The sequence below is a fragment of the Acanthochromis polyacanthus genome, chromosome 21 (genome assembly GCF_021347895.1).
Source record: "Acanthochromis polyacanthus isolate Apoly-LR-REF ecotype Palm Island chromosome 21, KAUST_Apoly_ChrSc, whole genome shotgun sequence".
NCBI lineage: Eukaryota > Metazoa > Chordata > Actinopteri > Pomacentridae > Acanthochromis > Acanthochromis polyacanthus.
In genome coordinates this window covers 18206970-18270809 of record NC_067133.1, presented here as the reverse complement: position 1 = coordinate 18270809, position 63840 = coordinate 18206970, and the positions used below count along the sequence as shown (strand labels likewise).

At 40.4% G+C, this 63840-nt stretch overlaps 8 protein-coding genes across 16 annotated transcripts in view; all 8 read left to right on the top strand.

Annotated features, from left to right (window-relative positions):
* The first annotated feature begins 5515 nt into the window (after window positions 1-5515).
* LOC110960182 (hemicentin-1-like) lies at window positions 5516-23093 on the top strand. 2 transcript variants are annotated; one of them, XM_051941568.1, is made up of 11 exons: window positions 5516-5862; window positions 7550-7816; window positions 7891-8211; window positions 8389-8610; window positions 13822-14049; window positions 14149-14412; window positions 16968-17234; window positions 17310-17462; window positions 17804-18022; window positions 18292-18534; window positions 21811-23093. In XM_051941568.1, the coding sequence occupies exons 1-11, from the start codon at window positions 5805-5807 to the stop codon at window positions 22011-22013; spliced, it is 2445 nt and encodes an 814-aa protein (XP_051797528.1). In that variant the 5' UTR covers window positions 5516-5804; the 3' UTR covers window positions 22014-23093. The 2 variants fall into 2 exon arrangements, with proteins under 2 accessions (XP_051797528.1, XP_051797529.1); XM_051941569.1 differs by lacking the exons at window positions 5516-5862; window positions 7550-7816; window positions 7891-8211; ... (1 more) ...; window positions 13822-14049; window positions 14149-14412 and adding an exon at window positions 14449-16320.
* A 957-nt stretch (window positions 23094-24050) lies between these two features.
* On the top strand, window positions 24051-28459 carry LOC127531729 (cell adhesion molecule 3-like). 3 transcript variants are annotated; one of them, XM_051941572.1, is made up of 5 exons: window positions 24051-24188; window positions 25058-25333; window positions 25413-25739; window positions 25850-26113; window positions 26377-28459. In XM_051941572.1, the coding sequence occupies exons 2-5, from the start codon at window positions 25090-25092 to the stop codon at window positions 26526-26528; spliced, it is 987 nt and encodes a 328-aa protein (XP_051797532.1). In that variant the 5' UTR covers window positions 24051-24188; window positions 25058-25089; the 3' UTR covers window positions 26529-28459. The 3 variants fall into 3 exon arrangements, with proteins under 3 accessions (XP_051797532.1, XP_051797530.1, XP_051797531.1); XM_051941570.1 differs by having other exon boundaries at window positions 24051-24326; XM_051941571.1 differs by lacking the exon at window positions 26377-28459 and adding an exon at window positions 26205-26368 and having other exon boundaries at window positions 24051-24326.
* A 1126-nt stretch (window positions 28460-29585) lies between these two features.
* LOC127531730 (hemicentin-1-like) lies at window positions 29586-36795 on the top strand. Its single transcript, XM_051941573.1, has 5 exons — window positions 29586-30021; window positions 35245-35511; window positions 35594-35926; window positions 36013-36267; window positions 36352-36795. Exons 1-5 carry the CDS (start codon window positions 29970-29972, stop codon window positions 36357-36359), a joined length of 915 nt encoding a protein of 304 aa, XP_051797533.1. The 5' UTR covers window positions 29586-29969; the 3' UTR covers window positions 36360-36795.
* Window positions 31812-35926, top strand: LOC127531731 (cx9C motif-containing protein 4-like). Of its 2 annotated transcripts, XM_051941574.1 has the most exons (5): window positions 31812-31933; window positions 32031-32090; window positions 32168-32243; window positions 32857-33031; window positions 35786-35926. In XM_051941574.1, the coding sequence occupies exons 2-4, from the start codon at window positions 32033-32035 to the stop codon at window positions 32996-32998; spliced, it is 276 nt and encodes a 91-aa protein (XP_051797534.1). In that variant the 5' UTR covers window positions 31812-31933; window positions 32031-32032; the 3' UTR covers window positions 32999-33031; window positions 35786-35926. The 2 variants fall into 2 exon arrangements, with proteins under 2 accessions (XP_051797534.1, XP_051797535.1); XM_051941575.1 differs by lacking the exons at window positions 32857-33031; window positions 35786-35926 and having other exon boundaries at window positions 32168-32770.
* Window positions 31814-37931, top strand: LOC110960178 (C-x(9)-C motif containing 4 homolog (S. cerevisiae)). 2 transcript variants are annotated; one of them, XM_051941576.1, is made up of 3 exons: window positions 31814-31933; window positions 37503-37562; window positions 37641-37931. In XM_051941576.1, exons 2-3 carry the CDS (start codon window positions 37505-37507, stop codon window positions 37775-37777), a joined length of 195 nt encoding a protein of 64 aa, XP_051797536.1. In that variant the 5' UTR covers window positions 31814-31933; window positions 37503-37504; the 3' UTR covers window positions 37778-37931. The 2 variants fall into 2 exon arrangements, with proteins under 2 accessions (XP_051797536.1, XP_022063019.1); XM_022207327.2 differs by lacking the exon at window positions 31814-31933 and adding an exon at window positions 37199-37405.
* A 4464-nt stretch (window positions 37932-42395) lies between these two features.
* LOC110960177 (cell division cycle 37, HSP90 cochaperone) lies at window positions 42396-48576 on the top strand. Its single transcript, XM_022207325.2, has 8 exons — window positions 42396-42877; window positions 43085-43360; window positions 44760-44865; window positions 44968-45083; window positions 45291-45413; window positions 45792-45974; window positions 46071-46142; window positions 46264-48576. Exons 1-8 carry the CDS (start codon window positions 42770-42772, stop codon window positions 46399-46401), a joined length of 1122 nt encoding a protein of 373 aa, XP_022063017.1. The 5' UTR covers window positions 42396-42769; the 3' UTR covers window positions 46402-48576.
* Window positions 48577-49532: 956 nt separating this feature from the next.
* On the top strand, window positions 49533-60499 carry tyk2 (tyrosine kinase 2). The gene is made up of 24 exons (XM_022207324.2): window positions 49533-49728; window positions 50211-50410; window positions 50522-50645; window positions 50722-50854; window positions 50949-51112; window positions 51303-51681; window positions 51771-51956; window positions 52232-52389; window positions 52475-52592; window positions 52693-52876; window positions 53010-53128; window positions 53220-53390; window positions 53505-53592; window positions 53808-53935; window positions 54301-54436; window positions 55604-55755; window positions 55885-56029; window positions 56117-56208; window positions 56291-56480; window positions 58418-58536; window positions 59208-59380; window positions 59466-59583; window positions 59705-59815; window positions 59901-60499. The coding sequence occupies exons 2-24, from the start codon at window positions 50227-50229 to the stop codon at window positions 60042-60044; spliced, it is 3516 nt and encodes a 1171-aa protein (XP_022063016.1). The 5' UTR covers window positions 49533-49728; window positions 50211-50226; the 3' UTR covers window positions 60045-60499.
* A 1556-nt stretch (window positions 60500-62055) lies between these two features.
* Window positions 62056-63840, top strand: part of raver1 (ribonucleoprotein, PTB-binding 1) — a 13035-nt gene continuing 11250 nt past the window's right edge. For 3 of the 4 annotated variants that reach the window (XM_022207321.2, XM_022207319.2, XM_022207318.2), the window contains exons 1-2: window positions 62057-62439; window positions 63390-63456. In XM_022207321.2, the coding sequence (XP_022063013.1) occupies window positions 62116-62439; window positions 63390-63456 (391 nt within the window). In that variant the 5' untranslated portion in view covers window positions 62057-62115. Of the gene's footprint in view, window positions 62440-63389; window positions 63457-63840 lie in introns of all 4 variants that reach the window. The other variant, XM_022207323.2, reaches the window with a different exon arrangement.

Here is a 63840-nt window from a genome sequence, read left to right as displayed (position 1 = left end):
ATTCTACACTCTACTCATCAAAGTAGCCTTCTTTGGCAGATATAACAGCTGAAGTTACTAGTGGCTTTCTTTCCACAATGGAAATCAAATTTTTTTAAGAAAACTCCTTCAAACTCTGTTGCACAAGTTCCCATAAATGTGTGGAACTTGTAGTTTGCTTTGCTTTCACTCTTCTGTCCAGTTCATCCCAAACCAGCTTCATGGGGTTTAAGTTCTGGAGACTGTGCTGCCACTCCATGTTTTCAAGCTTTCGATCTTGTTTTTTTTATCTCCTAAGGTAGTTCTGGCATAGCTTGGACTTATGTTTTGGGTCATTATCTTGCAGTTGGATGAACCCCTGACCAACTAGGAACATACCAGAGGGTACTCCATGGTGCTGCAGAATGCTGTGGTAGTTGTTTTGGTTAAGGGTATCTCTCACTCTGAACAAGTCATGGACCCTGGAACGAGCAAAACAGCCCCAGACCATCACGCGTCCTCCATGTTTGACAGTTGATGTCACACACTGACTACTCGACGGCGAACAAAAGTCCTGCATGATGAACCAAAAATTTCAAATTTTGATTCATCAGTCCATGTTACCTTCTTCCAGTCTTCAGTAGTCTACTGCCAGTGATTAATGGCCCAGACAAGCCTCTTTTTTTATTCTGACGTCTTAGCAATGGCTTTCTTGCAGAAAGTCAACTTGTCAAACCTACAACTCCAAGTCTTCTCTTCACAGTTGAAACTGAGACTTCTTACTACGACCTCTATTAAGCTGTGCTTGAAGCTGTTGTCCTGTGAGCTCCTATCACCAAGCTGTTGACTTTCAGAAACTTGTTTTCTGATTCTGTTGTGGCTTTGCGTCTTCCAAATCTCTTCCTGTCAGAGTTTCCCCCAGTTTCTGAGTGCTCTTTGATGGTGATGAAAACTGCACTCACTGACACCTTGACTTTCTTTGCAATTTCTTTGTAGGAAAGACCAACATTTTTAAGTGTTATGATGGTCTGTCTCTCTTCTAATGTTAATTGTCTTTTCCTCACCATTTTTATACCAACACACTACTTTCTGCACTACAATACTGTCGCTTTTATGGAGACAGAGGGGGTTGTAAGTAATCAAGAAAAGTTGGGACCCCTGTTGGATTTTGGTAGCACTGACTTTCAATGCTTGATCAACCTCCATGCTGCAGAAAAGCTTTAACTTGTTAACCTATTACTTGTTCCCTGAAAAAGGTCTTTTTGTATAATTCTGAAATGTACATTATTTTTCGGTTTTGGGTAACCTTACCTTTTTTTTAACCTCTGGCAGTTCACCACTTACCTTTGTACCATTTCAAGTTATTCATTGGACTTGAACTACTTGAATTTTGATTAAAAATGGAAAAATTGGGGCATTTCTGAACTTTTGACAGGCAGTGTATTAGACACACTACTGCTCGCATGGAGCACTGTTTTGTAACATAAAAGTTGGATAAGTGTTGTAAAGATACAGTAATTGCAACATTCTCTTTCTTTTGAATAGCTGGACTGGAATATCGCAACTTCTGGGAATCCTTCCAGCAGCATGTAGATGAAATCAGATGTATATACAGTACCCATCCCCAAAGTACACATGCACTCCAGATATGCTCAGGTTAATGATCGAGGGAAGAATGCAGTCCTTGGCAGGGGAATTCATCTTTGTCAACGTTGTGGTATGTAGCAGTGGGGATGGTGTGATGCGAGGCCTGTATAGAAATCAAGGAAAGTCTGTTGAAACTATATTCAAAGTAAACATGAATAGGAAGACAAATTACTCCCTTTGCATAACAGCATGTTGGATCTGAAATCTTACTCTGAAATTCCTGTGAGATCTTGGCAAAGTTGGGAGTGAAATAATCTCTAATAGAGGGGTAAAATATCCTCTTTGGAAACACGTTGAGTAATCTCATTCCCTGTGACTTGATTTATCATGTTGTATTCCCAGCAGCTAAGATAAAGCTGCACTATACCATATGCACAGACATAGCCTTATCTATGATTTTCTATGTGTAGAAAGACATCATAGTAAAACTTGTTTACAGAATCTTTCCAGTCACCCTGAGACTGGGATCATTTCTCTTGAACAAGATACAGAATAAAGGCCCCAGAATGCCAGCAGAGACACAAGGAATCTGTGGACACAGAGGCTTCTCTGTTAGACTCATGCATTTTCCATGATCACATTACAGTAAGCAAAGCTTCAGTAAGTAAATGGACAACACTCATATTGTTGCTCTGTGAATGTCCTTGTTTTATTCTCTGTTTTCGCAAATTAAGCGGTTGAACATTATATGCCCGCTCAGTTTCATAACACAGATACAGCAGGAGTGAGAAAAGAGCATCTGGACACCAGAGCTGATATGTCTCTAGAAGTACAAGGTCGTGCTTATCATTGATCCAACAATTCATTAGTCTCTGGATGAAACCAGACCTGAATACAAACTTTTACAACTAGTCAAGTGTATTTCCTCTGTCTTTTTATTGTCATATTTTCACAGCCATTTCCTTTTTTGTCACAGGAAGATGTTTATTGAGGTTACATTGTGTCCTGGCATCTATGAGACAACTTCCAGAGAACTTATTTCTTTCACTCGTACCTTTTCTCCCTGTCCTTCCACACAGAGAGTCAGAGAGTGATTTTATTTTTTTTTTTTTATTAAGAACCTTGTGGTTAATTTCCTCCTGGTACTCCACCACTTCCAGCTTTCTAAAAGATGGGAATTTCTGCTCTTGTGTCACCTCTTTTTTATACCATGAGGACAGATTTGAGAGGGGACACAAACAATGCTCACTATGTCCTGTGGATTTTTTTTTTTAAATCTTTATTTTCTGGAGGAAAAAATGACCTACTTTGCTGCTAGAAGAGAATTGCCACGTCAGCATCACATGCAAGAAACCTTTTACTGTGAAAAAAGAAAAAGAAATTCGGCACCAGCGCTGCCATTTTTCACACCATTAATTACTCTGTGATTCTTGGGTAAGCGTCTGAGCACACTTAATCCAAATGAGCTGGAAAGCCTTCAGTGTCAGCCGGTGAGGCTCTCTGAGGTTATTCTTTGTGCGTCTTTAGACATGAATGGGAGGTACCGACGGTTTACCGTACGCTGATAGCGATCTCACTGTCGGCTTGATAAAATTCAGAGTGGTCCAACATGCTTTGTTCTGTTTGGCAACACTTTGTTTTGTTTTCAATTCCTCTGACATTGTTGCTGGGAAACACAGACCTCTTGTCAGGAGATTAAAGCTCACTATTGGCATGTGACCAGTAACAGTTGACTGAAATTTTAATAGCTGCTGCATAAAAACCTCCCGGAGTGAGAGAGGAGAATAGTGCATGTAACTCCCTTTTTTCTTTTTTTGTGAATAGAGAGTGTTTCAGCTACATGACTGGAATCTCAATGCTTGTTTTCTTAACTGAAGGATCCTGTTTGTCTTCCAGAGCCTCCCTCGCTGCATATCTTCTTCCATCCCTCCTTCTGCTCCCACCTGATGGACTGCTCAAATCACTTCTGACCCCCACTGGATTAAAGACAACTTGCTGTGTGCATCTGCTTATTCTCAGTACTCTCGCTCTCACTATTTTAACTCCAAAATCTGGTTTCTATTAATCATTTCTGCGGGTCACAAAAGCTCAGGGAGGATGTGATTACACTACTTGCCTTTGTACACTCCTACAGAGTCTGTCTTTGCCTTAAGATCTGTTATTCATTGTCGGAGATAGGCCTCCCAAGAATTCGAGAGCATCATGTTACTCATCATTGGCATTCCAACATCTCTTCCATCAGCATGTAAATTCAAATTTATCCTCTTCTCAAGAAAACTTTGTACATATCCCGGAATATCCCAGACTCCTGACTTCAGAACAGCTAAAAAACAGGATGTGACTAGTAATGTGGAAACTCCAGGGTGCACATTTCCTTCTTCCTGGAAGTATAACACAACAAAATATGTTCTTTATAAATATTCCAATTATTGATATTTGAATGATAATGGATCATTTCTGTTTTACTCTTACATAAAGAAATAACAAAAACAGCCTACTTTGGGATTAAAACACTGTTTAAAATATGAAAAAATGAAAGACGAGCTGGTGCTGTGTGGGTGTGAATCTATGTGCTGGTGACCTTAAGATGTGTGGGCATAATGAAGACTTGCAGCATGCGTACGAAACATTTTCCACTGTTTGACTAATTTAGAAAAGGAGTATGATGTTGTCACAGTCATCACAGTTTTTTTGACGTGGATTATTTAATTTAAGTATGTGTTTATTCTTATGCTTGCTCAAGATGTCAGTGTGTACATTATGACTTAAAGTATATACTATATTTTTAGGCAGTGAAATCTGTTTATGCATCTTTAATTTTACGGCACCTTTCAAAACTGGCTTTACAAAGTGCTTCACAAAGCATTAAAAGACACAAAACATTTAATAAAACAATAAAAGAAATAAAACATCAGTTAAAAAAACATTGCAATCTTAAAAAGACCTTAAAAGGGGGAAAAAAAAGTTATATAAATGCTTGTCTGGACAGGTACTTTATACTAGTACTGTATATTAGTAAGTTCTGACATATAGAGTGGGGCCAGACTGTGTAGAGAATCAAAACAGTATCTTAAACTGAATTCTATATTGTATGGGGAGTCAGTGTAATTGTGCCAGTTATTGTTTGTGATTGTAAGTAGTCTTGTTGTCGAGTTTTGAAACACCTGTAGCCAGGTGATTGTTGAGTTCCTGAGGCAGGTGACAATAGTCCTCTAAGCTGTATGTGGCCTGATTGGACTAAAGTCTCAATGTGTTGGTTAAAGTTGCAATTGTAATTGACAATGTCTTCGTTGGTTAAAAGTGGTCTGAGGTTGGGGATGATATTGCGGGAAATGTGTTCGGGGCTAGTAGTCAAGAATTCAGCTTTGTCTGTGTTTAGCTGAAGGACGTTAGCTGCCATCCAGTCCTTGATTGCAGTAAGGCAGTATTGCAGAGAGTGTAGATAGTCAGTAAATGTTATGTTTACCTGGCAGTCATTGGCATAGCAATGGTGGGAGACAGAGACAGAGATAGAGACTGAATAAAACGGGTGCAAGGACTCACCCCTGAGGGACTCCACAGGACATGAGGGCAGATGAAGATGAAAAATTGTCCACTGTGACTTCGACTACTCTGTTAACTATGATGAAAATCAGTTAAAAGCACAAAGGCCGACCCACTTCTTGAGCCTGTTTAAGAGTATTTTATGATCTACTGTTTCGAAAGCTGCACTCAGATCCAATAGAATAAGAACTGTGAGCGTCTGCATTCATAAAGACGTCATTGTAACTCAGAACTGTGCTTTATTCCGAACACAGTCTGTTTTTTTCAAATGTGGAATTATAATGTTTCATGTCAGGGCAAAAAAGACTGACAAAATGTAAAATGGCCAAAAAATAGGACCTAATCTGTCAGCTACAGCACACTGGATCAAATAAATCTGCAATCATGTATGAAAATCAATAAATGTGCTACAGGATCTTAGAATGGCAGAAGCACCAGACTATGTAACATCGCCTGACTCATGAATAACAGAAATATCCCACACACACACAAATCACCGAGTGTCCAGAGAAAATGCATGTGAGACAGAGAGAAAAAAAAAGAGTGAGCGAGAGAGGAGGGGGCTGTATTTCTTTCTCTCTCTTTCTCTCTCCTCTGCATGTACTTCACTGATTTACGGCGGCTCGAGGCTGCGTAGCGCCAGAAGTGAAGCTGAGCAGGGGCTGGAATAAACGACAGAAGGGACATTGTTCAAACCAAATGAGTAAACAAATCCAATGAGTAAGAGTACATTGTTTGTTCAACTCTTCGCGGGGCTCGTTCTCATTGTGACAGGTAGGCTGATCTCACTTTCACTGCTGAAATGATGATGTGCAGGCTTGTATTTATGTATTTTTGTCATGTCACATACTTCCCACAGATGGCATGCTTTCATTATATAAAAAGAGCTCTATATGGGAATAAACAGAAATGTGAAGATGCGGTTTAATCCAAGATGTTTATTGGTGTTAGCAGTAACAATGGCAGGTAAAATCCAAGGGGAGTAGTATAATGTGTGAAGAGAGAGGCTCAGATCATTATACAGGAAAGAAAAAAAATGATGGTTCATTTTACATTAAATATTAAGAGAATGAATTAATTATGATCTAAACTTGACATCTGCATCTGTGGTATTAGCTCTTATGAAGAACATTCATTTTGTAACTTTTTTAAGCAATCGATTGAGAACGTTTAGGGGAATGTGTAGGTGAAGCCACATAGACAAGACTGCTGTCTGCAATTGCAAAACTCCATTAAGTGTATGATTCATTTGATCACATTGTTTCTTACATCCCCATATCAAGTGTCTGCTCTTGTGTCTAATTATGTCATGGGGATTCTTTGGAAGCAGTAGATTATGAAAAGTCAAACATATCACAAATTCTATTAAAGATGTGCTGCCAAATTGTTCACTGTTCCTGTTAATAAGGAAAAGCTGTGATAGTAATAGTGAGAGAAGCGTTTTGTGGCAATACTCCTTCAAATGAGTGACTTATTCCCATCTCTTATCACTTTCCGTGACCTTTTTACCTCAATAGATGCTTTGTCAGCAGTCATTGTTTATTCTTTCCTGACCACACTTGACTTTTTATGCACGCGTGTTGTCCAAAATAAAAAGTGAAAGCTGTGAAGCCATGGGCATTATCTGACCTTGAACCACTTGCATTCATCTTTATTTATTTGGACAGAGCTGCTAAAACAACACTGTTCTATCTCTGACAGCAAGATAACAACATGTTTTTTATTTTAGCGCACTGTTTGATATTTTGTCCACATGCATGATCTTGTGTGGAATTTCAGAATAGACAAAATGCTTTGAGGGCTCTTGTCAGCTCAGTGATGCAGCTTTTATTTTGGTGATGAAGGCTTGATATGGAATTCCTTATCTGGTGAAAGTAAGAAATTATGCTTTCTTGCAAGATTGAATCAGAATTTGTCGAACGTTTTATCAGAAAACCACCTTTCAAGAGGCTTTTACGTGCATCATTCCACATGGAAGGCAGTTGGTGAATATGTGAATATATGGATGACAAATTAAAGGAAAAACTGACATGAAGTGCCTTGCTAAGTTGTTGGACAATCACCAGTCCACACAGCAGCCCTAGTGTGCTTTGGTACTGACTCTAGAACTCTCTGGAGCTTTAATAGAGGGACAAACACTATTCAGAGATCAGAGACTGTGAATGCCATAATGTCATCATCATTCCATTCAGTGACCCCTAGTGCCCTCTGGAAATGAAGCATTGTTTTCCTGTAAAAGACCACTCCCGTCCGGATCGAAATGATTAATCAAGCCAACAAAATGCCTCGAACGTCATAACAGAGACACTCAGTCCTCTCACAAGTTAAAGGTTAAGGGTTTTGCTTTATTGTGTCATCTGTCTGTACCATCCCCTTTTAGACAACTGACAGTTCACAAAAATTAAACATTACACGGAGATGTTTCTCTTTAACATTACCAATATGCACTCCAATGCTGCAGGTGTCCGTGCCTCCTGTCCCATTGAGTTGAGCCCCACCGGCGTTGTAGTGAAATATGGAGACCCAGTCTTGGTTAACTGCAGCACACCGGAGATCCAGTTTTACGGATTAGGCTGGGAGGCTTCACAAGGAGGCACAGGTTTGGAGGTTGTCAACCTTTTGCCCTGGACTGTGGAGCGTCTTACAGAATGGACCATCTCCCCCTTTTGCTTCTTCAGCTCAGAATCATCTGGCCAATGCATCAAGCACTTACACCTTATAATTTACAGTGAGTCTTTGCTTGCTTTGCACTGACAAGAATGGTGCCATGACCGTGTCTGATAACGTTTTCCTTTTCTCCAGCATTTCCAGAAACAATTTACATCAGCGGTGACCCCAGCAGTGAGATGGAAGTAGAGAAAGAATATAAATTTACATGTCACATCCCCAATGTAGCACCAGTCCAAAACCTCACTGTAAGGTGGTACAAAGGAGGCGCAATCATCCAAACAGACACTTTTGACAATCCTGCTAAGCAACCAGTAAATCAGACATCCGACCTGAAGTTTATACCAACTAGACAAGACAACAGTGCCTCATTGAGATGTGAAGCATATATGGATCTGAGTCCAGATGGGCCACAACTTAACGTATCCACACAAGAGTACAACATTACGGTTGTCTGTATGTATATCATTGCTCATTTTACCAATCCTTTCCATTCACTATTTCTTTACACCATAAAAGTTCGACTGTGCTCTTTCAAACCACACATATGTAAAAGTCACTTTTCATGCCTCTTTTGCTTTCATTTCAGATCAAAGTGAGATCATTTCAATTATTGTTTCTGCTTCTGTTCAGATGGACCAGATATACTGTGCTCTGCCACTGACATACTGGAAGAGCAAACTTTGGAGGAGATTTGCATAGTGACAGGAAACCCCACCCCTCACGTCAGATGGCTGAAAGATGGCAAGCCTGTGAACCTTACTGTCCCTCTGACAAGGAAAAATGCTGGGATGTACACACTTGAAGCTCAGGGCTTATCCACTGTCGAAAAGACAATCCCGGTCCTTGTGTTATGTAAGTGTCACATTCAGTGTTTATGACATTACCAAACAGAAAGGTCATTCCATCTCGAATCATCAGATTTTTAGAACAATTTCTGCTCAACCATTCTGATTTGTCTGAGATATTTATAGCATAAAATATGAATATCGATAAAATGTCATGAAATTCTATGTTTTGTGACATGCAACTGCACAAGGGCCAGAAAATATCAGCAGTTGACTTCTGTATCATAATTTTTTGTTAAATTATTGGAATAACCCAAAAGTAAAATTTAAATCCAATATGTATTTGTGTCTTTCTACAAATCTAAAAAAAACAAGTACAAATTGAAAGACTAAAAAAATAAAAAATTAACCAGCTGTAATGCAATACCTAATACTTAAAATTTGTCACGATTCTTGGACTGAACCCGAGCAGAGAACCACGCTACCGAGGCAGGAAAAGGTTTTGACAAGGTTTATTGGAGGGACTGGTTGGGGTGGAGATGAGGTGGGGGGCCAGGAGTAAGTCCAGAGGGAGGTGGAGGAATGAGCCGGGTCGGGAGCTCCGGAGCCGGGGACCAGCGGTTGTTGGCGGTTCTGGGGGAGCAGAGTGTGGCGGATGGAGAGCGGGAGGACACCTGGCGGACGGAGGTCGGCAGGTGGAGAGGGACCCAAGGGTGGAGAGCCGCCAAGTAGGGAGGAAGACGTGCGCTGGTGGTCCGGGCACGCAGGAGCGGCGGATGGAGCTCGGAGGCGGCAGATTGATCCGGGAGGGCAGGAGGGGAACCACGGAGGGGGAACCAGGAGGGACATGGTGCCGGCTGGGGTCCAAGACGGGGAATGAGGAGACAGGCAAGGCGGGAGGGGATCCGGGCAGCTGGGTCTTCTGGAGACGAGGGTAAACAGAATTAGTGATTTCACACAAACGTAGCGAAAACTAGACTGGCTAGAGAGCGACTGACTGGGTAGGTAAGTCTGACAATCTGGTGGAGTGTGGGAGGATGAACTGGTCCTTTATTGCAGGCGTGTGTAATCAGCGCGATGAGCCACAGCTGCCCGGAGACTGGAGCGGGAGTAATTACGAAGTGGAGGCAGCTGTGAGGCTGCTCTCCACTTGGTGCCGAGCTGGAGAGGGAGAGAAGGGAGAGAGAGGAAAGGGAGAGAAAGGAGGGAGAAAGATGGGAAAAAGGTAATAGGATGCCAGGTGGGAACGGGGATGAGGAGGAGGCCCTGACAAAATTATACTTTAGTGAAAATGCACAGACAATGTCAGCAAAAGATAGCTAAAAATGTATTTTATTTTAAGATAAGATAAAATAATCCTTTATCACTCCCCACGTCAGGGGAAATTTCCCGTGTTACAGCGGCAAAAATCTTTCAGAGCAGCACTAACCATATGTACAGTAAAGATAATAATTAGAATAACAGTTATATATACACTCAACAAAAATATAAACGCAACACTTTTGTTTTTGCTCCCATTTTTTATGAGATGAACTCAAAGATCTAAAACTTTTTCCACATACACAATATCACCATTTCTCTCAAATATTGTTCACAAATCTGTCTAAATCTGTGATAGTGAGCACTTCTCCTTTACTGAGATAATCCATCCCACCTCACAGGTGTGCCATATCAAGATGCTGATTAGACACCATGATTAGTGCACAGGTGTGCCTCAGACTGCCCACAATAAAAGGCCACTCTCAAAGGTGCAGTTTTATCACACAGCACAATGCCACAGATGTGGCAAGATTTGAGGGAGCATGTAATTGGGATGCTGACAGCAGGAATGTCTACCAGAGCTGTTGCTCATGTATTGAATGTTAATTTCTCTACCATAAGCCGTCTCCAAAGGCATTTCAGAGAATTTGGCAGTACATCCAACCAGCCTCACAACTGCAGACCACATGTAACCACACCAGCCCAGGACCCCCACATCCAGCATGTTCACCTCCAAGATGGTCTGAGACCAGCCACTCGGACAGCTGCTGAAACAATCGGTTTGCATAACCAAAGAATTTCTGCACAAACTGTCAGAAACCGTCTCAGTGAAGCTCATCTGCATGCTCGTCGTCCTCATCGGGGTCTCGACCTGACTCCAGTTCGTCCTCGTAACCGACTTGAGTGGGCAAATGCTCACATTCGATGGCGTCTGGCACATTGGAGAGGTGTTCTATTCCCGGACACTGTTCAGGGCAGATGGCAGACAGCGTGTGTGGCGTTGTGTGGGTGAGCGGTTTTCTGATGTCAATGTTGTGGATGGAGTGGCCCATGGTGGCGGTGGGGTTATGGTATGGGCAGACGTCTGTTGTGGACAAAGAGCACAGGTGCATTTTATTGGTGGCATTTTGAATGCACAGAGATACCGTGATGAGATCCTGAGGCCCATTGTTGTGCCATACATCCAAGAACATCACCTCATGTTGCAGCAGGATAATGCACGGCCCCATGTTGCAAGGATCTGTACACAATTCTTGGAAGCTGAAAACGTCCCAGTTCTTGCATGGCCAGCATACTCAGCGGACATGTCACCCATTGAGCATTGTCACTACCCGATCCGTCCCAGAAGCCTGATATGTACTGCGCATGTGCGGAAAGTACGTCACTTCCGCTACCAGTCATCTTTGCGATAGCTCAGCAATTCTTTGCCTCAGCCTCTAGCGATTTGCGACAGACAGCTCAGCAATTCTTTTTTTTTATTTTATTTCCAAAAGTCACAGGTAACATCCAATATCCAACACATGATATTGAAACATACAGTGACAGAGTTAACAAAAATCACTTTGAAGGAAAAAAGAAAATAAGAAAAAAGAAAGGAAAACAAACCAAAAAAACAAACAAAAACAAAAACAGCTGAGCAAATTTAAACAATTATAGCAAATTAAATTTTTTACAAATGTTAAGTTTTTATTGCTTTCTGGTTATCAGATGGGGTTATTGACTTTAAATAATATTCAAATTCTTTATGGAATACAAGATAATTTGGCTTTTGATTACTGAATTTTGCTTTATGAATATAAAATTTTACTAATATTAATATGAGATTGATGATAAAGGCTTTGTCTTTTTCATATCCATCCTGTGCGTAAACGCCGAAAATAATGTGTCTGTAGAGCAAATCAATTTGCAGATTTAGTTTTTCTATACAGAACTTTGAAATTTCCTTCCACATTTTTCTGCTGTAACTACAATACCAGAAAAAAATATGGTACTGTTTCTGGCTGTTCAGAGCAAAAAGAACATCTTACATCTATATCACTTTTGAACTTAGTCATGTAATGTTTTACAGGATAGATTTTATGCAAGATTTTGAAAGAAATTTCCCTAACTTTGTTTGTTAACATGAATTTGTGAGGTAAAAGCCAAACCTGAGACCAAGAGATATTATTAATAAAAGAGTTCCAGTAATGAATAATATAAGGTTTTGTTGTCGTTTCACTTTGGAACAGCTCAGCAATTCTTTGCCTCAGCCCCTAGCTATTTGCGACAGCTTCGACTCTTGCTCGACAGCTTTAGCACCACCAGCGAGTTCACTCTTTTGGAACATATATATATATATATATTTACAGTATATATATATACACACACACACACACACACACACACACACACACACATATATATATATATGTGTGTATATAAAATGGAAAGTGACATGGATGCTACAGTTTACAAGCAGCTACAAACTTTTCTCCTTAACGGAGTGCTTCCTCCGACAGAAGCAGATCGCCGTAGAGTGAATAGGATGGCGCCCAGTTTCACTACTAAAGGTTCCTACTACTAGCTTAACCCTATAATTCTTGAATCATTAAGTAATTGACAGAAAATAATATTTTTTGAAATTGGAGGTCTGAATAAACTTTTTTTTCAAATATTTTTTAAATGTGAGTTTCAATTTGTATCATTTTTGATACACCAGGCATTAATGCTCAACATATCCCTGTTTTAACAAGGAAAATATCATAAGAAAAGCTAAAATAACTTGGTAATCCTATACATAAAAAAATCTATGTTTTCCATTATTGTTACTACTACTGTATCTGCTATGTGTAATCAAGTAGTAATGAAAAAAAAATCCACAAATTGTACTGGCAGAGCAGAAGCATAACTTTTAGGTTATTTTTGGCTCATTTTGTGGCTCACAATCTTTTATTATGGATTCTGGTAGACTTGAAAATAGCTTATTTCCTTGTTTGCAAGCTGTATTTCTTATAATGGATACTCAAACTGTTTTCTTTTCCACTGATACTGCTTCATTTTTTTTTTTAAATTTGGCCCTTGCTGACTCCTTTGGTGTTCTTTGGTTTTTGTCGTATCCTCTTCTGGGACTTTTACGCTTGTCGTCTGGTTCATCATCACTAGTCAGTGTTGTCAGTCCTTGCAGAAGGGAAGGATCGGGTAGTGAGAGCCATAAAATGCATTGAAATACGAGTAGAGGAAGTGACGTACTTTCCGCACATGCGCAGTACAAATCAAGTTTCCAGGACGGATCGGGTAGTGACAAGCATGTTTGGGATGCTCTAGATCGGCGTATACGACAGCGTGTACCAGTTCCCGCCAATATCCAGCAACTTCACACAGCCATTGACGATAAAACAAAATTGCACCTTTGAGAGTGGCCTTTTATTGTGGGCAGTCTGAGGCACACCTGTGCACTAATCATGGTGTCTAATCAGCATCTTGATATGGAACACCTGTGAGGTGGGATGGATTATCTCAGCAATGGAGAAGTGCTCACTATCACAGATTTAGACAGATTTGTGAACAATATTTGAGAGAAATGGTGATATTGTGTATGTGGAAAAAGTTTTAGATCTTTGAGTTCATCTCATAAAAAATGGGAGCAAAAACAAAAGTGTTGCATTTATATTTTTGTTGAGTGTACAATAAAGAATGAGGGATGAAAAATGAATAGAATATTACTACACCATAAATAAATGACATCAGCAAAAAGTGGCTTGTGTAATAAGTGTAAAAGTGCAAACTGACAATATGTTTAACATTTGAAATCATGCTCTGCAAAACAGTAATGCTAGCTGTGACATAAACATATATGTGATGAAAAAGGGAAAAGTCAGATATTTGCTCTGGCTTACAGTGGACAAAAAACATTCAAAATAAATCCCAATCTTTTGCTTGAATACAGTGCAGTGGAATAATTGTTCTGTATAAGCTCCCACCAGTGGATATGTGATGTATTGTTACTCCACTGAGAGGGTTTTTGTGTTTTTCCTTTCAGATGGACCAGAGTTGACGTGTCCACTCGCTTACACTGCAGTAGAATATTCTCCTCACAACCTCACCTGCATTGTTGAGGGCTTTCCTAAACCTGAGACGCTCTGGTTTAAAGATGGTGAGGAGGTTGTGCTTCCAGAGAAACTGACAAGAAGCGACGCAGGACAGTATTTTGTCACCACTTCAAACGTTCTGTCGAGTGTCAATGTAACAGTGGATATCACCGTCCTATGTAAGCCTTTAACACATGCTGGATTTGTAGCAGGACTGATGTATGATATTACATTGGTGTATTAGCTTTTTCTTCCTATCTGTGCTGTTTAAATTGTAGATCCACCATCACCGATAGTTGAACTCGAGGACTCCGAAGTCCATGCTGGTTCCTCTGTGTGGCTGAAGTGCTCTTCCATGGGCAACCCACGACCGAAATATTCCTGGAATTATTACCAGGCGGCCAATGTGGTGGAGGAAGACGAAGATGGAGTGTCCCGTCTGCTCATCCACAATGCTACTGCGTACAACATGGGCTCCTACACATGTGAGGCCTGGAATGACAGAGGAAATGTCTCCAAAACAGTTCGAATCAATGTTAAAGGTAGGTTCAGTAAATTGTCTACACTGTTTCAGTGTAATCAAGCAGATAAATAAAACAAAATGAAGAGCTTGTCTTCTTATATCGCTACTCTACGTTGCGATATACAATGTATCATCCTTTAAATTCCTCAGATTCAATTTCAAATAGTCTTACAGCTTAAATTTAACTTGTATTAACTCAGTTATAACTTACCATTGTGTAGCTTAGAGTAATTTCACAGTGTTTGAGCAGTGGCATTGGTGAGCTGGTGTAATGGAGCTACAGCAAATGGGATGGGCTTGGCATAGAGAGAGGCGAGCACTTCATAGATCTGCACATCCTCGAGGAAGCACCTATGCACAATATGGTGAAAACCCATTTTTCTAGCGTTTTGTGGTTGCTGTATACTTAGAGGTGTATAGTGGAAGCTGTTAAGATATGAAAAGGGTTACCTCTGTTATTTCTAGCCCAGTAACAGTGAGTTAGCCTCCCAGCTTTATGAGCCAAATTAGACACAGGTACTGCTTTGGACAGACAGTGTTCTTCCTGAAGGGGACAGGAAAAGAAGCAGTTTTGGCAACACAGCTAGAGTTGAACAGGCCTAAAAACAGGTTTTATACAGTCCTGATGAAATTAATCAACTTTTTTTCAGTTTTTCAGCTAAAAATACTAAAAAGACTCACTGTGGGGACATGTGAGACTTTGATTATCTTGCTGAACAGGGACATATATGGGACCTCTGGAGTAGTAAGGCATTATTTTCATGGAAAGCAATTTACCAATGTGTAATCTTGATATACAGATATGAATTTTGAAGGATTTACTCATTGACTAAAAGGCACTTTAATAGTTGCCTGATTTTACATGCAACAATATGCCCAGTTTAAAGAATATGGTCTGGGATTGAGGCTGCACATTGGCTTGGTGGTTAGATACGATTTTTGGACTGTGGGAGGAAGCCAGAGTGCCTGGAGAAAACCCACGCATGCACAGGAAGAACAAACTCCATGCAGAAAGATCCCGGGAAAGCTGGGATGATTGTGTACATATTTATCGAAAAAAAATAACATGAGCAAATCGTAACACATAGAAACAATGTTTTTGGCATTTTCTTTTTGAATAGTCTGATTATTTCCAATTCGTTTGCAACTGCGGAGTCTAGGACGAAAGTTGGAACGTCATTGAATTACCATTGATATTTAAATTTAAGATATGAAAAAAATATTGAATCAGCTGGGATGTTGAGCCTAGAGTTGCAAAAAGTTTAAGCTAGTTCATGTAGCATAACATTGTTAGCTTAGCATAAAGTCAGCTAGTGAGCAGTTCAGACCATAGACTGTAAAATGGTTCAAATAGACATTAATACTTTTTTTCTCCTTTTACTGCTGGTCAGTTATACAACTAATGGGTAACCCTCCTTTTTTCTTTTTTTTGACTGCTGTAAAACTTTAGACTTTAAATGCACTTTATACACTGTTCGTTGCTGTTTCTTCGTTTCATTTTCTGCTCCTTTTAATAGCATTGAGTCAGTGGTGACGGTCCCAACAAATTAAACTCGAACTTGTCGCACAGCTGATACATTTAGTCTAAGTGTGTGTGTGTGTGTGTGTGTGTGTGTGTGTGTGTGTGTTTGTGTCGGGGGGAGGGCCGGTTTCCTCTCCGGTGATGCGGAGCGGGGAGTTGGGCTACAGCGGTGTAGCTTAGCTTAGCTTTCGCCCTAAAAAGTCAACCAGCGGCCGCTTGGTTGGCACTGTGCTGCTCCGGGGAAGCAGGAGAGACTTTACTGTAACGGAAGAAGGGCGACAGCTGTTGGGGGGGAAAGAACGCTGAGATTTTAAAAACCTATTTCAATGGAGGATTCCAGCACCCTTCGTCTCCTTTCAGTCTTTTTGACTTTAGAGTTGCTGTCGCTTTCTAACGGGACAGACAGTAAGTTGTCACTTGAGCCAACACTTCATGTTTTGTGTCTGAAACGAGTTCTGGTTATGTAGTCCTATTTATGTTGCCTGCCAACTTAAAACGACACAGTAGTGCTAAAAAAAGTTGAGGATCCTGGAAATTCTGAATATGATGGGACTTACTCATGTTAGATAGACTTGGAATGGGAAGTAATGATAACTGAATGGATAAATGCAAGTGGAAAATCTGTCGCATTGCTGTTGTGGTTTTTATCTGTGGACCTTTTAATAGGCACTCTAATGTTTAAAGCTTCCCCCCACACCCTATGACTGTTATACCTAGTTGTAGGATTAAACAGTGTCTGTGTCAGTTAGGAGCACATTATTGATTGCAACAAGAGGATTTTCCAGGAAGGAATGTGACACATTCAAACTAAAATGTAGATATTGCAGTAAATTCCAATACAAAGAATGGTGGGCAGCAAGTGCAGACTTCTCAAAGGGAGGGGTATATCCTTCCTGAACATTTTCCTGTTGCCTCCAGAGACACAGCTTTTGTTCTTCAGAACTTTGGCCTTTCAACATGACTTCATTAGTACTCCAAACATGGAAAATTTGTGTTACTATAATGCACTGTACTGGAATAACGTTTCTCGTTCCCCACCCTACGTTCCACAGGTGCCAAGCTGGAATGCCCTATCAGAATAACTCCAGACACGATGGTGATGCAATACAAAAGCGAAACCCAGAATGCAACGTGCACGCCGACATCTGACAGCGTCCCAAATGTTGATAAAATATTCTGGCAGGGTCTGCAGGGAAAAGGAACTGATAACACAGTTTGGTTTGTTGACACCCACAAAGACTGGAATGAGCGTCCTGTGTGTTACGCAAATTTTCAGGGAATTGAAACATGCCACAAAACCTTAAACTTCATTCTTTACAGTAAGTATTCTTACAAGTGTTCTACTTTTACCATCCTATACTTTACATTTTATAACTTTAATTTTGCTTCTGTAGAAACACCAGACAGTGTTAGAATCCAACATTTGGATAATTCCAGCTCAGTGGTGGAGAACGGGGAGCTCCAGCTGCAGTGTGACGTTATCAATGTTGCTCCTGCACAAAACCTCAGGATACACTGGTACAGAGGGAATGAAACCCTTAAAACAGGTGGGGTTACCTTTATGTATGTGTTATTATTTTTCTATGAGACCCATGAAATCGTCCAATGCTACTCAAACCTGCAGGACAAAGGCAAATATTAATAATCCTCAGTTGGTCCAGCATAGCAATGCCATATTTCTTTCAGTTAGCTTATGTTGCTAATATTAGAAACCACAAAATTATTTTCTTGATCTTCATAAGGACAACAAATACATTGAGTGTTGTTTGATTCGCAGCCCACAGGAGTCCTGCTTCACTGTTACTATCTCTACAGCTGATTGGGAAAATGGAAATGAGTGTATGATGTGAACTTTTTGTCTTTATCTCTTCTTTTTTTTGTCCATCAGGCCCAATGCAAATGACTCGCTGTTGGACTGACAATGACACCAACTGCAACATCAGTATGATCAGATCCCCGGTAAATGTGTCTTTTACCGTTAGCATCACTCTGAACCGGAATCACAGCGGAGCAGATTTCAGATGTGAGGCTCAGTTGGACCTGGGACCTGGGGGACCAGATCCTCCTCCAAACATGATGTCCAGTCCTCTCAGCATCACTGTCTTCTGTGAGATCACATTTACATTTGCTGCTTAGTAGTCACAGAAAAGACACTGAGATTGTTGTATGACATTATTCCAGTGAGCAAATATTCACATTTCCAATAAATAGCACACATGAGCTTGTCATTTTTCTTTCAGTAGCACTAAGATGTTACCATGAATTGCGAACTCCACACCAGCTACCCTATCACCACAAGTTTAGTTTCTCTAAACATCAGTCTTCAAATAGTTTTATGTCCTCACACGACTCTGATTTTCTTCTCTGTATCGACAGATAAGCCCACCATTAATACCACAAAGCTGCCAAAGACAATCCCAGTGTTCAGAGGTTATCCTGAGGAGCTTGTTTGTGAAGCCGACGGTCACCCGCCTCCAACAATCCAGTGGCTCTACAGCTCAGACAAGGCACCTCATGAGCTTGAAGGCAAACTCACCGTGTCTGAGGCGGGCCTCTACAACTGCACTGCTACCAACGATGTTGATTCCACAGTGCATGTGGTTGTAGTGATTTTAAAAGGTAATGTGTAAGTCATCAGTAGGGATGGGTATCGTTAGGATTTTTTTGAATCCGATTCCGATTCCGGTTCTGCTTATCGATTCCGGTGCCAAACGATTCCTTAATGCGATTCCAAAATAGTAAAAAAAAATAGAAGGTCAATAGTTTATTTAACTAAAGTAACTTTATTCCTTTACCTTTAGGAAAATTGTAAACAAAAATAAAATGTGCTAGAATACTAAACTGTATTATACAAGTTTTCTAGTATCAATTTTTTTATTTGATTCTACAGACTTAGGCCTCGTCCATTTCCAACCCAAATCACACAGTTTTGTTGTTAGGAAATCAGTAATACAGTGTCGCAGTGGCAGAAATACACAAATACAAGAGCTGAAAATATTTCAAATGAATACAGAATGTCTGTATTGTGTTTATTTTATTCGTCTTGATTTAATTCTATACAAATTCAACCGTTTTATAGTTTGCATGTCATTGACGTTTGCAGGGAAATATAAGCCTACACAAGACGAAATACTGTATTTTTGCCACAGGATTTAGGATGGAAATATGCAACGTTACATTATTTAACTTACCTGAATGACGGAGACTCGACGACCGAGAAAGGATGTAGTCCTTTCACTACAAACTTGGTTACCGCGCGGTGACACTCCTCAGCTTTCTCTTTTGTCAGCCTCCTTTTCGCCAACGTGAACGGTGTCTCTTTTGGGGCTGCTGGCAAGGTGCTAACGCTGCTTGTAGCAACATTAGCACTGGCTGTGTCGGTCCGCAGAAGATCGAACACTGTACAGTCTTTCAGCTCGATGCCATGGAGTCGTAAATGTTTCGTCAAATTTGACGTGCAGCCTGTCTTACAGCTAATAAGCTTATGACATATGTTGCACTTTCCTTTTTCATCTCTTTGTCTTTCAAAATGAAGCCACACTTCAGAGCATTTCCCATGGTCCATAGTTAGCAAAGTTTCTCCGGTGTTGTTGTTTTTTTTCCTTTACGTGACTACGTCACACATATAAGTCCGTCCAAGAACCGAAAAGCAGAACCGAAAGTAAATATTTTTTATGGGTACCAGGTACCCGCCGTTTTTGATTCGGTTCCTACTTAGAACCGAATTTCGATATCCAACCCTAGTCATCAGTCAAGTCAACATTATTTATGTAACACTTTTAGGACAGCACAATCCTAGAAACTTGTGATAGATTTCTTTGCTAAATATTTAAAGTCCAAACCCCGGCTTCTGTACAGAAACCAGATCTGTGGCAGAAGATTGGAGTAGACTCCAGTCCTCCTGAGATCCTGTACAGGGTAAATGGCTGTGGGAATTGACAGACCAGGAGCCTGAGTTAATTTTTACACCAGAATGGGGAGAAAATGTGATTTCAGCAGCATGATTGTTCGTGCCCAATAGGGTGGTGTGACTATTTCCTGCTGCTCTTTTTGGGTTGTCACCACAACATTTTCAAAAGTTTACTCAGAATGGTATGAATACAAAACAAACATCCGAGAAGCAGTTCCACAGAGCGGGATAAGGGAGGAGAAAGGAGAATAGTTGTTCTGAGCAGGAATGCAGCCCTGAATTCACAACACTTCAAACCTTAAGATTAATGTGCTACTACAGCAAAGGACCAGCTCTACTCTTTACATAAAAAAACACAAACATAATTACATAGCTCATTAAAACTAGACAGCTGAAGAGTGGAAAATGTAACCTGAAATGATTGCTTTCTGCAGAGGCACACAGATGGAGTCCATGCACCCAACTTGCCTTGACCGACTGTCATGACAGTCCAGGCTGCTGGTGTAATCGTGGTAAAAATGCATTTTTTGAGGTGTCAGTTTTTCATTGTTTCAGTGCTACATTCTATCGGAGTATTGTTGCTGTACCTCTACATAGCCACATTCTTCAAATGGCTACTTTCAGCATAATAATACACCTTTAGACTACTTATAAAAGATGTACGCAGCCACAGTGCTGTCACCCTATTAGTCTGAAGACTGCACCATTGAAGTGCTGAGTTTGGAATTTGACTGGTTTGTTGAATCTGGACATCATGAGGGCGACAGACGGGCGTATTGTAGCAACTTGTCAGTTACAATTTATTTACGCCTTAAAACACATTCTGCTTTATCATAAAATTTGCTCTTAATAGGAGCGTCATTTATAAAAGAGCTTCATAATGTATTGAAGCAGACGTGAAACTAGCAATTGAGACCATAAATTCATGAGGAAAATGCGTACAGACGTAACAAACAAAATGAGAAATGGGGTCATTTCTCATAGACTTTTATACAATTGGACTTCTCTTTGCAACCAGAGGAGTCGCCCCCTGCTGGATGTTGGATGAATGCAAGGTTAGGTCGCTTACACAACTCCTTCACTTTTCAAACCTGCATTTATCTTTCATATACTGTCTCTAAATACACCACATTACAAAGAAAATTGATCTCCCCTGTGGATTTCCGTTGCCTCACCCGGTCTGTGTGAAAGTGCAGCTGACAAATCTGTGGACGTGATGATTTATGTAAACATGGAACAAAATCTCAGGATTATTTCTAACATCTCAAATGGAATTCACAAATAACCGATGCTGTATTTTGGGGGAGAAAAAAACACTCTTTTCTCCCTATGTTCAGAATGCAGTTTTCATTCAACGTTTCTGTTGCTCAGCATGTTTACTTTGAATATATGTTTAAGCATCCTCAAATTATATTTAGCTAACCCTCTCCCATGTTTTTTCTCTGTGATTGGAATCTATAACCTCTCATTTAGAAGGCGTGAAAACCTTTACGTCGACCACTGCTGCATATTACAGCAGACAGAACAACACAAACATGAAACACCCAGGGCAGGGCAAATTAAATGTTAGAGTTCAGTCCAATCATATGAATTTATTTCAAAATCGTGGCAAAATTTTCTGGTGGATATGAAACTATTTGCATAAAATCAGAAACAAAATGACAGAGGGCAAAAGCCTGGGTAAGTTTTCAGTACATGTTTTGCTTCTTTTTACACAGCAAATAGTTTTCAGTTGTTTCTATAGTCAAATAAATATGGCCTATATTCAGTAACACAGGTTGATTACTAAAAGTAGATTATCTACCTCTCTATAATTGTCTTTTGTGCATGTGTATCCAGTGATGTACGTCTTTCATAGAAAATGGGAATCAAATCTGAGCAGTAAGATTCATTGCATGTCAGGAATAGAGTTGCTTGTAGTTAATGGGGATTACTTGGAAGGTTTAAACATTAATATGTTCGCTGTTTGGCTGATTTCATTCCAGAGGACTACCTACCCCTCATCGCTGGATTTGTGGCTGTCACCGTAGTGGCCATCTCCATCGTCTTCCTCTTCATCTACTCCATCTACTACAAGAACACCAAGATGCGGCGCTACAGTCTCAAAAACCCCAAACTCAGCACTCACGATGGGAACGTGGCTCACAACGGCTGGGACCTGCCGCTGCCTATGACCAAACTGTCTTAGCAGTGCGTCTGTTGATAGAACCGACCACTCTGAATGAGCTGCATCTCTGCCACCTGATCTGCAGTGTTTTAAAGCCCACATAGCGGTCAGAGGGCATGCTGACACTGGACGCTTTTCAAATCACTTCTGTTACTCTGTATGTCACACACGCAGTTATCACATCTGTTTTTCCATATATAACAGTGTTTCATCCTTTAAGGAGTAATATAGTCATTATGCAATGGAGCGACCTTGACTTGAGATGTACAGTTGTGTATGTACTACTGGATTTTTACCAGTTTTCACTGGACAGGAGGAACGAGCAAGGAATCTGACTTGCAAAAGATGGAGTTTTTGTGTTTTTCATGAGCCCAAAGGGAATCTAATGTGATTATTATTGTTGTTTTTATGTTCTTTGTTTCACTAATGTTTGACTTTTTGATCAAATTCTGCCCCATTATAATGTACTTAAAGACAGGTCTCTGTATGTAGTTCTGTTCCAAACCAAACGAGATTTTAGCGTGCACTTAAGATATTGTAAACCTTAAACTGCCATGATTTTATTTCTCATACTAACTGGTGAAGCTTCTGAGTTTGCATCTTGGAATGTGTGAAGCAGAAGAATCTGTGGACACTCCTGCTTGTTTATGCCATTTATTGAACCCACTGTCCTCTCGCTACACTTTGTAAGTCACTCTGCACTTCTTTGTGAGTTTGTAGCCTTCTCCGTGCCTGGGCCCTTTAGTGCCATACTGTGTCAGGCTCAGGCCTTATGGGACAAATTGTCCTTTTCAACACTTGTGTGCTTTTGTATGAACGACTGCAGGCATTATAGCCTATCTGAACTGTATATTCTGAGTGATATTTTATGTATGAGCAAATCTTTATATTTATTTATGAAAAAACAGTCACGACTGAACAATTTAGTATTGTAAATGGACTGCACACAGGTGTGTAAATGTTGCAAAACGATGGAAGAGTGGAATTCACCTGCAAAATGAGGGAAATGAAGACATTGTAACACATCTGTAAATACTGCTGTAAATATTTGTCACTGGTGTAAAACAGTATTTTATTATTAAAAAAATGGCTTTTCAAACAGGTTGGTGTGTTTGAAATATAAATACACTCTAATATGGCTAAAACATGACACCACTGCATGGTTAACAAAAATGAAGTCCAGCATTTTATGAAATGAAAGTGTAATATGCAGGTTTAAATTGTGCCTGAATTTACATGTGAACACAAATACTTCATTATGGTTGTTGTCTTTGGTTACTGTCATGAGCAAAAAGTGAAATCAAAAAGAAATTTGACCAGAATACTGAGGCCTGAGTGTATTTAAGTTAATGATAATAATAATTGCATGTGTACTTTGTATCAGGAGGTGGCTAAATATCCTTTTTTTTAAGTCATCAAGGCACAAACTTGGAACGTGTATTTGTTCTTCTTTAAAGATTGGAATAACAGGAGATCTAAACCTCTAATATCAAAGCATTTATGATACTGCAGATTTTGGAGGTGTTTATGATCAATCAAAAAGTTGCCAGAGCTCTCTAACTTTAGCAGTTTGGAGAACTGTTTGCTCTATTTTGTAGACATGTTTCATTTTTCTGGGATAAAACTTTGGAAATCCTGAGAATTTGGGGGCTTTCTGAGGTCTACTTTGCTCCACACATGGCAAAAGGTGCCCAAAAATCCCTTGTTGGTGCTGCTCCTCGGGAGGGTGCTATAACTTCAGCCTTGAGCTGGACACCTTCCGGTGCTGTCGGAAATATTGCACTTACAGCGAATTCACTCGGAGTAAAAAATAAAGTGCCAATGCTTAATTTACCAGACTTTTTATGTGTGGAAACTGAACATAAATCTTTCACTGGTTTTAAATTCCATAACTTTCAAGTGCAGTTCGTGTAAACTGTGTTTCCAGTCTTTATGCAACGTTAAATTCAAGCGGCAGCACCGCAAACAAAGGTTTGATCGGGCGTCCCCCCCACCCCACCCCACCCCCCAGAAAATGTGGAACTATTCCTTTAATTCATACTTAAAAAAAACATCACCTCAAAAGGGCCTGGACCAGAACGAGGGAGGGGATATTTTTCAAAAGTAGCTGAATTGAGATGGGGAGTTTACGAGTGGCACGTTAATGCACCACTGTAGCTTTTACTTTCGACGCTTTGTAGGATTTGCACTCGTCAGGTAAAAGAAAACAGGTCGGGGAGGAACAGAAACGTAGCCGGATCGGTTTTGTGTTCTATTTACGCTGTGAAAGTGCTGTTAAGTTGGGGGAAGCCATGTTGAGGTTCTTCATATTCGGCGTCCTAATCGCGTCCACAGGTAATTTTGGAGTAGCTTTGTGTTTTTACAGGTACATGAACTCAGCATGTTGTGTTTTCACAGTGTGAAAATTACCAGCGAATCTCACCGGACAGCCTACGCCCATTGTTTGTTTCACATTGTCTGCTTCACGATCATATTTGTTTGCTCCAGGGATCACATACCAATGCATGATTTCATAGGTCGTTAATCTGTTAGGAAGTAACTTGCAAATCATTTACCTAACTTTCATTTACTTGAGGAAGTTATTTTGAACGATTCCTGGACAAGAAACAAAGACACAGGAAAAACACTTGGCTTCTCAGTACAGTGTTAGATAAGTTAAAGGATGTCGTTGTTGTCACTGCAAATGTTCTTCCCAAAGACCTCAAACATTTATAGTTTTGCATATACAGCCTGTTTTTTGTTTTGCAAATTGCTGTATATTTTTGCATATGTTTGTACCATAAGCATTGCATGTACTTAGTTTTACTTTATGTTTTCTTTATTTCATTGTCTTCTTCACGTGCCCTTTTTGCACTATAGTTTGTATATTCAAAAGGTTCAGTACACATGAGCAGATGTGAACTTTTCTGCAGACTTTGCACGCTTTTTTCTATAGTGTCTTAAATTTAAAGCGTTTCTTGTCGGTTGCAGTGCCCCCTCTCCTGAACTGACTACAGGCCTGTAATGCTGTTTCGTGTATGACTGCATGCAATGTAAGCCTTACCAAAATTACTGTGTCCTTTCAGGAAAGCCTGTGAACGGCACGTGTAATGTTGAGATGAGCCCTCCAAAAGTTATGGTGAAATTTGGAGACTCCTTCACAGCCAACTGCACCTCACTGTACAGTGAGATTGCAGGAATTGGCTGGGAGTCCACATATGGAGGAATAGGCCTTCAGAGTGGGATTTCGACTCTCCCCTTCAAAATTGACGTTGTGAAAGACTGGGACATACAACCGATCTGTTACGTCACTCTGCCTGATGGTGATCAGTGTTTAGAACCTCTGCCAGTCACTGTTTACCGTAAGTAGCCCTTCGTTTTCTGTAATGTCCTTTTTGATCATTCATTCACTGTCTTTATCACATTTTTTTGTTGTTGCAGAAATTCCAGAGAGTGTGTCTATAGCTCAGCCCCTCAGTGCTGGTCCCATGGTGGAGGGCAAACAGTATCACATACAGTGCAACATTGTTAACGTTGCACCTGCAAGCCTCCTCTCCGTGTACTGGCACAAAGGCGATAAGATAATCTCTCATGAGACTTTTAAAGAATCCGCTCAGTCTCCAGTCAGTAAGTCATCCATCCTCAATCTGACTGCTCAAAGGGATGATGATGGCAGTCAGATCTGGTGTGAAGCAAAGCTAAACTTGGGGCCAGGGGAGTTAAATCATCCTGCAATGCAATCAAAGTCACATGAAATGGCTGTACTCTGTGAGTATCTGACATCTTCTTAATTAAACCAACATATTCTGTCAAAATTGTTAGAGGATTTTGCTTGTGTTCTGCTTTTATCTGATTGTTCTTATGTTTTTTTGTCTCAGACCCTCCAGGCTTCATCAATCCTGAAATGGAGACGGTGGAACTCCCAGATCGTAAAAACGTAACATTATATTGCAACGCCACAGGAAACCCGGTGCCAGTCTACAGCTGGGATGTCCCACAAGCCGTACAAGAGACGAGCAAGAAAGAGGATATGAACAAACCCTTTTTGATCCCGTTCTTTCAGCTTCCAGGGAACTATAGCTGTAAAGCGTCCAACAGTCAGGGCACCCGCATCAAATATTTCACCGTCATCGAGGCTCCAAGTAAGCTACTGTTGCTAAATTCCTCACATTTCTCACCTTGCTCTGCACTCTGATTGTCTGTATAATTTGTCATGCTGTTGTCCCCCATCAGGTAGTCAACTTGGGACGACTGCTGGGATTTTATTGGCTGTGTTCTTTGTTTTAGTCTTTGCTTTGGCATGTGTGGTTTATCACAAACAAAGAAACTCTCCTGTTGCACGACTAGAAGGTCTGCACAGATGAGCTGATAGTGAGAATGTAACAAAGATTCCCATCTCTCACAGGGGATCGCACAACCCTCGCAGCCATAATTGGAGTATTTGTGGCCCTTGGAGTCCTGCTCTTCATTGGCGGTGCACTTTTTGTGACGCGCGATGGAACATTTTCTTGCAACCAAAGCAAATACCTCAGAGGACAACCTTCAGGAGCTGTATGAGGCTGACTTTTTGTTTTTAAATTAAATTTTGCATGCCAGTATGATGCAAATGTTGTGCTTGAAGGCAAATATCAGGCCCATGTCTCTTAACCGCTGAGGGGCATTGTCTATTCTGCTCATGCAGCTGGTGTGCTCTTGCTCATGCTTGGCCATGGTACCTTTAAAAAATGCATAATCTCATCAGCTGCTGTATTTAAAGCTCCACTAATCAATACTGTTGTTTGAACAAGCTGTAAATGTACTGTCCAGTGTGTTTAAATGCACCATAGTAGCTTTGTTAATGTAAATCTGCATATAAATGCCGCCGTGAGTGTGAGTAATCCCATTTCTCCCCTACCACAACCTTTCATTGGAAGCATGACTCAGTCATTTTAAATACAGGAGTGATGCACTTCCCGAGCTTTTTCCGGACAGCTTTTTCCCACAGCTACTTTCTGTTTCAGTTTTACTCTGACTTTGGCTCGAGTCACTTGGCTTATGCATCCTGGGTATGCGGAGTAACCTCTTATTTCATGGTACCGGTGCTATCCCGTCCAAAATCTTTGTCCGGATCATTCGCTCACATCCAAAGCTGACTGAGCTGGTCACTTAAGCGCATTTAAACACACTGAAAGAACCAAATTGGTGTTGAACCCAGGGGCATTAACACCTACCTCTGAGTGCTTCTTCTCGCTCATTGTTTTGATTTTGTGGCTTTCACATTTACTGTATGGTTTGATTTGAGCTGCTCTGAGCATGTTCGCAGTCAAAAAGCTCTGATAAACTCACTGTGTGCTACCTGTGGAATGTATTTACACTACCGTAAAAGTCTGGGGTCACTGAGAATTGTCCATATTTTTTAAAGAAAATAATTTTTTTTCAATGAAGATAACATTAAATGAATCAGAAATACAGTCTAGACATTGTTAATGTAGTAAATGACTATTCTAGCTGGAAACGGCTGATTTTTAATGGAATATCTACATAGAGGAACTTTTCCAGCAACCATCACTCCTGTGTTCTAATGCTACATTGTGTTAGCTAATGGTGTTGAAAGGCTCATTGATGATTAGAAAACCCTTGTGCAATTATGTTACCATATGAATAAGTGTGAATGTTCATGGAAAATATGTCTGAGTGATCCCAAACTTTTGAAAGGTTGTGTACACATCTTGGACGCATTAGCAGCGATACATTTCTAAGGCCCTAATTGATTGAGCTTTAACGCCCATGTCGCCATACAGTTATTTCCTTGAGTGTAAATTTTTAACAGCCAACAGCTGGAATAGCTTTTATTTTTTGATAAATTAATGGTAGCACGAGTACCTTGTGTATTTAACAGTAAAATCACCAGTCAGGTTGTCCTTGGTACATTTAATTTATTTATTTACCAAAAAAAAACAGCTTTTGCACAATGGACTAGATTATTGTTGTTATAATCTTTATTATTATTATTATTATTATTATTTTGGCCATTTTGTGCCTTCATTAGACATTCAACAATGCACAGAGACAAGAAATAGGAGGGAAAAAAGCACAGTAATGACACTAAATGGTAAATGCTACAAGGTCCAAAGACCCAAAGCAGTGACTCACTGCTCAAGCGAAATGGAATTGCTCATTATCATGTTTTCATTCATTTTGTTTGTCTTTATTATGAACACTAACAACACACCCAAGTACGGCTACACTACTTACTTACATGGCATGTAATGTTGATAATGAGTTTATTTTTTTAATTCTTTACTTAAAAAAAAAAATTCCTCATTTCATATTCTGTAAAATTATTTTGCAATTTGATGTTTTTTTGATGCACTGGTACCTTGAATGTTGAATTATTTTTGCACTGAACAGACTGGCTATTGTCATTTCTACTTTGTAATGTGCGACAACAGTTTGTTGCTTTATTGAGTCTACCTGAATTAAATGACAATAAAAACCAGTCTAATGTACCGGTGAGAGATGTGCTTGGGGGAAAAAAAAAAAAAAGAAACGTTTGTCAGTACGAGAGCTGACTTGATTAAAAAACTTGGAGTGTGAGAAATGTTAATGTATTGTGTGCTTGTGTGACTCGTGCACATGCACGAGCCAACTTCTCTGTCAGTTATGTCCTTAGGCAGAATACTGATTGAGGCAAAGTCAAACCGGTGTCTATGCCTCCCTGCCACCTTTTGTCAATCCCTTGGACCTCTCTCTCTGTCTCTTTCAGTCTGGCTTACATTATACAGTGCTGAGACTGCCATACTAATTAGTTCTGAACAAAGTGAATGTAAAGGAGAGTGTTTGCTATCCTGCCCACGGTTGCCAATATAAACTTTAATTTTCTTTTTCTGAAGCCATGTTCTTCAAGCTCTGCTCCTGTCAAAAGATTTTTTTTAATATTATTTTTAACCACAAAGTACTGTTTGTGTATGCTCTGACTGCGTTGCCATGACAACTTGGCAGAGTGGATCTTGCTCAATTAGTCATGGAGTAGAAAAAAAGAGGTTTTTATTTATTATAAAAGCACAACATGTCTCTCTGGAGAACTTGTAGAAGGAGCAGCATATTCAAAGCTGCGAGTGATGTGAGGGTTGTCCTGTAATCTGTACATAGAGATTCCCAGCTGTGCTCTGTCTCTCTCTCTCTCCATAAATACACCGAAAAGCATCCGATTACTTGTTCACTTGCACTGCAGTTTGCGGTCTGAGCTGATACGCCGTGCTGCATTCTGGTCACAGTGTGAGTCCCACAAGCTGCATGCTGCACAAGACCCATACTCCTGCCCGCTGCGATTTCACAAAGCACGGAGTTCAGAAGCAATAGGAGACGAGCAGGCGAGAAGAACAAAAAACAAGCTTTCCTTCACAGCCAGTCATGACTTGACACCAAAACAATTGATCTGACAGGCAGCATACAGTGACCACAGTGAAGTTGACTCACTATAATAAATACTATTTACTTCTGATTTGTGCGGTTTTGTGTACGTATCCAGGAAATTTACAAGTGTTTTGGCTCCAAAGTTGCAAAAGACAAGAGCTTTGGAAGCAGTTTTGAACTTGATGCAACTATAACTTCTAATGTGTATCAATAACTATACATCAGAAGTGATAGTATTCATTCTGTGCACATTTTTGCTCTTCACAGATAACATTGTAGATATTAAAAGTGAAAAACAGACAATATATTGGTGAGGTTTTACTGTGTGTCTACATTACTCCTGTTTGCTGTGGTATTTCCAAGCTCATAATAAAACCACTGCAGTGCACAAGCACTGGAGCTGTGTGAGTGTGTGTTTTCCCAAAGGCCTGCCACCTGTTAAATTTCCCTCTTTCCCTTTTACCCCCCACCCCCAAAAAGTCAGCTGGGAGGGAACTGTGTTTTGTTCCAACATAGTTCTTTGCGGAGTTGCCAAGGTTGTCCAATTTGGAATTTTCTTTCTCTTTTCTCGGCCATAATCGACGACTCGGCACAGAAAATAACATGGGAGACAACTTACTGAGATGGATTCGCATGTTTTGCATGTTTTGTGCAGGTAAGACGTTGCAGACGACTTGTTTCTTGTGTTTGTTTCAGTAATTATCTTCTGATGATAATACTGTGGTGATAAATGAAAGCGCCAGCGAATTGTGACTTTTCGCCCGTAATGAGATGCAACGACATCACAGGCGGTGATCGCATAATAAGAGTAGAATCATTGGCGTTGATTTTAGACCTTTGCAGCCTGGAAATGTGCGTGTTTGGTTAAGGTGGTACAGAGGGCAGGCTGAGGTTTATAACCACTCATTCTCTGACCTCACATCTTCCTCGCCCGTCCAAGTGTCCTCTATCCTTGTCGTCACGCCAACCAAAGCAGAGAATGGAGCACAGTATAGGTGTGTAGCAGAGCTGGAGCTTGGACCAGAGGGGCCACAGCCGCCTCCCACCGTGGCCTCGGAGCCTCTTAACGCATCTGTGTATTGTGAGTCATGAATCTGCTCCCAATCATAAAACACGTTTTCACATGTTTGGCACATTGAAGAATGACGCCTGTGATCTTTCCTCTAGTTCCTCCCACGTTCCTGAGTCCTGAACCAGAAGTTCTAGACTACGTAGAGGGTGCTGAAATCACCTTGAACTGTACTGCCACAGGCAACCCCACACCTGTATACAGCTGGCAATCCTCCCATCCTGTGCAGGAGGGGATGGAGGATGATGCCGTTGTTACCTCATCCTCATTGCTCCCAGGAACCTACACTTGCACTGCCTCCAATAAGCTGGAGAAGAAGAGCAAGCAGTTCACTGTTCAGGCGAAGACCAAAGGTAGAACGGAGCCCTCAGTGTGTTACTGCATGCACAAGCTGTCTCCATAAATCCTAACCTGCATCTCCTTTTGCTTTCATTTAGGTGTTTGAGACAAGCAGCGCTGGATCAGATGACTACATCGGACACACAAGGGGAATTCCACTAAATGGAATTTTACTGTTGCTGCTATGGATATGGAAATGACAGTGACATTTATGACTGAATGGATGTTTATGAGGATCTTGTTATCATCCAGAATTAGATCTCATAGAAAACAGACCTGAATATACTATGTTTGCTAACTGCCATTTAATTGGTCAGTGTTGGTTTAGTACATAGTCCACTTTTTATTCTTTCCATGTATTATTCTATATCTAATTTATATTTTTGCTAGATTTGTTTTCCTATTAATGAAATCATATTGTAACATTACAAGAATGTAGTTATTCTTGATATATCAATGATGACTAGCAGCAGCCTTTTACTGTAAATATGAACTGTTTCTTAATTATCTTATCTTTATCAATGAAAGTTAAATTGAAAAGATGTCTTTTCATGTATTCATATGACATCCAACCATGAAATCTGAATATTTTTATTGCAATGAATTGATTAAATTTCATAATGGGATTACAATCAACTTTTTAATTAAACATACACCAAGGAAACAAATTCCAGCAGGTGGGTCACATATTCATTCAAATAATCATTACATTAAAAATGGAATAATAATACAATTAAAGTAATAACATGAAACATCATCATGGTGTGGCTGCTACAATTAAAACTTCAAGGAATGCTGTACTTGTAAAATTGTGGTAAAACTACGAAAATGGAGCAATATGTCAAAGCACAATATATAAATTAGGGCTTCTGGATCAGCGATTATTTCATGTTCAACGCAACTTTTGATACAGTTGTGCCATTTTATTTTTTTTCTGCTGAGTGCAATTTTTCCATTTCCTCATGTGTCATTCTGCCCTTGGGCCACAAGATGTCACGGTTGCACTTCCTCAGAGATGATTGGCTGTCGACATGTCACATGATCAAAACACTACCTCGGAACAGGAAGTAGCCTGTTGGAGGCTAACACAAGCTAACGACCTTCTGTCCAGAACCTGACTAAGTGCTGCGCTCATGTCAGCTACTTTCTAACGACAGAGGTGGGAGCCACTTCTTGGGTCCTTTGTGATTCAGTGCCTGGTGTGTATTTTTCTCACCACAAGTGTACAAAACCCTTTTCTCGCTGTTCTCTTTCAGTCATGCCACAGAAAGATCCCTGTCAACAGCAAGCGTGTGCAATCCAGAAGTGTTTACAAGGTATTCAGAGTCACTTTCAAATGTTGTACAGACGAACCCTGGCCGAAATTTGACTGATTTAATCTCCCTCATTGCAGCTAACAAATACAATGAGAGTATGTGTGAGGATGTGATCAGGAAAATGCGACGCTGCTGTCAGGCGCAGACTACAGTGTGAGTCCCACAAGCTACATGCTGCACAAGACCCATACTCCTGCCCGCTGCGATTTCACAAAGCACGGAGTTCAGAAGCAATAGGAGACGAGCAGGCGAGAAGAACTAAAAACAAGCTTTCCTTCACAACCAGTCATGACTTGACACCAAAACAATTGATCTGACAGGCAGCATACAGTGACCACAGTGAAGTTGACTCACTATAATAAATACTATTTACTTCTGATTTGTTTTGTGTACGTATCCAGGAAATTTACACGTGTTTTGGCTCCAAAGTTGCAAAAGACAAGAGGTTTGGAAGCAGATTTGAACTTGATGCAACTATAACTTCTAATGTGTATCAATAACTATACATCAGAAGTGATAGTATTCATTCTGTGCACATTTTTGCTCTTCACAGATAACATTGTAGATATTAAAAGTGAAAAACAGACAATATATTGGTGAGGTTTTACTGTGTGTCTACATTACTCCTGTTTGCTGTGGTATTTCCAAGCTCATAATAAAACCACTGCAGTGCACAAGCACTGGAGCTGTGTGAGTGTGTGTTTTCCCAAAGGCCTGCCACCTGTTAAATTTCCCTCTTTCCCTTTTACCCCCCACCCCCAAAAAGTCAGCTGGGAGGGAACTGTGTTTTGTTCCAACATAGTTCCCTGCGGAGTTGCCAAGGTTGTCCAAGTTGGAATTTTCTTTCTCTTTTCTCGGCCATAATCGACGACTCGGCACAGAAAATAACATGGGAGACAACTTACTGAGATGGATTCGCATGTTTTGCATGTTTTGTGCAGGTAAGACGTTGCAGGCGACTTGTTTCTCGTGTTTGTTTCAGTAATTATCTTCTGATGATAATACTGTGGTGATAAATGAAAGCGCCAGCGAATTGTGACTTTTCGCCCGTAATGAGATGCAACGACATCACAGGCGGTGATCGCATAATAAGAGTAGAATCATTGGCGTTGATTTTAGACCTTTGCAGCCTGGAAATGTGCGTATTTGCGTTTACATGGCTACAATTCTGCCAGTAAAGTTATGCTCGGCTGCCGGTGAAGTACCAAAGCTGTTCAATATGCACGTTTGCATGTTGGATTTTTTTGTTTAGTTTAAATAAATGACGTTAAAATCATGTACAAAGTGCACATTTACAAAAGCACAAAAAATCATTACCAGTACCGAGATAAATTCACTGTATGCTGTAATATAGTGGAAAAAATGTGGGAATATTAGTGTATGCATCCTGTATTGCTTGTGATTTGAACTGTGTTGTAACAGGGTTATATACAGTGGGTACGGAAAGTATTCAGGCCCCTTGAAATTTTTCACTCTGTCATTGCAGCCATTTGCCAAAATCAAAAAAGTTCATTTTATTTCTCATTAATGTACACTCAGCACCCCATCTTGACAGAAAAAACAGAAATGGCAGAAATGTTTGCAAATTTATTAAAAAAAGAAACTGAAATATCACATGGTCATAAGTATTCAGACCCTGTGCTCAGTATTGAGTAGAAGCACCCTTTTCAGCTAGTACAGCCATGAGTCTTCTTGGGAATGACGCAACAAGTTTTTCACACCTGGATTTGGGGATCCTCTGCCATTCTTCCTTGCAGATCCTCTCCAGTTCTGTCAGGTTGGATGGTGAACGTTGGTGGGCAGCCATTTTGAGGTCTCTCCAGAGATGCTCAATTGGGTTTAGGTCAGGGCTCTGGCTGGGCCAGTCAAGAACGGTCACAGAGTTGTTCTGAAGCCACTCCTTTGTTATTTTAGCTGTGTGCTTAGGGTCATTGTCCTGTTGAAAGGTGAACCTCCGGCCCAGTCTGAGGTCCTGAGCACTCTGGAAGAGGTTTTCCTCCAGGATATCTCTGTACTTGGCCGCATTCATCCTTCCTTCAATTGAAACCAGTCGTCCTGCCCCTGCAGCTGAAAAACACCCCCACAACATGATGCTCCCACCACCATGTTTCACTGTAGGGATTGTATTGGGCAGGTGATGAGCAGTGCCTGGTTTTCTCCACACATACCGCTTAGAATTAACACCAAAAATTTCAATCTTGGTCTCATCAGACCAGAGAATCTTATTTCTCATAGTCTGGGAGTCCTTCCTGTGTTTTTTGGCAAACTCTATGTGGGCTTTCATGCGTCTTGCACTGAGGAGAGGCTTCCGTCGGGCCACTCTGCCATAAAGCCCTGACTGGTGGAGGGCTGCAGTGATAGTTGACTTTGTGGAACTTTCTCCTATCTCCCGACTGCATCTCTGGAGCTCAGCCGCAGTGATCTTTGGGTTCTTCTTTACCTCTCTCACCAAGGCTCTTCTCCCACCATTGCTCAGTTTGGCTGGACGGCCAGGTCTAGGAAGAGTTGTGGTCGTCCCAAACTTCTTCCATTTGAGGATTATGGAGGCCACTGTGCTCTGAGGAACCTTGAGTGCTGCAGAAATTCTTTTGTAACCTTGGCCAGATCTGTGCCTTGCCACAATTCTGTCTCTGAGCTCCTTGGGCAGTTCCTTCGACCTCATGATTCTCATTTGCTCTGACATGCACTGTGAGCTGTAAGGTCTTATATAGACAGGTGTGTGCCTTTCCTAATCAAGTCCAATCAGTTTAATTAAACACAGCTGGACTCCAATAAAGAAGCAGAACCATCTCAAGGAGGATCAGAAGAAATGGACAGCATGTGAGTTAAATATGAATGTCGCTGCAAAGGGTCTGAATACTTCTGACCATGTGATATTTCAGTTTTTCTTTTTTAATAAATTTGCAAAATTTCTACATTTCTGTTTTTTTTCTGTCAAGAGGGGGTGCTGAGTGTACATTAATGAGAAATAAAATGAACTTTTTTGATTTTGGCAAAAGGCTGCAATGACACAGAGAGTGAAAAATTTCAAGGGGTCTGAATACTTTCCGTACCCACCGTAAGTCCTCCTCATATGCAGTGAACAGGAAAGGTGAAGGATGATGCCCCTGGTTGTAATAAGCATGATGATGATGACTGCTGCTGTGTGTCTTAGTGTCAGGTGAAGGTTGCTCCCTAATCCTCAAGCCCTCCAGGGTGGTGGTGGGCTTTGGGGAGTCGGTGTCGGTCAGCTGTGAAGCTGCTCGCCCGGTCCGTGTCCTGGGCTGGGAGTCGGCCATCAGTGCCACACACACACAGGAGGACCGGTCCGTCCAGTGGAAGGTGGACAGTCTCATCGACTGGATAGAGGAGCCCATCTGCTATGGGGTGTTTTTCACAGCTCCGAGACAGTGTGAGGAGAAACTCAACCTTGTCCTCTACAGTGAGTGGGATCTTCTTTATAATCAGCTGCTGGAAATGAATGACCTGCTTGATTGACCCGAGCCCCGTCTGTTATTCATTAGAAACTCCAGACAGCGTCTCCATCAGGCAGGTGAACCACACGGGCCCCATGGTGGAAGGAAAGGAGTACCAGCTGCTCTGTGAGGTTCAGAACATCGCTCCCGTTCAGTATCTCACCCTGAGGTGGTACAGAGGGCAGGCTGAGGTTTATAACCACTCATTCTCTGACCTCACGTCTTCCTCGCCCGTCCAAGTGTCCTCTATCCTTGTCGTCACGCCAACCAAAGCAGAGAATGGAGCACAGTATAGGTGTGTAGCAGAGCTGGAGCTTGGACCAGAGGGGCCACAGCCGCCTCCCACCGTGGCCTCGGAGCCTCTTAACGCATCTGTGTATTGTGAGTCATGAATCTGCTCCCAATCATAAAACACGTTTTCACATGTTTGGCACATTGAAGAATGACGCCTGTGATCTTTCCTCTAGTTCCTCCCACGTTCCTGAGTCCTGAACCAGAAGTTCTAGACTACGTAGAGGGTGCTGAAATCACCTTGAACTGTACTGCCACAGGCAACCCCACACCTGTATACAGCTGGCAATCCTCCCATCCTGTGCAGGAGGGGATGGAGGATGATGCCGTTGTTACCTCATCCTCATTGCTCCCAGGAACCTACACTTGCACTGCCTCCAATAAGCTGGAGAAGAAGAGCAAGCAGTTCACTGTTCAGGCGAAGACCAAAGGTAGAACGGAGCCCTCAGTGTGTTACTGCATGCACAAGCTGTCTCCATAAATCCTAACCTGCATCTCCTTTTGCTTTCATTTAGGTGTTTGAGACAAGCAGCGCTGGATCAGATGACTACATCGGACACACAAGGGGAATTCCACTAAATGGAATTTTACTGTTGCTGCTATGGATATGGAAATGGCAGTGACATTTATGACTGAATGGATGTTTATGAGGATCTTGTTATCATCCAGAATTAGATCTCATAGAAAACAGACCTGAATATACTATGTTTGCTAACTGCCATTTAATTGGTCAGTGTTGGTTTAGTACATAGTCCACTTTTTATTCTTTCCATGTATTATTCTATATCTAATTTATATTTTTGCTAGATTTGTTTTCCTATTAATGAAATCATATTGTAACATTACAAGAATGTAGTTATTCTTGATATATCAATGATGACTAGCAGCAGCCTTTTACTGTAAATATGAACTGTTTCTTAATTATCTTATCTTTATCAATAAAAGTTACATTGAAAAGATGTCTTTTCATGTATTCATATGACATCCAACCATGAAATCTGAATATTTTTATTGCAATGAATTGATTAAATTTCATAATGGGATTACAATCAACTTTTTAATTAAACATACACCAAGGAAACAAATTCCAGCAGGTGGGTCACATATTCATTCAAATAATCATTACATAAAAAATGGAATAATACAATTAAAGTAATAACATGAAACATCATCATGGTGTGGCTGCTACAATTAAAACTTCAAGGAATCCTGTACTTGTAAAATTGTGGTAAAACTACGAAAATGGAGCAATATGTCAAAGCACAATATATAAATTAGGACTTCTGGATCAGCGATTATTTCATGTTCAAAGCAACTTTTGATACAGTTGTGCCATTTTTTTTTCTGCTGAGTGCAATTTTTCCATTTCCTCATGTGTCATTCTGCCCTTGGGCCACAAGATGTCACGGTTGCACTTCCTCAGAGATGATTGGCTGTCGACATGTCACATGATCAAAACACTACCTCGGAACAGGAAGTAGCCTGTTGGAGGCTAACACAAGCTAACGACCTTCTATCCAGAACCTGACTAAGTGCTACGCTCATGTCAGCTACTTTCTAACGACAAAGGTGGGAGCCACTTCTTGGGTCCTTTGTGATTCAGTGCCTGGTGTGTATTTTTCTCACCACAAGTGTACAAAACCCTTTTCTCGCTGTTCTCTTTCAGTCATGCCACAGAAAGATCCCTGTCAACAGCAAGCGTGTGCAATCCAGAAGTGTTTACAAGGTATTCAGAGTCACTTTCAAATGTTGTACAGACGAACCCTGGCCGAACCTTTGACTGATTTAATCTCCCCCCTTGCAGCTAACAAATACAATGAGAGCATGTGTGAGGATGTGATCAGGGAGATGCGACGCTGCTGTCAGGCGCAGACTGGAAACTCCATCTGCTGCTCCGGTTTCAAAGACTCCAAACCTGGGGAGGAGAAAAGCAACACATAGCTTCCTGTTGGTTGTATTTGATGGAAGGAATGTCAAAAAAGGAAACATTGCATCAATGTTTTATTAAATGTATAGCATTGTACAGTATCTATATGTAACTGCAGTGGGCTGACTTGATACAGAGTTTGGAAGAACATAAAGCAATACAAATACACCAACAAAGTATTATTTATCATTATTATTTAACAGTAATTTAAGAGTTGGAACAGGAGAAAGCCTACAACCACATAAGATAAGATGAACTTTGGTGACCCTGAACCACAGAAATGTACATGTTGCAGCAGCTGGATACAGATAAGACATGAAAGACGCAGGATAAAATTACTAAAGTATGATAGGGCTGAAACATAAAGATATCATAATTAAGGTCTCAGAGAGACAGTATACCAGACATGAAGAGTCTACATATGGATATGTACACATATGACTGGATGACTTTACATATGTATGGGTATGGCATGGAGGATAATGTATCCAGAATTATATTATTTCACTCTATAATGTTTGGAGGGGAAAGACTAGTGTCAATATGATGTTACTGCACATGAAGAGCTGCTACGAGGTATTTAGTTCTTGTACAGCCCAAGTTCGAGCTCTATTCTTTCTGTCGACGCAATGTCAAACATATTTCCAGTAGGTGTTGCTTCTCTGACATGCTTGTCTCTTGTCTCTGATGCTGTTTTGTGACATTCATGAACAGGATCTCAAGGTGCAGCAGGAGTGTGGAATGTTTCCCGTTTGCAGATGATGTGCTTCTGTTTGCTTCATCAGGCTGGTTTGCAGCTGAGTGTTAAGTGGTCTGTCTGAGAATCAGAACCTCCAAGTGTGAGATCATGGTTCTGCTCCGTCTGGGTTGGAGGTGAGCTGCTGAGGAGCAGAGGAGTTTCAGTATTGTAGGAGCTTGTTCATGTCTGATGGAAAATGAAGCATTACAGGGTTGGTGTAGTGTCACCAGTAATGTGTTCATCTTGATTTACCAGTCCGTTTAGGTTCCAACCCTCATCTATGCTCATGAGTTCCAGATCGTGACTGAAAGAAGGAAGTTGCAGATGAAAAAACGCTGCAATAAGCTTCTTCCATTGCGTGATTGGGTTCAGTGTCAGAAGTAGGGCAAAGAGCTCAGACATTTAGAGGGAGCATGGAAAAGAGTCACTGCTCCTTTGTGTCTGATTAGGATGCCTCCTGGATGCCAGGCATGTTATTTGGTCGCGGATCCACGAAAATTCGCGTATCAAGGTATCAATTTTGAGACCCAACGTGAATCGCCCAAATTCGATGAGAAAAAAAAATATAGGGTGTAAGGGGTATAGGGTTGGATCGCACGTAGTTGTCAACAGTGCGCTGGCAAAAGCACGAGTTGGAAACAACGATTGGAGAGCATTATCGAAAGTTAGATGTAGCTGGGAAAGCGAGGTGCATGGTGTGCGACGATGAGACAAAATACAGCGACAGAGGATGCCAAGCGGTGATAGACCACATGAAAACGAAAAATCATGCAAGGAAATTGTACGAAAAGCGCTCTAACCACCAAATGCCCAGCAATTTTTTCACCCGGCGGAGGGAAGAGACGCGACAACAGGACCAAACATACAGGATCAGTAGTGTGTACTTGCAGCCATAGACATAATAAAGAGTAGACGCTGCTCGGGCTGCTGCGCAGTGAGAAACACCGCCGCCCTCTTGGTCCGGTCAGCCGCTCCACTCAGCGCTGTTTGACAGCGCATTTAATCCATCTTAACTCTGAATATTAAACTGATTTTCACGCGTTTTTATTTTTATTTTTTGCTGCAAACGTCATACATGTAGCTATGATACAGGACAAATGGTTCGGCGTATTTTAATATTCATAGCGGGATTAACACTAATAGAATATTCTGATATTAAGCTCGACTGTAGACAGGTATTTTGCAAACACTGTAAACTCACACACACTAATATATGTTAGAGAAGCAGATAATGGCAGTAAAGTCAATTAGCCTATTTTAATAATTTGAAGAGACAATATATGATTACACTATATATACATATATAAACAAAATACTGACTAATGAACACATATTTCTATATAAAACAATAGATACAAGTTATATATCAGAGAAAATGAATATATATAAATCATAGATGGAGTATTAATATAATCAATATATCAGAGAAAATTATTATATAAATCATATATAGACTATCAATATAATTCATACATATATATTAAAAAAGATATATCAGAAAATGATAATATAGATATATATATTGTTTTATATAGAAATGTGTTAATTAGTCAGTATTTTGTTTATATATGTATATATAGCGTAATCATATATTGTCTCTTCAAATTATTAAAATAATTGACTTTACTGCCATTATCTGCTTCTCTAACATATATTAGTGTGTGTGTGTTTACAGTGTTTGCAAAATACCTGTCTACAGTCGAGCTTAAAATCAGAATATTCTATTACCTATTATTATTATTATGTATTATTCCCGCTATGAATATTAAAATACGCCAAACCATTTGTCCTGTATCATGGCTCCATGTATGATGTTTGCAGCAAAAAAATAAAAATAAAAACGCGTGAAAATCAGTTTAATATTCAGAGTTAAGATGGATTAAATGCGCTGTCAAACAGCGCTGAGTGGAACGGCTGACCGGATCAAGATGGCGACCCCACCGCTCGTCAGCCCCAATGGACAGTAGCGGTTGATGCGGCGTCTACTCTTTATTATGTCTATGCTTGCAACAACCCAGTGGCATTGCCCCACAAGTTCCTCAACAGAAGAGGCTCACTCCCATGGTCGATCGGAAAGCACACGTCGTGATGACTTCATGTGGCTCATTCAAATTTGAATCCAGTATAAATATTTGGTTTCATCACATTAACATGACTTTGTGCTGTTTTTGGGGGGTGCCTAGAAGGTCCCATACAGACATTTTTTTAAGCCTTCATGTTTAAAGAATTCTAGGTGTCAGAGTTCACCAGAATGCACCATTTCAGCCTTTAAATTTCAAAGGTTTCTTGCATCCCATCTTAATCAAACCCTCCCCCCGGCTCGGTCCCTCAGCTCCCTCACTTCCAAGGATTCACTTATTTGGTAATTTCCCAATGACATGCCTGGGATGCTTTCCATTGGAGGTTTCCTCATAACAGCCCGTTGGTGAAGAAACCCCAGGGTACTGCCAGAACTTGCTGAAGGGATTACATATCGCATCTGGCCTGGGAAACCACAAGAGAAACTTGAAAACATTACTTGGGAGAATGAGGTCTAAAATGCTCTGTTTAGCCTACTACCGCCATGACCCAACTCTTTATAAGTGGAAGAAAATGGAGAGAAAAAAAACACTATTCAAATTTAAATAGCTGTTTCTCATAGCAGACAGTTTCATATGCCATTGAACAGAACCACATGAGTCTTGGGGCTAAATGGTACCAGTAAGTTGAACGTAACAGTGCAAGTTGTGAAATGTATTTCTCCGTTTAACAGAAGTTCAACTGAATTATCGTGTCATAGTGTTCACATCCCCATTGTCTGCTGTAAAGTACGAGACACGTGTTTGTGCATGTCAGCACCGAGTTACCAGAACAGTCTCAGTTCACCCACAGTAAAGATTGCACAAGTGTGGCCCTCTGTTAAGGCATGACGAAATATGCTGTCATTATTCTTATTGGTATATAGTGAATGATAAAGAGATTGTTTTTCCCACTAAAGCTCGACATATTTTACACCTGAGCAGAGTCGTCATCTAGGACGACTGAAAACACAGGTAGACCTAATGAATCAAATGTTACCGCAAATGTTTGTCTGCACCACATAAATATGCTGTTTTGTTGTATTCCAGCAGATCTATTTGTCATAGCTGTCTGTCTTTCCCAAATCAATTACATAGCATGTTGTATTTAGTCAAACGGCCACATCATTGTAGGGTTATGCAGAACTTCACTTAGATTGTTTATTTATCAATGTGTTTTCCTAAAATGCTGAAGTGTCTTGAAGAAAGATGCTGCAAATACTGAAAAGTAAAAAAATATATATATATATACCAGATCTCTTTATTTTTTGACATCATCAGGTAGGAAATTAAACTTTACTTCTAAGAATGTGAAGAAAAAAACATTGATCTTTAGTATTTTTGTGGCAAATGAATTTGATTGTATAATTTAGGTCCTTGTAGGAAAAAAACATGGCAGTTCTACTGAAAAAGAAGCTAATTCAACAACCACAAGTGAATCTAAAAAATAAAAGATTAATACCTCTATGCCTATAAAAAAACATACACAATTAAACATGAATGTGCATTGATCAACAGATCAAGTTTATCATTTGAATTCCATATTGAGGTCCAGTTCATCAACAGACAAATGGCTAGTGGGGCAACAAAAAATTAATTAAAATACTAAATCTGTGCTTGGCAAGATTCAAGAACTGGAGACATGTCTTGGCATCTTGGCATACATGTCATATTGGCTGGTGTGTATTAGCCATTTCCCATCTACAGATAAAACAAACCTATAATAATACACTTGTTCATAAATCAATGCTTTCTGATTTGATCCCATCTTAAATCAATGAAATTCATATATACACATATTACCTATAATAAACGTTTATTTGGAGATGATTTATACTCCAATAAAAGTGTGATTGAACCAAGGAATGTTCAGCGCTTTCACACAAAAACTACAACTACCAGTGGCGATGATTCCGTACGTCGTTATGACGGAGTGACGTGCTGACGTCAAACGGAAATGTGCAACACCAATTCTTTCTAGAATTTTGTAGCGGTCGCTCGCTAACTCACGCTAGGGAGCTTTATCTGAGTTTGTCTTGGCCAAATACGACCAGCCGCTGCACTGAACATAAATACATATATCTGAGAAGTGCACTATTTGGATGCATTTGCTCATTTGATTCAAATTTCTAGTTTGCGTCTTTTAGCCACTAACTTAGCCAAGTCATATCCCAAGCTAACGCTGTTAGCGTTAGGTTCTTGTTGGCAGAATGTCCAGGATAGACTACAGCGTGTGGGACCACATTGAAGTGTCTGACGATGAAGATGACACCCACCCAAACATCGACACACCCAGCCTCTTCAGATGGAGACACCAGGTACAAATTTGAGACGCATACAGTTAGCTAACGATGTTCCAAAACTGGTGCTCTTCACTAGAATCGTTAGCAGGCTTCCTGTACTCGTCAACATGAATATTACCGAGGAAGCAAGTGGTAGAGAAGAATGAAGGTTGACAATTGCTTTTTGAGAATTAAACTTTTACACCGGTGTTTGTAACTCGTGTTGTAATATTTGTACTTCAGGCACGTGTGGAGCGAATGGAAGAGTTTAACAAAAAAGGTGAAGAACTCAGCAAGGGACTCAATGACTGTCGGCGTAAGCTGGCAGAGGCACAGAAGAAGACCCAAGTCCTGTCCAGTGCAGGGTCGTGTGATGCCGAACTGAGCAAAGCCCAGGCTGAGGAGAAGAAACTGAAAAAAGAAGAACGGGAGTGGCAGAAGAAGGTGGAAGACCACAATCGAGAAGAGAAGAAGATGCCATGGAACGTGGACACGCTCAGCAAGGAAGGCTTTAGCAAGGTTAGCCAGATGTAGTTGGTTGCAACAGACTTTCCATTTCACAGCAGTCTGATGATACCATGTTTATTGCTTTAAACGAAAGAAGAATTTAGTCTGTTGCCTGTGTAGGCAGAGCTGATATTGTCTGCATAGAGCTTAGTATTGTTGAGCTACTTATTTTGTTTATTAATTTCTTAAATTACAATTAGGTGCTATAGTACAGAGGACAAGGCTATGTCACGCTTTCACTACAAAGCTAAGATTACTGTGTGATCAGCATCATTCTACAGGCATCTGTCCTTACAGTTTATTGGTTCAGTTATTGCCTTTGATGAGGATGTTAGAGGACAATGCGATTTGGAAAAAGCCTTGATTTTGTAGTGAGGCGGTCCCAGGGCTGTATTCACCAGCACATTTTGTCGAGATTCAGAGTGAATTTGTCATGACCCAGCCGCTAGGGTCAGCTGGGTCTAACGCAAACAACCAGATGTCATTGGTTAGGTAATGCAGTTTATTGCTCAGTGACAAATTTAATGTAAAAGTGATCTAACTAGAGAGAGCAGGGCTGGAGGATGTTGCTAAATCAAAGAACCAAATGAAACCAAACAAGGCTACCAGAGTTATCAACTTGGCTAAAGAAAAACTAAACTAAACTCCCTAGCCAAACTCAAACACCATAGCAATACCCACACTAAACAATAGAAACTAATATAAATGAGTGCTGAGAGCCCAAAATGAACTAAATAACTGGTGCCTCAAAACACACATTATCCAAAAGAATCACCTCCCCTTAGTGACTACAAGACACGAGTAGCTCCTGCAAACAGAAACTGTATTCTCCAAGTAGCCACCTGTCAGTGGATACAGAACACACAAAACACAGCAACTCAAGAGGCACCAGGGCAAACTGGTCATATTAAATCCCAGCTGCACTGACTGAGGGTTTGGTTGAGGATTTATACACTCCAGCTGTGACGATTGCTGGAGCTGGTTGGTTGAAGGTGGAGATAACTGGGCGGTGGCCCAATAAGACAGGTCAGGAGGTGGGGCAAACAAAGGCTGCAGTGCAGGTCTACAGCTCCAGACGCATTAGCTGAAATGTCTGGCAGCTGAGGGTCTGGTGAGGCTCTCAAACCAGCCACAGCTGGGTCTACACATGCCATCTCCCCATACAAAGCCCCCAAAAAATCCACCACAGAAGCAAAACGGCACACAATCACCAGTGACCGTAACAGTTTCTGACAGCTGTGTTGATTTTACTCAGATTTACACACAGTTTGCTTGTGGCTTTTTGGCCTACTCTTTGTGGCTCACACACATATCTATTTTTTTACTGACAATTTTTAGATATGCATTTGTTAATATTGAAATCCCCAGTTTCCAGGCGTCTTTACTGATTTTCTGTCTCTGTAACTCGTAGAGTATTGTTAATGTCAAACCTGACACTGCAGAGGAGACCGAAGAGGAGAAGGAGCAAAAGCATAAAACATTCGTGGAGAAGTATGAGAAGCAGATCAAACATTTCGGTAAGGATTATTGACTTGCCTGAACCATCGTTATTTCCTCCCTGTCGCAGGGTACTGATATTTGAAAGCAGAGATGGTCCCTCATTAGTTTCTTTACTACAGGCATGCTGCGACGTTGGGATGACAGCCAGAAGTACCTCTCTGACAATCCTCATCTCGTCTGTGAAGAGACCGCTAACTACTTGGTCATCATGTGCATTGACCTTGAAGTTGAGGAGGTAAACATTTGAAAAACTGAGTTTTTGTGTCTTCATTTCCTTCTACGTTCATTTTAACACCCTCATATTCCGTAGGTTGCATGTATTGTAACATTCAAGTTAATTGAATGGACTGTAATTTAGGGATTCTCTTTTTCCCACACAAGGTTTCTCTAGTAGTATTTTAAATTGTGCACATTATTCTAAAAATTCTTCCTTCTTTTGCAGAAACACGCATTAATGGAGCAAGTGGCTCATCAGACCATCGTCATGCAGTTCATCCTAGAGCTGGCGAAAAGCCTCAAAGTAGACCCCCGCGGCTGCTTCCGTCAGTTTTTTGCGAAGATTAAGGTGACTGTTTAGATGCTACATGAAGTACATCTAATTAGATATAATGAAATAAGTTTGAAAAAAATGTAATCGAAACATTTCTGTTATTTAGGAACCTAAGCAGGGGATGAAGTTCTTTTCTCACGTTTGTTTTCAGTTCATCTGTAGAACTGTGAATATTAGGCAAGTCAGGACAATGACCTCTCAGACTCTGAATCACCAGAAAATACCACCTCTGGAGCAGGGACTTTTTACATCTGAAAGTACTGTACAGGAACTAAATTCAGACATTAGCTTCTGCAATCAGAACGCAGATTAAGTTTCTGAATGTCCATAAAGCTTCATAGTCCTCTGGGAAAACACCCTAATACCAATCTTTATGCTTGTGTTCCCTTACAGACAGCAGATCAACAGTATCAAGACGCTTTCAATGATGAGCTGGAGTCGTTCAAGGAGCGGGTGCGGGGCAGGGCGAAGATCCGCATAGAAAAGGCCATGAAGGAATATGAGGAAGAAGAGCGACAAAAGCGCATTGGACCCGGAGGACTAGATCCTGTTGAAGTGTACGAGTCCCTGCCAGCTGTAAGTTCATTTGTTCTCAAGGGGCCTCAGTACTCCGTTGCTTTTGTCTTCTCTTGTTGGTTTAAAATGACTCATAAAGTGTGTTCCTAATTACAGGAGATGCAGAAATGCTTTGATGAGAAGGACATCCAAATGTTACAAGATGTTATCAGCAAAATGGACCCCACGGTAAGGGTGTTTTATTTAAACACACAGTATTCCATTTTTATTTCATTAATTTATTTTGTTCATGTTTTGATAAGTCCTAGTTGGAGTCGGTTATTAAATGTGATTCTTTTAATCAATTTAGGAGGCAAAGGCTCACATGAAGAGGTGCATAGACTCTGGGCTCTGGGTGCCCAACTCCAAAGGAGATGGAGAAGAAAAAGAGGAAGAAGCCACCTATGAAGAGGTGAAACAGGAGCAAGAAGAAACTAAGAAGGAATGACCAAAATTGACACCCTGATTTGTTGTTTTTTGTAAATGTACTTACCCACTGTATTGCAACTCCATTATGTGTATGATTAGTTTGCCAATTACTGAAATAACTTCTCTAAAATATTTAGCTGAGAGATTTAAGGGACTAGTACTCACCTAACTACACAAGAATGTTGCATCAGGAACCCCAGCTTGGAAAAGAAACTGCAGCTTGTGTCTTTTGTTCATGTCTTTTATTTGTTTGGACATCACCAAAGCTGTGTTCTTTCATTTATTTGTACACACCTTTCAGTTTGTGTGGCTTGCCTGCTTGCTTAATTTGCGGTGGTGTATAGATTTCAGGTTGGGCATATGTAGTTTTTTTTTTTTTTTTTTTTTTGTCATTTTTAATTTTAGGATTTTTGTTTTGTTTAGGGCTTGGTCAATTGATGTATTCAGATGGTTATTTCTCCAAAGTGACATTTTTTTTTTCCAAAAACCTGATTAACTAAAGGTTGAATTATATCCAACTTCTTAAGAACAAGTTGTTGTGGTGATGTGTCAAGGTGTGGGTGATGTGCTTTTGGTGTGAGTCATAGAAGAATCACAAGAAAATGATCAACTGCCACTTTTTTGGTGGTTAAAAGTGACATTTACTCCACATAGTGATTGTGGAACAGTAGGTAAATTGGTAACTATGTTATGACTTTCAGTTCATCACAGTGTGCATTACAAGACAAAAACAGTCTTAAATTTAAAAAAGTATTCATTTTAGACCCAATAATTACTTTCACACTGGCTCCACTTACATTGTAGCTTATTGTGGCCCAACCGCCACCATATAAATGAGCTTAAAACTACAGTTGAGTCTTGTAGGGTCTTGGAATGATTGACATGGGCCCTACTTATTTCCACATTGGTCAAAATCCCAATTAAGTTCCAGTTCAGCGGGGAAGGGCATGTATGTCTTAAAAGCTCATATGGATGTGATGTGGCACTGTGCCTGAAGGTGCTTTATAGGTGTGGCAGAAATCTATACTTTCACTTTCTATACTTTTATTTTGAAGGTGAGAGTACTTTGGCTTTTGCATGATGGCAGAGATGAAAAAATAAACTGAAGTCAAACAGCTCATACAAAGGCATTATTTGACCATCCTGGAAGTCACAAAATAAAACTGCTCAATGTGTACTGCCATAACCTATTGTTTGAACAAAATAAATATGCGAACGCTGCAAAGAAACATCGCTAGCTGATGACACTTAGTGATGGACAGAAACAAACACCACATGGAAAGTTGGATAGAGGTGTTTACCATAGGTGTGGAAGGTGTTTTATTTGAGTTTGGTTTGATGAAGTTTGAGGCTGGCATGAATGTTCATTAATGTAACGATTGTCATTTGGCAATTAAGTGTATCATCAGATGTGATATTATAGAATAACCTAGTTTGTTAAAATCTCCCAAATGACTCACAAGCCCTCATATGTTCTCTGCATTGTTGAAATAGACCCTTTTAATTATTTCAGCATGGTCTTGTGGCCTCGTAATTTTTTAAGGGTCAAGGGTCAGACAGTATACAACAGAAGTGAGTGCAATACCTGTGCAATACCACTTAAATGTCAAATGATCTAACATCATATCACCTTAAAGTAACTGCATTACTTCTAAGTTCAACAGCAAGATATTATATTTGCTCTTATGTAAAATTAAAACCTAATACCATAGATTTACTTAATTCAAAATACGGACCCTACAGTTGGAACCAAGTGCAACGACAGTTAGTACACCTTTAATCATTGACATACAAGTCTTATATTTTGTTCAGTATAACAGACTCAGTTCTGTTTAACATGGAGGACGCCAGTGTTGCACAAATTTCTGGGGAAACGTTCAGTTAATCTTCTTTTTTTTTTTTGGCTATTCTTCGGTGGAAGAGCTGTGCTGCTCAGCCTTTCTCTTTAAAGTACCCTTGGTTCAGGAGGATCTGGTTTCTTCAGCAGTTTCTTTCCCTTTGGATCTGCAGGATTTGCTCCTCTGATTAACTTCTAAAAGAGTCAGAAAAAGGGAACAAAAACCTCGTCAGCACACTTCGATATTTATATTTACACTCGCACACACACAAGGTTCTGAATACTGGGTTTCTTGGATGTTGGTTCATTGCATTAAAGTTTCCACCTCTAAAGAAGGGTATTTGGTATTCTACTGAATTCAAGTCTGGTAACATTTTTTTGTGTGATTTTGTCAGAGTGCTTGGCTTCTCACCATGCAGGAATATTTCTCGTAGATATGTCTCTTCTGCCATTTTTATATGTAAATCTTGAATATTATTATCTTGCCCCAAGACCCGGGCAGTGGGCCCATTTTCAAGATTTTATTATTTTGGTTTAGTTCATAATTATTTCAGTTTTGTAATAGCAAATTCGTATTCTGTTATGATTTAATTACCATCTAAATGTGTTGACTTGAGCATGCATCTTTGTAGATAGATAGATAGATAGATAGATAGATATCAATATCAGCCTGTTACTTATGCATAACATTAAATATATTTACAAATTTGGATGCTACACTGACTTAAGCTGCAGTATAAATGCTAGAAAACACACACAGACATTGAGGGAATTTGGACAAACCATACCTTATTATCACTGATTTTTAAATTAAAATATTGTCAAATTAACAGGGATTTTTGGGAGACAGTAGCCAAGAATTCAAACTAGCTACAGCAAGCTAATGTAGCACAATGCTATTAGCTTAGCATAGTCGGCTAGTTAGCATCTAAGACTGACAACAATACATTTTTCACTGCTCATTAGCTTTATGTTACAGTATTAGATGATAATGGAAGTAATTATGAGAAATTTAACATTGGCAAGGCTAGAACATTTAAAATAGTTGAAATGGCCTCTTTTGAAATAGTTTTTATTTGTTATTGTCATTATGCTCAAATTAATAGATAACCCTTGATTTAACCCTACTGAATTAAAAAAAAAGTTTATGTATATTCTGTTTAGACAACAGAGTATTTATTGCTATCATTTTACCTCAAAATCAATGTTATCGTTACTCAAGGCGTGTAAAATAATGTACATATGCCTTAAAGTCATATTGCAACACACTTGATTGGCCACGTACAGTCTGAGTGCAGGAGACGGTGCAGGCTCCATGAAGCGGAGGGAGTGGCCATGTTGGTTTCGGGAAGCAGCGTCTCTCTCGTCGACACACGCAGGTCACTTCACTAGAATCTGCGAGAGAAGCAAGTAGGGGAAACACGCTGACAAAAATAATGAAGCGCCACTATCAGCCCATTTTACCGTGCTGGCTTTTTATGTAACGCCTCAACAGCTCGTCGTTAAAAGGTAAGATACTCGTCGCACATTCAAGTCCACGGTTATGACTGTAATGATGTTAAATGTTTCCTTGTTATGGCAGCGGGTACACTGTAAAGTATTTTCGGAGTCGCATGGGCCACAGAAAGTGTGCTGTTTACGTTTATATGTGAGAATATTTAGAGTAGCAGTGCTGTTTGTGTTGTGTACAGTATTGTAGCTAAATGTAAACAGTAAGTTAAACAAGGTGTAATCACCGGAAGGCCTTTTTGACACATTCATTCGTTTTAACGACGTCATTTCTGTTAAAGTAAGTATATTTTTCCTGATTTGGCAAGCTACCGGTTAGTTTTCAAAACGAATCGTGTAAAATTCAAAATACCCAATATGATATTTCAGAAAATCGCAAGGTGTCGCTTTAATTTTGTATTTGAGCTTTAATGTGTACGTGACTCCAGCCAATACAACAGCTGATAGGCGTGTGCTTTAAGTTCTGTCTGTCTGTCTGTCAGTCAGTGATTTGGCATCATGTCTAGAAGAGGGTGTTCCAAGTCTTCAATGTCAGGAATATTTCCGGACCAGATTGAGCCCCCTCAGGGCCAGGGCATTCATGTTTATCTCTTCTGGACCAAAGAAGGGGAGAGATATTTGTCTCATACAAATGGAAAGGTGACAGCAGAGGAGCTGTGCATCTCGGCTGCAGAGGCTGTAGGTAAGAGTGACCACGTAATGAACACATGCAGAGCCAGCATTTAAAGAGTTGTCATGTGGTGTTTGATCCTACTGGAGGCAAGTGTGCCTAACTTAAATGTTTCTCCCTCAGGGATAAGCCCTCTGTGCCATGTGTTGTTTGCACTCTACAATCCAGTTACACGCTGCTGGTACAGTCCAAACCACATTTTCAGTCCAGAGGAGAACTCCAGCCTCATACTTCTCTACTGTCTGAGGTGAGTCAGTGTTTGTGCAATGCTGTATTTGGAAGACGGATGAGAAACATAAGCTGTCTGGTTTCCTTGCATCTAGGTTTTACTTTCGGAATTGGCATGGACTGAATGAGAATGAACCCATTGTGTCCCGCTATGCTCACCGATCTGGGAGTGATCCGGGTGGTTCCCCTCTGCTTGAAATCACGTCCTTGGAGTATTTATTTTCCCAGGTTTGTGTTTGACCTCTTCATGGTTTACTGTCTTTTCTTTGAAAGCACATTTATCCTGTGTTGACAACAATACTGCCCCGTGTCCCCAAACCAGGCTAAATTTGAATTTGTGAATGAAGTGGTGGAAATGGAAGAAGTCAACTCAGAAGCGGAGCTAAAGCGCTTCAAAAATGAGAGCTTGGGAATGGCTGTGCTTCACCTCTCACATCAGGCAGTGCAGACAGGCTCTACCTTACAAGACGTAGCTGCAAAAGTCAGGTAATCAAAGACATTAAATTGTCTAAATGATTTTGAATATGTCATTTTATATATATATATATATATATATATATGTGTGTCGAACATTATGGTGGTTCTCTTTTTGTGCTATTAATTGTATTTTCTCCTTCTGTGACAACCGGATTTTACCACTGAATCCAGGTAATAAAAACGTATCTCTATTTTCCAGCTTCTTACGCTGCATTCCAAAGTCTTTCGCCAAGCACATTTCGAAAGACAACTTCCTGACTAAAATCAGGATCCGGCGAGTGTTTGCGGAGTTTGTCCGAACTTTCCAGCAGCACACCGTGGACAAGGGGCGGCTTGGTGCCCAGGAGATCATGTATAAGTACATCTCTACCCTCGAACACTTGGCTCCATGTTTCGGCACAGAAACTTTCCCTGTAACCCACCTGGACCTGAGGGAGGATGCAGATGGAAGCAGCTCTTATTCTAACAACACATATGCCCAGGGCGCCTCGAAGGACAACTACCAGGCTCCTGCCACACATGAAATAAGAGTGTCTGGCATCAAGGGGATCCAGTGGAGGGAGGTGTCTGCTCAGAAGGTTTGCCACAATACAGCTTCTAATGGGCTAATTCTACTGACGTGTTCTGTATTCTGTCAGTGTCAACATTTTGTTCACTCTCTGTTTAGGCACAGGCCAACCCTTACTTGAGGAATGACTACATGAACTACATGAAGAAAGCAAAACAGCAGCCTAGTCAACCGAATGCAAACACTCCCAATAAATGGGCCTTCTTCTGTGATTTCCCTGAAATAACTCACATAGCCATTACTGAGGCTAATGTGTGCATTAGCACTCAGGACAATCAATACATGGTGAGAGTACTTGTTTATTCTTTTATGTGAATGCCTCAGTACATTAATTTTATTGGTGAATGTGCTTGTGATGCATTAGTCCTGTTGATATAGTGTATAGTTGTGATTCTACAGATCAAGTTATTCCGTCTTTTACTTTCTGATATTCTATATGTGTGACTATAAGTGCTTTGGGTTTTAGTTTTGCTTTGGGTATTTTATTGTTTTGAATTTACATGTGTGTGTAGGTGGGAGATGTGATTGTAAGCTAGTGATGTCTCTGTACATGTATGTAGGAGGTTCAGATGAACTCCAGCCAGGAGGCCCATTCCTTCATCTCCCTCCTAGATGGATTCTACCGACTGACTGCAGACGCCCACCACTATCTTTGTCGTGAAGTGGCTCCCCCAAGGGTAGTGCTGAGTGAAGCAAATCTGCTGCATGGACCTATGCAGTGAGTTTTCTACCCTTGTACATGCACACAGACACAAACAGGCTGTAACGAAACATAGTATGTTATAGCTCTGTTTTTCTTCCAGGGATGATTTTGTGCTATTGAAGCTGAAAAAGGAGGCAGCAGAGGATGGAGCTTTCCTCGTTCGCTGGAGCGCTCTCGACTATCGCCGCATCATCTTAGCTGTGCTGAACAAAAATGAGGTAAGTCAACGCCCACGCTATTCTCTGGGAATTGTTGCAGTGCAGTGATGGTGAAAATTTTCAGCTGTAACTGTCTCTACACCTGTATTTATACATCCAGAATGGTTCAGCGCCAAGCCACAAGCAGTTTCGTATTCAGCACAAGGGTTCGATGTTCCATCTGGAGGGCTGGGACAAAGATTTTTCCAGCGTGAAGGAGCTGACAGATAGCCTCAAGACCTTTGTACTCAAATCTGGTTCGGACAGCTTTACTGTCAAAAAATGCTGTGCTCCGAAACAAGCAGGTTTGTGTTTATTGGTCGCTGCAAATGTTTTGCTGCTTTACGCTATAATCAGATGTATTTTGAAAAAACTCTATACTGAGGTATGAGATTACACTGGCTCATGTATGTTTGTGTGACATTCTGTGTGATGTAGAGCTGTCCAACCTGCTGGTGAGGAGGCAAGATGTCAATCGCCGCTCTCCCCCTGACTCCTTGGCTCTGAACTTGACCCAGCTACGCTTCCATCAGATCAAGGATAAAGAGATAATACAAGTGATGATATCCGCTCACCAACTTTGTATACAGACAAGTTTTGTGCTCTCTGCTCTGTGTCTGACTGGATGGGTATTGTGCTCATGTGTAGGAACAGCATTTAGGCCGTGGCACCAGAACTAACATCTACTCAGGACGGTTGCTGGTGCGAGGTGGAGAAGAGGATGAATATGACGATGAATTCAACAACAACTCTTCTGACCGCAAAGGCATCCGAGTGGTTCTCAAGATCCTGGACGAAAGCCATAAAGATATTGCTCTAGTAAGCAGTGTGATTTGTTATGAATTGCAACAAGTACAGTGAATCTAAACAGACATTACCGCTTCGTGTAGTCAATATTTATGCTTTTATGATTCCTGTCTTTGTCTTTCGTAGGCATTTTTTGAAACCGCAAGTCTCATGAGCCAGGTGTCCCACAGACACCTGGTTTTTGTGCATGGTGTGTCTGTCAAAGGATCTGAAAGTAAGAGAAATAACACTGTTCAAACATGACAAACTCACTTCTACTTTTAGTGACTTCCTTGTTTGCTACTTCCTTGTCATGGTCAGACAGTCAAATTTATAATTCTCGTGCCAAGTGAAGCAAATGCAAGGCCACACTTAACCTGCTGTGTTTTAAAGATGATGCCACTTGTTTACATTTTGCTTTTAAGTTGAGACTTGTTCCTATATTTACAGACATCATGGTAGAAGAATATGTGGAGTTTGGGCCTTTGGATGTTTTCCTTCGCAAAGAGAAGGCATCTGTGACTCCTCAGTGGAAGTTCATTGTTGCAAAACAACTTGCCAGTGCCCTCAGTTATCTTGTGAGTTCAAACACTGCTACTTGTTTTTCTTTTGTTTGTTTGCCACAGATTATAATTCATACAATTCACTTTAATGACCACACAGCTACATGGTCACTGGGGTGAATTAGTGAGAATAAAATAATGCAAGTGTTTTGCAATTTATGTGTAGAGACTTAGTGAGTTCGTGCGACTTTCTAACTGGGCATCAAGACAGGAAATTAAGTAATCTGATTATCAGACCAACAGACCAAGATAAGTGCTGCAAGTTGCTTTTTGTCTAGCAGCTTCATAGCATTTATAGTTGGTGTTAAACATGTTTTCGCAACACTGCACTCACTCTGCAACCCAAGTGATTAACATCAGTCCCATTTTCCTTATTCTAGGAGACCAAACGTCTAGTTCATGGAAACGTCTGTGCCAAGAACATTCTGGTAGCAAGGCGAGGCCTAGAAAATGGCATCTCTCCTTTCATCAAGCTGAGTGATCGAGGCATCGCCCTGAGCGTCCTTTCACGGGAGGGTCAGTGCCAGCTTTTGCTTTACATCAACTTTTGATTAGCTTCAATTCACAAGTGAGCCTCTCCACTCAGTCAGCTTCATGTGTTCTGTTCAGCCTTTTTCCAATCAGATTTAGGAAGCTTCAGCCTTACCACTATCTGTGACTTCTTTCCTGTTGTCTTGCAGTTTTTCTTCACAGTGTGCTGTTTAAGGCTCTCTGAATTTAAAGGATTACGCTAAGAGCAGTACGTTCAACCATCCTAGTTGTGTATGAGTGTGCAATGAAAAAAAAAATCCCCAAGGAAAAATAAAACAAAGATCAATTATTATTGAATACAGTTTTTTGCAGCAGCTGGCATTGAATTCTCAAAAAAAAAGGAAATTTTTAGGATAGTTTAGGTAATTTTAGTATTTTGTTCTGTTAAATCTACATTGTGAAACTTTTTTCTCCCTCTTCTGGCAATCAGAGTAATTACACAAACACAAATTACTATTTAAAAATATTCTTTTTTTTAATGTGGACACTAAAAACGGCTTTAGCCTCTTTTTGAAGGGTTGATATCAAAATGAGTACTATTTCTTTGATTATATTAGTTATCTGTAATTTAACAGAACTGGATACATATTTAAAATAACACAAAATTATTCAAAGAAATTACTGTTGAAAAAAAAAAACCCTTCATTTTTTAAATGTGTGGATGCATAATTTTTGGTTATGTTTATTTTTTTTTTTACACTTTAATCATCCCTCAATCAAAAACAAATTCCTGGATGCTTCCTAGGTGTCTCTGCTGTTGGCTCGGCCATACTCCTAGCTCTCCTCCTCTTGCTGTAGCCTTTTCCGCCTCTGCAGTTGCTTCTCTCTTCCGCTCTGGCAAACCAGTCGTTGCTGTCTGGATGCCAGTGCTGGAATGTTGAGAGAGATACACCTATTGCTGATAGGCTCAGTCAGTATTATGTGAACTTGAACATTACCGACATTCTTTATACGTAAAAGTAACAAACTAACAAAAAATAGAACAAAAAGATAGCTGTTGTAACTATCTATTCAGTTTCCGACCACATTGCATCATGCTAAGCTGAATCTTGAGGAGTCCTCTCTCTTTAATTGGAGCACCCAGAGCTTGAGGTCACCTTAACAAGATTCGGGGAACTTTTGCCATTTTCTTTGTTACTTTTCTACGTGCAGAGCGTCTGGACCGCATCCCGTGGATTGCCCCTGAGTGTGTTGACAGCGGTGCACCCATTGGCAACGCTGCTGACCAGTGGAGCTTTGGCGTCACGCTGCTAGAAATCTGCAACAACGGCGATCTTCCCATGAGCGGCAGCACATTGTCTGAGGTAGGCCCATGCTGAAGCTTTGACCTTTAATTCTCTTCCAACAGCTAAAAACTTCGCCTGCCCATATTATCCTCTTGACCTCTAATGGTAACTGTAATCCACCCCCCACCCCCCCGCCCCCCCCAACAGAAAGAGCGCTTTTATCAGCAAAAAGGGCGCCTAGCTGAACCGTCCTCCCAGAAACTGGCCACATTCATCAGCATGTGTTTGACCTATCAGCCTGAGGAGAGGCCTTCATTCCGCACTGTGCTCAGAGAACTCCCAGAAATCTACAGTCAGTCTTTCTTTCGCCTTACTTTCTGTTTTTCTGTTAATGCGTTTCTGTGCTTTAAATAAAAATCTGCCTTTTTTCTGCACCCAGATCTTGATATACCACCCAGTGAAACTTTCCCTGATGCAGACCCCAGCGTGTTCCACAAACGCTACCTGAAAAAGATGCGGGACTTGGGAGAGGTGAGTTCCAGTACCACATCACCGTTAGTTTTCTTTATTTTGTGTATTAGAGGGAAATCTGCTGCTCATTGTTCATACACAGGGTCACTTTGGAAAGGTGACGCTCTACTTGTACGATCCGTCCAACGATGGGACAGGAGAGCGCGTGGCAGTGAAAGCACTGAAGCAAGAGAATGGTCATGTGTCTGAGGGCTGGATGAAAGAGATCGAGATCCTGAAGTCCCTTTATCACAGCAACATTGTCAAGTACAAGGGCTGTTGCACTGAACTGGGTGAGTCCTACACTGGAAAAAATGCCCCTCCCAAAACAAGAAAAAAACTTATTTCAAGAAACTTTATCATGAAGTAAGTGAAAAAATCTGCCAATAGAACAAGTGAAAAATGGCTTGATAAGATTTCTTGAAATAATATATGATATTTAGAGTATTGAGATCTTAAAATTAGCTGGGAAAACTTATTTGAAGCTGTATTTTACCAGGATTGTCAAGTTTAGGTGTCTTAAATTAAGCTAGATGTGCTAAAAAATAGCAGTTTTTCACTCAAAAATAGATTTTTGCATTCATGTAACCTCCTAATTTGAGATGTATTAACCCTCCTGTTGTCCTCATTTACAAGCACCAAAAAATATTGTTTCCTTGTCTGAAAATAAATCTAAAAATTCAGCAAAAAAATTCCCCAAATTTCTGAAAATTTGCAAAACCTTCAGGAAGAAAATTCCAATAATTCCTTAAAACTTCCCCTTAAAAGTTTTATTTTAAAAAAAATTCCCCAAATTTGGCAAGAAAATTCTTGTAAATATTTTTTATAAAATAATAAAAATCTTCCAAAAAATCCTAAAAATATCTAAAGTGATTACTTATATATATCAGTACAATTTCTAATATTTTCTTTACGAACATTCACCAAAAAAATCAACCAAAATCCAGCAAAATTCACGGATTTTGGTTGATTTTTTGTGTGTGCGAATGTTCTTAAAGAAACACTTAACATTTAATTTTTTCTGCCAAAAAATTTCTCAAAAATGTTGAAAATGTGGACATCAGAAGTTTCACTGTGAAAATATATTTTTTCCACAGGATGACACCCAAAAATAGATTTTTGCATTCATGTAACCTCCTAATTTGAGATGTATTAAACTTATTTTGAGTTTTCTTGTAAAATCCAACTAAAACAAGATAATTTCAAGATTGTTTGACTTAACAGGATATTTAACCCCTTAAGCTTCAGTAAGCTTCACCTACTAATTTGCATAGGAATTTCAAGAATGTCCGACGGCTGCAAACACGATTATGCAAACACTATACGCCGATGGAAAGCTTAGATTCTCATGAATCCGCCGGTATAAACCACTTTCAGATGTGATAACCACAGCGGGTGAGAAAAACACATTTGTCCGACAAAAATGAATATTCATCCATCCGTTCTCTATACACGGCTTCAACGCACACAGCGCAACTCACATTTCCGGGTTCATTATTACACACAAAAAAAAGATTCCACAAAAAACGGCCATAATCCAACCTTTTACATCCAGATGACACAAGCCAGTAAACTATTTTATCCAAAACATGTCCTGAAGTCGGTATAAAATCCCCGAATCGGTCATTTTCAAGGAAATGCACCTCGCGATGCCCGTCCAATATTCCCTGTATTTTTCGTAATTTTTTTTTATTTAAAAATAGAATATTAGCGATTTTTTGTACTGAAAACGGCTGGAATTGACTGAAGCTTAAAGGGTTAAGATGCATTTTCTTAAAACAAGTCCCTGCATCTTGCTGAAATGTCACTTAAGTGAATTTATCTTAAATCAAGTGAGATGAGACGTTTTGACTAAAAAAAAGACAAATAAACTTGGTAAGATTTTGAGTTTTTGCAGTGTAAGCTCTCATCTGTCTGCAGTTAATATGTTTTTTTAAACAAATGTCAGCTTACAGTCTGCATGTGCAAAGGAGTGCTTGTCCAGAACCTTTCTTTTAACTTGCAGTGCTCAGTGGATTATTCAGGGAATTGATTTTTGGTCCCTGCTGTTCCTCTGTAAATATTGAAAATCTATTCGAAGTGCACCACTGTCTCCATTGTATGTCAATATTTTTTGCTTTCAACACTCAGCATGCTAAGCACCACAGCGCCAGCACAGGCAACAGGTCAATGCTTTTTGGAAATAATGGAAATTGGAACATAAAAATGCTGTTGCACTGTCCATTGACAGGAGGACATGTGGTGCAGCTAATAATGGAGTACCTTCCTTTGGGGAGTCTTCGAGAGTACCTTCCCAAACGTAAACTCTGTGTGCCCCAGTGCCTTATGTTTGCTCAGCAGATCTGTCAGGTGAGCTGACACTGTTTTTTTTCATTATGCGTGTGTGTTTTTTTTAAAAATGTGATTCCCTTTTTTCTCAAAGTCAGTAGCCACTGTTTAATTACATTTTTATGATTTGACTACTATTGGACACGGCTTTGAATCTGAGCTGCCTGAACATGGGCTTAACTCAAACTCAACCTAAACAGTTTTGTCTACAGCCATAGTTTAATGCTAAGAAACTATTTTTTTCTGTTGTACAAACTGCAGGTGTCTGTTTTTTGCTCTCCTTGATTCAAAAGAAGCTGTGTGTTTCTGTTCATTTTTGTACAACATGAAAATGTCCATAAACTGCCTACAACATAACTGCCTGAGTAAGAACACATTAATCTTTAATCCCCTTTTGTAGCACTTTAGGTTTTTGTGGGTTGTCATGAATTATTTCTGTTTAAGTTGAGTAGTTCACAAGCACTAGCAGTAAGTTACATTGTACGTTTTGTCTCAGCCACCTGGAAAATGTCCTGGAAAACGTTTTTGCCGATCCATGTAGTCGCATTTCTGACAACTCGAGAGAGAGATCCTCGTGTGAATGAAGCTCTGTAATAAAATTAAAAATGACAGCTGTTGTCTGTTTGCATGTCATCATGCTCATTCTGAATACACATTTTTCCATCTTTTATTTCTGATGTTCTCTTTTAAAGGGGATGGAGTACTTGCATTCAAAGCGGTACATCCATCGAGATCTCGCTGCCCGGAATGTCTTGGTGGAAAATGACAGTTTGGTGAAGATTGGAGACTTTGGCCTGACGAAATACATCCCTGAAGGAGAGATCTACTATCGTGTCCGTGAGGATGGCGACAGTCCAGTGTTCTGGTCAGTTCATGCAGCAGCTAACAGTGTTACTCAGTGCTTTGCTGAATGACTTGGGACACAGAATTGTACTTTTTGCCCTTTATAGGTATGCCATTGAGTGCTTGAAGGAGAGCAAATTTTCCTTTTCCACTGATGTTTGGTCCTTTGGAGTAACTTTGTATGAGATCCTGACCCGCTGTGACCATCGCCAAAGCCCTCCAACAGTACGTCATCACTGGCCTCCTATCACAAACTGAAACCTGCATGTATTTGTAAGTTAGACCAGTCAAATACATTTGCAGTCCCTGTGTTCAATGCACATTGTACCCTTATGTGTTTTTGTAGAAGTTCTTTGAAATGATGGAGGCACCCCAAGGACAGATGACTATGCTGATACTGATAAAACTGTTAGAGAGGCGGCGGCGTCTACCTTGTCCCAAAGAATGCCCACATGAGGTAACATTAAATATGCATTAAACAGCATTGACATATTTCTTGCTGTATGAGAGGCCTGATTCATGGCTGTTTTTTTTACCAACAGGTGAAGACGTTGATGGAGCAGTGCTGGGATGAAGATCCTGCAGAGCGGCCAACATTTGGATTCCTCATCGAAAAGTTTGAGGCTGTCCGCCGAACATACGACTGGCAGTCCAACATAAACTTTTCTTTGGCTCAGATTTGCTGATCAGGAGTCAGCGCAGATCCCTTTGACTACATGTCATTACTCTGCCACTATGCCAACCATATGTTTTAAGCATGTGTTTTTTTAGTGTGCAAGTCCTGCTTCCACTATTTACAGATATGTCTTTATAGGCTTTTTTATGATAAAAGCACACTATCCTCTCATATGTGATGTTAACACAGTAATAAACCCAACTTGTATTTTTTTTGTTATTTTTCATTACTGATGAGTCGAACTTAATGAGGAATGTGAGGACGTCACATTAGTGTCAGGTTTTGTCTTTTAAAAGTTGTGCCTTTGCATATATCACAGTAAGTATTAAAGTATATAATTGGGAGATTACTGTATTTCCTTTTATGGCTTATTTTTGTATATTTTTGAGTGTATGTTAACTTTGCATTTCATTTTGTATTCAGTCAAAAACAAAATCTAATAAACAGTTTTCTTTAGGATATTCAGATCTGTATGTAACCAGATGGCCCATTTGCAGAAAACTACAAATACATCTGTCACTTAACTACTTAGGAATGCACAGTAATAAACGCAACTTGTACAGTTTAAAAAAAAAAAAATCATACAAAGATGTTATTGACACAGTAATTGGGCTAATAGTCTTTGTTCTTGGTCAATATGTGCTTGTTCACACACTACTGCTGTAGGTGGGAAAACAAGTGTCAAGCTTGTGAAACATTTTGTACCACTGAGGACAACAAGCAATCCATCTACAGGCAATGGTGCACCTAGATCTCAACTTTAAAGCAACAAAAATTCCACAAGAGCACTGCTGCTTTGACACTGCACAGATTTCATTCTAATATGCTAATTAACCACATAGAACTGACAGTCCAACATTGGCCCAATTAGCCACATGTGTAACAGACCAGTAAAAACCATCTGACAGCGGCCAAGTCCAGCACTTATGTATTTTCAACAGGTGACTCTGTCAGTGTTCTGCCTACACTTTGAGAACGACCCCATCACATACAGGAAGTACCTGTCACGTGCAGCCCGTCTGCACTGCCACAGTCATGTAAAATGCAAATTGGCAGCCACGGAAGTGCAGCTTTTTAGACAGAGGGTTTCCAACCACTGTGAACATAAAAAAAAAAAGTTGCTGCAAGCTCATCGTATGTTTGAAGGAAAGTACAGCGAGAACCATAGGCTGATGCCAGTGGGCATGCACACCACTAAGCAAAAATCCAGGGTGATGCCACCATCAGCTGCTGTTTATTGTGTAAACATGAAACTGACTGAAAAGACAAGAGGCCTTCTTGGGCATATTGTTCTTACTCAGAATTTTGCAGTTCAAGTTAAACTCCTCTGAACACTGACTTTTGTGTGATACTGGCAATATGATACTGGCCCTTCCCTCCTGGACTGGACTCTGAAGCCGCTTGAAAGTTCTCTGATGCCAAGTGCAACACTTTCACTGTGTCTGTCCTATCATCTGACACAACCTGCTACAGTCCAGTGTAGAACTTCTATAGTTTCACATTTTGCAGTAATGTCCCTCTGATTTGCTGCCAAGAGTGCACAAAGCAATAATCAAAGCAAAGAGTGGCTATACACCAAAATACAAAACATGTTTTGACTTATTTCACACGTTTTTTGTTTACTACATAGTTCCATAAGTGTTCATTTATAGTTTTGATGCCTTGAGTGAGAATCTACAATGTAAATGGTCATGAAAATAGAGAAAAAACATGAAATGAGAAGGTGTGTCCAAACTTTTGGCTGGTGGAGTATATATGTCTATGGCAACTGGACAAAGGAGCTGGACAAAAAAAATGCCATTTGTGTTTTATTTTAGAAGATAAAAAATGAAGAGAATTAAAACAAATTATTATTATTATTATTATCATTATTATTATTATTATTATTAACGTTCTCCCGTTAATTATATTCAATTTTAAGCACCGGTGGCCCCGCCCCTACACTCCGTTACGTCGTAGTCATGGAGATTGCGTCCCGCACTCGTCCAATCAGAAGCGGCGCTGAGGCCATGTGTGTATTGTTTAAACTGCTCAAATCGGACAGAGTTTTCAGACCGACTAAACTTGCTCCAAACTGAGTGATGGCGGCCGCCGTGTCTGTTAGCACAGCTGCCATAGATGAAACGACAGACACAGGGCCCAGTTTCGCCTCTTGTCCACTAAATGAAAATCACGACCTCGCCACGGATCAAGTAAACTGGGTGCCCGGAGATCGCCGTTATGCCGAACTCCTCCACGGAGAAGAGGACGTTACTCCGGGACGCGAGTGTCAGAGAAGGGTCGACGAGGACTTGACATCGCTGAGCCCTGAGGAGATTGAGAGCCGCTTGGAGAGAACCCGCCGGGAGTTTTACAACCGCAGAAAAATTATCATAAAAAACCTACCCTCCGACGTTAGCAACCAGGTAAAAAGAAACTACTAACCAACTGGTGATTTAATCGCTGGATGATTGATTGACGGTGCTCTTTGGCTAATGTTAGCCTAGCTGCCAGCTTGCCATGCTACCAATGTTAGCCTGCTAGCCATTTAACTCCTTAGCTGCCTTTAACTTTGTGATATTTGGCTGTATTGTATCTGAAGCTGGTTTTAAAAGTCAGCACACGTGTCATTGGTAGCAACCGAACCTCATTAGTATCTTCGGATGTTGTGGATGAGGTTAGTTAGCTAGCAGAACCTACGTTGTCTGCCAGGTGGTAGATAACTGTCAATAATGGTCATCTGTGGCCTGTATGACCTGACACTCCGGCCTTGTGGGTAACAGTTCAGTAGCTTTGACATTCGTGGTTTAATTTCGCAATGCAAGCCTCCAAACCGAATTGTGGGCGATATTAACGTATGCAGCGGGTGCTTTACAGGTGCACTGGAGCTTTATCATCGGCCCATCTGTTGTTAATGCTGCCGTCTGGTTCTATCAGCTATGCTTGTGATTTACTCATGATGCTACATTTTTTTTTGGAACGTGCCTGACTCGTGGGGAGCGGTGGGCCTGCGGGCGGTACCATTGTTCATAGAGGTTTGGGGGGGGGGGCAGTGGGAGTTCGAGATGTGAGTTGAAATATAACAAAAGGTGGAAGGCGTGGAGACAAAACGTTTCAGAAAATGCTAGACAGCATCGCTGTTGGTTTGTGAATGGCCGAAAGCAACGCAGAACAATTTCTCCTGCAACAATGACCGAGTTATTCACCTCCCAATTCCCCCCACAGGTGCACTTATTGCTCATTTCCCAGTGGACATGAATGAGTTAATTATATACAATGATGCAAATTTACAATTAAACAATCTTCCCTTATGTCATTATGTTGCAATGATAAACTTAAATGTGTGTGTGTAATTATTCTCTCTTCTTATTTACAGGAGGTCCATGAGCTGTTGGGCAGCTATGACTTGAAGTACTGCTTTGTTGACAAGTACAAGGGCACAGGTTGGTATAACTGCTTGTCTCACATGCTGAGTATTACATGTGCTTTGAGCTCAGTATATTATAAAGCTATAAAGAAACAAAAATAAACTGAATAGCCAAAGAGACGATTCAGCTCAGTATTTGCTGCAGTCCTTTTGATAAGGTTCACAATTTCAAGAGCTATTTCCATAAGAGATAAAGGTCCCTGACTCACTGAACAATAAAACAAATAGACACGTCAAAACTTAATTTAAACCTTCTGTACAGACTTTGCTTAGAATGGTCCATCATACAGTTGCTTATCTATTTGGTTGACAAAAGGTGTGTCACATCGCAGCGTCATCAATTCAAGTGCAGCAAGACCATCAGTTTCCTTATGTATGTGACCTCACATGCCCTGTGATG

What these genes read in the sequence shown, in the direction of transcription:
- LOC110960177 (XM_022207325.2), top strand. Translation starts at nt 42,770, where the DNA reads ATGTCCAGGATAGACTACAGCGTGTGGGACCACATTGAAGTGTCTGAC. An exon ending in TTGACCTTGAAGTTGAGGAG is followed by an intron (nt 45,084 to 45,290) that starts GTAAACATTTGA and finishes CTTCTTTTGCAG; the next exon opens with AAACACGCATTAATGGAGCA. An exon ending in TCAGCAAAATGGACCCCACG is followed by an intron (nt 46,143 to 46,263) that starts GTAAGGGTGTTT and finishes TAATCAATTTAG; the next exon opens with GAGGCAAAGGCTCACATGAA.
- LOC110960178 (XM_051941576.1), top strand. Translation starts at nt 37,505, where the DNA reads ATGCCACAGAAAGATCCCTGTCAACAGCAAGCGTGTGCAATCCAGAAG. An exon ending in AATCCAGAAGTGTTTACAAG is followed by an intron (nt 37,563 to 37,640) that starts GTATTCAGAGTC and finishes CCCCCCTTGCAG; the next exon opens with CTAACAAATACAATGAGAGC.
- LOC127531731 (XM_051941574.1), top strand. Translation starts at nt 32,033, where the DNA reads ATGCCACAGAAAGATCCCTGTCAACAGCAAGCGTGTGCAATCCAGAAG. An exon ending in AATCCAGAAGTGTTTACAAG is followed by an intron (nt 32,091 to 32,167) that starts GTATTCAGAGTC and finishes CCCTCATTGCAG; the next exon opens with CTAACAAATACAATGAGAGT. An exon ending in TGTCAGGCGCAGACTACAGT is followed by an intron (nt 32,244 to 32,856) that starts GTGAGTCCCACA and finishes ACCCCCAAAAAG; the next exon opens with TCAGCTGGGAGGGAACTGTG.
- LOC127531730 (XM_051941573.1), top strand. Translation starts at nt 29,970, where the DNA reads ATGGGAGACAACTTACTGAGATGGATTCGCATGTTTTGCATGTTTTGT. An exon ending in GTTTTGCATGTTTTGTGCAG is followed by an intron (nt 30,022 to 35,244) that starts GTAAGACGTTGC and finishes TGTGTGTCTTAG; the next exon opens with TGTCAGGTGAAGGTTGCTCC. An exon ending in TCTTAACGCATCTGTGTATT is followed by an intron (nt 35,927 to 36,012) that starts GTGAGTCATGAA and finishes TCTTTCCTCTAG; the next exon opens with TTCCTCCCACGTTCCTGAGT.
- LOC127531729 (XM_051941570.1), top strand. Translation starts at nt 24,284, where the DNA reads ATGTTGAGGTTCTTCATATTCGGCGTCCTAATCGCGTCCACAG. An exon ending in ACATGAAATGGCTGTACTCT is followed by an intron (nt 25,740 to 25,849) that starts GTGAGTATCTGA and finishes TTTTTGTCTCAG; the next exon opens with ACCCTCCAGGCTTCATCAAT. An exon ending in CACCGTCATCGAGGCTCCAA is followed by an intron (nt 26,114 to 26,376) that starts GTAAGCTACTGT and finishes CATCTCTCACAG; the next exon opens with GGGATCGCACAACCCTCGCA.
- tyk2 (XM_022207324.2), top strand. Translation starts at nt 50,227, where the DNA reads ATGTCTAGAAGAGGGTGTTCCAAGTCTTCAATGTCAGGAATATTTCCG. An exon ending in TGGAGTATTTATTTTCCCAG is followed by an intron (nt 50,855 to 50,948) that starts GTTTGTGTTTGA and finishes TCCCCAAACCAG; the next exon opens with GCTAAATTTGAATTTGTGAA. An exon ending in CTGCTGCATGGACCTATGCA is followed by an intron (nt 52,390 to 52,474) that starts GTGAGTTTTCTA and finishes TTTTTCTTCCAG; the next exon opens with GGATGATTTTGTGCTATTGA.
- LOC110960182 (XM_051941568.1), top strand. Translation starts at nt 5,805, where the DNA reads ATGAGTAAGAGTACATTGTTTGTTCAACTCTTCGCGGGGCTCGTTCTC. An exon ending in AGTGGATATCACCGTCCTAT is followed by an intron (nt 14,050 to 14,148) that starts GTAAGCCTTTAA and finishes TTTAAATTGTAG; the next exon opens with ATCCACCATCACCGATAGTT. An exon ending in GGTTGTAGTGATTTTAAAAG is followed by an intron (nt 18,535 to 21,810) that starts GTAATGTGTAAG and finishes ATTTCATTCCAG; the next exon opens with AGGACTACCTACCCCTCATC.